Below are 71,714 nucleotides of genomic sequence, written 5' to 3' on the forward strand. Positions count from 1 at the left end.
TCTCGCAAACAAAACTTAGCTGCCCCGCTTCTGGATGGCAGATTGCAGGAGCCACTTGGTACTATCAAACCAGCCCGACTTGGCACTGGTGCCACCTTGGGTCTGGGAACCATCCTGCGTATCGTGGATTCTAAGGAGCCAGCCGGCCACTCCTAGCCACAGGCCCCCAAACAAAAACCTAGGCCTATTTCTCTGGCAAACAAAAGTAAGCTGCCCTGCTTCTGGATGGCAGATTGCAGGAGACACTTGGTACTATCAAACCAGCCCAACTTGGCACTGGTGCCACCTTGGATCTGGGAACCATGCTCTGTATCGTGGATATTCAGGGGCCAGCCGGCCACTCTCAGCCATATGTCCCCAAACAGAAACCTCGGCCCGTTTCTCTGGCAAACAAAACTCAACTGCCCCTCTTCTGGATGGCAAATTGCAGGATGAACTTGATACTAAAACCGCAGGCCGACTTGGTAGTGGTGACACCTTGGGCCTGGGAACCATCATGCGTATCGAGCATTTTAAGGAGCCAGCCGGCCACTCCCAGCAATATGCCCCCAAAAACAATCCACGGAATTTTCCTCTGGCAAACAAAAATCAGCTGCCTCGCTTCTGGATGGCAGATTGCAGGAGCCACTTTGCACCATCAAACCAGCCCGACTTGGCACTGGTGCCACATTGCATCTGGGAACCATGCTGCCTAGCGTGGATTTTCAGGAGCCAGCCGGCCACTCTCAGCTATATGCCCCCAAACAAAACCCACGGCCCGTTTCCCTGGCAAACAAAATTAAGCTGCCCCGCTTCTGGATGGCAGATTGCAGGACGCACTTGGTAGTATCAAACCAGCAAAACTTGGCACTGGTGCCACCTTGGGTCTGGGAACCATCCTGTGTATCGTGGGTTCAAAGGAGCCAGCCGGTCACTCCCAGCCACAGGCCCCCAAATACAAACAATGTCGCTTTTCCCTGGAAAACAAAACTCGCCTGCCAACTTTTTGATGGCAGATTGCAGGAGCCACTTGGTACTATCAAACCAGCCCAACTTGGCACTGGTGCCACCATGGGTCTGGTAACCATCCTGCCTATTGTAGCTTTCCAGGAGCCAGCCGGACACTCCCAGCCATAGGTCCCCAGTCACAAACCTCGGCCCGTTTCCCTGGCAAACAAAAGTAAGCTACCCCGCTTCTGGATGGCAGATTGCAGGAGCCACTTGGTACTATCAAACCAGCCCAACTTGGCACTGGTGCCACCTTGGGTCTGGGAACCATGCTGCGTAACACAGATTCTAAGGCGCCAGTCGGCCACTACGAGCCACAAGCCCCCAAACACAAACAACGGCGCTATTCTCTGGCAAACAAAACTCAACTGCCCCTCTTCTGGATGGCAAATTGCAGGACGCACTTGGTACTATAAAAACAGCCCGACTTGGCACTGGTGCCCCCTTGGGTCTGGGAACCATCCTGCGTATCGATCTTTTTAATGAGACAGCCGGCCACTCCCAGCCATATGCCCCCAAACACAACCCACGGCCCTTTTCTCTGGCAAACAAAACTCAACTGCACCGCTTCTGGATGGCAGATTGCAGGAGCCACTTGGTACTATCAAACCAGCCCGACTTGGCACTGGTGCCACCTTGGGTCTGGGAACCATCCTGCGTATTGTGGGTTATCAGGAGCCAGCCGAACACTCTCGGCCACAGACCCCAATTAAAAACAACGGCCGGTTTCACAGGCAAACAAAACTCAGCTGCCCCGCTCCTGGATGGGAGATTGCAGGAGGCACTTGGTGTAATCAAACCAGCCCGACTTGGCACTGGTGCCACCTTGGGTCTGGGAACCATCCTGCGTATCGTGGATTCTAAGGAGCCAGCCGGCCACTCCTAGCCACAGGCCCCCAAACAAAAACCTAGGCCTATTTCTCTGGCAAACAAAAGTAAGCTGCCCTGCTTCTGGATGGCAGATTGCAGGAGACACTTGGTACTATCAAACCAGCCCGACTTGGCACTGGTGCCACCTTGGATCTGGGAACCATGCTCTGTATCGTGGATATTCAGGGGCCAGCCGGCCACTCTCAGCCATATGTCCCCAAACAGAAACCTCGGCCCGTTTCTCTCGCAAACAAAACTCAACTGCCCCTCTTCTGGATGGCAAATTGCAGGATGAACTTGATACTAAAACCGCAGGCCGACTTGGTAGTGGTGACACCTTGGGCCTGGGAACCATCATGCGTATCGAGCATTTTAAGGAGCCAGCCGGCCACTCCCAGCAATATGCCCCCAAAAACAATCCACGGAATTTTCCTCTGGCAAACAAAAATCAGCTGCCTCGCTTCTGGATGGCAGATTGCAGGAGCCACTTTGCACCATCAAACCAGCCCGACTTGGCACTGGTGCCACATTGCATCTGGGAACCATGCTGCCTAGCGTGGATTTTCAGGAGCCAGCCGGCCACTCTCAGCTATATGCCCCCAAACAAAACCCACGGCCCGTTTCCCTGGCAAACAAAATTAAGCTGCCCCGCTTCTGGATGGCAGATTGCAGGACGCACTTGGTACTATCAAACCAGCAAAACTTGGCACTGGTGCCACCTTGGGTCTGGGAACCATCCTGCGTATCGTGGGTTCAAAGGAGCCAGCCGGTCACTCCCAGCCACAGGCCCCCAAATACAAACAATGTCGCTTTTCCCTGGAAAACAAAACTCGCCTGCCAACTTTTTGATGGCAGATTGCAGGAGCCACTTGGTACTATCAAACCAGCCCAACTTGGCACTGGTGCCACCATGGGTCTGGTCACCATCCTGCCTATCGTAGCTTTCCAGGAGCCAGCCGGTCACTCCCAGCCATAGGTCCCCAGTCACAAACCTCGGCCCGTTTCCCTGGCAAACAAAAGTAAGCTACCCCGCTTCTGGATGGCAGATTGCAGGAGCCACTTGGTACTATCAAACCAGCCCAACTTGGCACTGGTGCCACCTTGGGTCTGGGAACCATGCTGCGTAACACAGATTCTAAGGCGCCAGTCGGCCACTACGAGCCACAAGCCCCCAAACACAAACAACGGCGCTATTCTCTGGCAAACAAAACTCAACTGCCCCTCTTCTGGATGGCAAATTGCAGGACGCACTTGGTACTATAAAAACAGCCCGACTTGGCACTGGTGCCCTCTTGGGTCTGGGAACCATCCTGGGTATCGATCTTTTTAATGAGACAGCCGGCCACTCCCAGCCATATGCCCCCAAACACAACCCACGGCCCTTTTCTCTGGCAAACAAAACTCAACTGCACCGCTTCTGGATGGCAGATTGCAGGAGCCACTTGGTACTATCAAACCAGCCCGACTTGGCACTGGTGCCACCTTGGGTCTGGGAACCATCCTGCGTATTGTGGGTTATCAGGAGCCAGCCGAACACTCTCGGCCACAGACCCCAATTAAAAACAACGGCCCGTTTCACAGGCAAACAAAACTCAGCTGCCCCGCTTCTGGATGGGAGATTGCAGGAGCCACTGGGTACTATGAAACCAGCCCTACTTGGCACTGATGCCACTTTGGGTCTGGGAACCATGCTGCGTATCATGGATTTTCAGGAGCCAGCCGGCCACTGCCAGCCACAGGCCCCGAAACACAAAAAACAGCCTTTTTCTCTGGCAAACAAAATTCAGCTGCCCCGCTTCTGGATGGCAGATTGCAGGAACCACTTGGTACTAACAAACCAGCCCGACTTGGCACTGATGCCACCTTGGGTCTGGGAACCATCCTGCGTATCGTGGATTCTAAGGAGCCAGCTGGCCACTCCCAGCCACAGGCCCCAAAACACACACAACGGTGCTTTTCCCTGGAAAACAAAACTCGCCTGCCAAACTTTTGATGGCAGATTGCAGGAGCCACTTGGTATTATCAAACCAGCCCAACTTGGCACTGGTGCCACCATGGGTCTGGTCACCATCCTGCCTATCGTAGCTTTTCAGGAGCCAGCCAGCCACCCCCAGCCAGAGGCCCCCAGACAAATATTTCGGCCCGTTTCCCTGGCAAACAAAAGTAAGCTGCCCTGCTTCTGGATGGCAGATTGCAGGAGCCACTTGGTACCATCAAACCAGCCCAACTTGGCACTGGTGCCAACTCAGGTCTGGGAACCATGCTGCCTATCGTGGGTTCTAAGGAGCCAGCTGGCCACTCCCAGCCACAGGCACCCAAACACAAACAACGGCGCTTTTCCCTGGAAAACAAAACTCGCCTGCCAACTTTTTGATGGCAGATTGCAGGAGCCACTTGGTACTATCAAACCAGCCCAACTTGGCACTGGTGCCACCATGGGTCTGGTCACCATCCTGCCTATCGTAGCTTTTCAGGAGCCAGCCGGTCACTCCCAGCCATAGGCCCCCAGACACAAACCTCGGCCCGTTTCCCTGGCAAACAAAAGTAAGCTGCCCCGCTTCTGCATGGCAGATTGCAGGAGCTACTTAGTACTATCAAACCAGCCCGACTTGGCACTGGTGACACCTCTGGTCTGGGAACCATCCTGCCTATCGTGGATTTTCAGGGGCCAGCCGGCCACTCTCAGCCATATGCCCCAAAAACAAACCACGGCCCTTTTCTCTGGCAAACAAAACTCAACTGCCCCTCTTCTGGATGGCAAATTTTAGGACGCACTTTGTACTACGAAAACCGCCCGACGTGGCACTGGTGCCACCTTGTGTCAGGGAACCATCCTGCATATCGAGCTTTTTAAGGAGCCAGCCGGCCACGCCCAGCCATACACCCCCAAAAACAAACCACGGACCATATCTCTTGGAAACAAAAATCCGCTGCCCCGCGTCTGGATGGCAGATTGCAGGAGCCACTTTGCACCATCAAACTAGCCCGACTTGGCACTGGTGCCAACTCAGGTCTGGGAACAATCCTGCATATCGTGGATTCTAAGGAGCCAGCCGGCCACTCCCTGCCACAGGCCCCCAAACAAAAACAACGGCGCTTTTCCCTGGAAAACAAAATTCGCCTGCCAGCATTTTGATGGCAGATTGCAGGAGCCACTTGGTACTATCAAACCAGCCCAACTTGGCACTGGTGCCACCATGGGTCTGGTCACCATCCTGCCTATCGTAGCTTTTCAGGACCTAGACGGTCACTCCCAGCCATAGGCCCCGTGACACAAAGCTCAGCCCGTTTCCCTGACAAAAAAAAGTAAGCTGCCCCGCTTCTGGATGGCAGATTGCAGGACGCACTTGGTACTATCAAACCAGCCCGACTTGGCACTGGTGCTACCTCAGGTCTGGGAACCATCCTGCGTATCGTGGAGTCTAAGGAGCCAGCCGGCCACTCCCAGCCTCAGGCCCCCAAACACAAACATCGGCGCTTTTCCCTGGAAAACAAAACTCGCCTGCCAACTTTTTGATGGCAGATTGCCGGAGCCACTTGGTACTATCAAACCAGCCCAACTTGGCACTGGTGCCACCTTGGGTCTGGGAACCATCCGGCGTATCGTGTGTTTAAAGGAGCCAGCCGGCCACTCCAGCCACAGGCCCGCAGACACAAACAACGGCGCTTTTCCCTGGAAAACAAAGCTTGCCTGCTGACTTTTGATGGCAGATTGCAGGAGCCACTTTGTACTTTGAAATCAGCCGAACATGGCTCTGGTGCCACCATGGGTCTGGTCACCATCCTGCCTATCGTAGCTTTTCAGGAGCCAGCCGGTCACTCCCAGCCATAGGCCCCCAGACACAAACCTCGGCCCGTTTCCCTGGCAAACAAAAGTAAGCTACCCCGCTTCTGGATGGCAGATTGCAGGACGCACTTGGTACTATCAAACCAGCCCAACTTATCACTGGTGCCACCTCAGGTCAGGGAACCATCCTGCGTATTGTGGATTCTAAGGAGCCAGCCGGCCACTCCCAGCCACAGGCCCCCAAACACAAACAACGGCGCTTTTCCCTGGAAAACAAAACTCGCCTGCCAACTTTTTGATGGCAGATTGCCGGAGCCACTTGGTACTATCAAACCAGCCCAACTTGGCACTGGTGCCACCATGGGTCTGGTCACCATCCTGCCTATCGTAGCTTTTCAGGAGCCAGCCGGTCACTCCCAGCCATAGACCCCAGACACAAACCTCGGCCCGTTTCCCTGGCAAAAAAAAGTAAGCTGCCCCGCTTCTGGATGGCAGATTGCAGGAGCCACTTTGCACCATCAAACTAGCCCGACTTGGCACTGGTGCCACCTCAGGTCTGGGAACCATCCTGCGTATCGTGGATTCTAAGGAGCCAGCCGGACACTCCCAGCCACAGGCCCTCAAACACAAACAGCGGCGCTTTTCCCTGGAAAACAAAACTCGCCTGCCAAATTTTGATGGCAGATTGCCGGAGCAACTTGGTACTATCAAACCAGCCCAACTTGGCACTGGTGCCACCATGGGTCTGGTCACCATCCTGCCTATCGTAGCTTTTCAGGAGCCAGCCGGTCAATCCAAGCCATAGGCCCCCAGACAAAACCTCGGCCATTTTCCCTGGCAAACAAAAGTAAGCCACCCCGCTTCTGCATGGATGATTGCAGGAGCCACTTTGCAGCATCCAACTAGCCCGACTTGGCACTGGTGCCACGTCAGGTCTGGGAACCATGCTGCGTATCGTGGATTCCAATTATAAAGCCGGCCACTCCCAGCCACAGGCCCCCAAACACAAACAACGGCGCTTTCCCCTGGAAATCAAAACTCGCCTGCCAAATTTTTGATGGCAGATTGCAGGAGCCACTTGGTACTATCAAACCAGCCCAACTTGGCACTGGTGCCACCATGGGTCTGGTCACCATCCTGCCTATCGTAGCTTTTCAGGACCTAGACGGTCACTCGCAGCCATAGGCCCCCAGACACAAAGCTCGGCCCGTTTCCCTGGCAAACGAGTAAGCTGCCCCGCTTCTGGATGGCAGATTGCAGGAACCACTTGGTACTATCAAACCAGCCCAACTTGGCACTGGTGCCACCTCAGGTCTGGGAACCATCCTGCCTATCGTGGATTCTAAGGAGCCATCCGGCCACTCCCACCCACAGGCACCCAAACACAAACAACGGCGCTTTTCCCTGGAAAACAAAACTCGCCTGCCAACTTTTTGATGGCGGATTGCAGGAGCCACTTGGTACTATCAAACCAGTCCAACTTGGCACTGGTGCCACCATGGATATGGTCACCATCCTGCCTATCGTAGCTTTTCAGGACCTAGCAGGTCACTCCCAGCCATAGGCCCCCAGACACAAAGCTCTGCCCGTTTCCCTGGCAAACAAAAGTAAGCTGTCCCGCTTCTGGATGGCAGATTGCAGGATCCAATAGGTATTATCAAACCTGCCCGACTTGGCACTGGTGCCACCTCTGGTCTGGGAACCATGCTGCGTATCGTGGATTCTAATTAGCCAGCCGGCCACTCCCACCCACAGGCGCCCAAACACAAACAACGGCGCTTTCCCCTGGAAAACAAAACTCGCCTGCCAACTTTTTGATGGCAGATTGCAGGAGCCACTTGGTACTATCAAACCAGCCCAACTTGGCACTGGTGCCACCATGGGTCTGGTCACCATCCTGCCTATCGTAGCTTTTCAGGAGCCAGCCTGTCACTCCAAGCCATAGGCCCCCAGACACAAACCTCGGCCCGTTTCCCTGGCAAACAAAAGTAAGCTGCCCCGCTTCTGGATGGAAGATTGCAGGAGCCACTTGGTACTATAAAACCAGCCCTACTTGGCACTGGTGCCACCGCTGGTCTGGGAACCATGCTGCGTATCGTGGATTCTAAGGAGCCAGCCGGCCACTCCCAGCCACAGGCCCCCAAACACAAACAACGGCGCTTTTCCCTGGAAAACAAAAATCGCCTGCCAACTTTTTGATGGCAGATTGCAGGAGCCACTTGGTACTATCAAACCAGCCCAACTTGGCACTGGTGCCACCTTGGGTCTGGTCACCATCCTGCCTATCGTAGCTTTTCAGGAGCCAGCCGGTCACTCTCAGCCATAGGCCCCCAGACACAAACCTCGGCCCGTTTCCCTGGCAAACAAAAGTAAGCTGCCCCGCTTCTGGACGGCAGATTGCAGGAATAACTTGGTACTATGAAACCAGCCCAACTTGGCACTGGTGCCACCTTGGGTCTGGGAACCATCCTGCGTATCGTGGATTCTAAGGAGCCAGCCGGTCACTCCCAGCCACAGGCCCCCAAACACAAACAACGGCGCTTTTCCCTGGAAAACAAAACTGGCCTGCCAATATTTTGATGGCAGATTGCAGGAGCCACTTGGTACTATCAAATCAGCCCAACATGCCACTGGTGCCACCATGGGTCTGGTCACCATCCTGCCTATCGTAGCTTTTCAGGAGCCAGCCGGTCCCTCCCTGCCATAGGCCCCCAGAGAAAAACCTCGGCCCGTTTCCCTGGCAAACAAAAGTAAGCTGCTCCGCTTCTGGATGGCAGATTGCAGGAGCCACTTTGCACCATCAAACTAGCCCGACTTGGTACTGGTGCCACCTCTGGTCTGGGAACCATCCTGCGTATCGTGGAGACTAAGGAACCAGACGGCCACTCCAGCCACAGGCCCCCAGACACAAACAACGGCGCTTTTCCCTGGAAAACAAAACTCGCCTGCCAAGTTTTTGATGGCAGATTGCAGGAGCCACTTGGTACTATCAAACCAGCCCAACTTGGCACTGGTGCCACCATGGGTCTGGTCACCATCCTGCCTATCGTAGCTTTTCAGGAGCCAGCCGGTCACTCGCAGCCATAGGCCCCCAGACACAAAGCTCGGCCCGTTTCCCTGGCAAACAAAAGTAAGCTACCCCGCTTCTGGATGGCAGATTGCAGGAGCCACTTTGCACCATCAAACTAGCCCGACTTGGCACTGGTGCCACCTCAGGTCTGGGAATGAGCCTGGGTATGGTGGATTCTAAGGAGCCAGCCGGCCACTCCCAGCCACAGGCCCCCAAACACAAACAACGGCGCTTTCCCCTGGAAAACAAAACTCGCCTGCCAACTTTTTGATGGCAGATTGCAGGAGTCACTTGGTACTATCCAACCAGCCCAACTTGGCACTGGTGCCACCATGGGTCTGGTCACCTTCCTGCCTATCGTACCTTTTCAGGAGCCAGCCGGTCACTCCCAGCCATAGGCCCCCAGACACAAAGCTCGGCCCGTTTCCCTGGCAAACAAAAGTAAGCTGCCCCGCTTCTGGATGGCAGATTGCAGGAGCCACTTTACACCATCAAACTAGCCCGACTTGGCACTGGTGCCACCTCAGGTCTGGGAACCATGCTGCGTATCGTGGATTCTAATTAGCCAGCCGGTCAGTCCCTGCCATAGGCCCCCAAACACAAACAAGGGCGCTATTCACTGGAAAACAAAACTCGCCTGCCAAATTTTGATGGCAGATTGCCGGAGCCACTTGGTTCTATCAAACCAGCCCAACTTGACAGTGGTGCCACCATGGGTCTGGTCACCATCCTGCCTATCGTAGCTTTTCAGGAGCCAACCGGTCACTCCCAGCCATAGGCCCTTAGACACAAACCTCGGCCCGTTTCCCTGGCAAACAAAAGTTAGCTGCCCCGCTTCTGGATGGCAGATTGCAGGACGCACTTGGTACTATCAAACCAGCCCGACTTGGCACTGGTGCCACGACAAGTCTGGGAACCATCCTGCGTATCGTGGATTCTAAGGAGCCAGCCGGCCACTCCCTGCCACAGGCACCCAAACACAAACAACGGCGCTTTTCCCTGGAAAACAAAACTCGCCTGCCAACTTTTTGATGGCGGATTGCAGGAGCCACTTGGTACTATCAAACCAGCCCAACTTGGCACTGGTGCCACCATGGATGTGGTCACCATCCTGCCTATCGTAGCTTTTCAGTACCTAGCAGGTCACTCCCAGCCATAGGCGCCCAGACACAAAGCTCGGCCCGTTTCCCTGGCAAACAAAATTAAGCTGCCCCGCTTCTGGATGGCAGATTGCATGAACCACTTGGTAGTATAAAACCAGCCCGACTTGGCACTGGTGCCACCTCTGGTCTGGGAACCATCCTGTGTATCGTGGATTCTAAGGAGCCAGCCGGTCACTCCCAGCCACAGGCCCCCAAACACAAACAACAGCGCTTTTCCCTGGAAAACAAAACTCGCCTGCCAACATTTTGATGGCAGATTGCAGGAGCCACTTGGTACTATCAAATCAGCCCAACTTGGCACTGGTGCCACCTTGGGTCTGGTCACCATCCTGCCTATCGTAGCTGTTCAGGCGCCACCCGGTCACTCCCAGCCATAGGCCCCCAGAGAAAAACCTCGGCCCGTTTCCCTGGCAAAGAAAAGTAAGCTACCCCGCTTCTGGATGGCAGATTGCAGGAGCCACTTTGCACCATCAAACTGGCCCGACTTGTCACTGGTGCCACCTCAAGTCTGGGAACCATCCTGCGTATCGTGGATTCCAATTAGCAAGCCGGCCACTCCCAGCCACGGGCCCCCAAACACAAACAACGGCGCTTTTCCCTGGAAAACAAAACTCGCCTGCCAAATTTTTGATGGCAGATTGCAGGAGCCACTTGGTACTATCAAACCAGCCCAACTTGGCACTGGTGCCACCATGGGTCTGGTCACCATCCTGCCTATCGTAGCTTTTCAGGACCTAGACGGTCACTCCCAGCCATAGGCCCCGTGACACAAAGCTCAGCCCGTTTCCCTGACAAAAAAAAGTAAGCTGTCCCGCTTCTGGATGGCAGATTGCAGGACGCACTTGGTAGTATCAAACCAGCCCGACTTGGCACTGGCGCCACCTCACGTCTGGGAACCATCCTGCGTATCGTGGATTCTAAGCAGCCAGCCGGCCACTCCCAGCCACAGGCCCCCAAACACAAACAACGGCGCTTTTCCCTGGAAAACAAAACTCGCCTGCCAAGTTTTTGATGGCAGATTGCAGGAGCCACTTGGTACTATCAAACCAGCCCAACTTGGCACTGGTGCCACCATGGGTCTGGTCACCATCCTGCCTATCGTAGCTTTTCAGGAGCCAGCCGGTCACTCGCAGCCATAGGCCCCCAGACACAAAGCTCGGCCCGTTTCCCTGGCAAACAAAATTAAGCTGCCCCGCTTCTGGATGGCAGATTGCATGAACCACTTGGTAGTATAAAACCAGCCCGACTTGGCACTGGTGCCACCTCTGGTCTGGGAACCATCCTGTGTATCGTGGATTCTAAGGAGCCAGCCGGTCACTCCCAGCCACAGGCCCCCAAACACAAACAACAGCGCTTTTCCCTGGAAAACAAAACTCGCCTGCCAACATTTTGATGGCAGATTGCAGGAGCCACTTGGTACTATCAAATCAGCCCAACTTGGCACTGGTGCCACCTTGGGTCTGGTCACCATCCTGCCTATCGTAGCTGTTCAGGCGCCACCCGGTCACTCCCAGCCATAGGCCCCCAGAGAAAAACCTCGGCCCGTTTCCCTGGCAAAGAAAAGTAAGCTACCCCGCTTCTGGATGGCAGATTGCAGGAGCCACTTTGCACCATCAAACTGGCCCGACTTGTCACTGGTGCCACCTCAAGTCTGGGAACCATCCTGCGTATCGTGGATTCCAATTAGCAAGCCGGCCACTCCCAGCCACAGGCCCCCAAACACAAACAACGGCGCTTTTCCCTGGAAAACAAAACTCGCCTGCCAAATTTTTGATGGCAGATTGCAGGAGCCACTTGGTACTATCAAACCAGCCCAACTTGGCACTGGTGCCACCATGGGTCTGGTCACCATCCTGCCTATCGTAGCTTTTCAGGACCTAGACGGTCACTCCCAGCCATAGGCCCCGTGACACAAAGCTCAGCCCGTTTCCCTGACAAAAAAAAGTAAGCTGTCCCGCTTCTGGATGGCAGATTGCAGGACGCACTTGGTAGTATCAAACCAGCCCGACTTGGCACTGGCGCCACCTCACGTCTGGGAACCATCCTGCGTATCGTGGATTCTAAGCAGCCAGCCGGCCACTCCCAGCCACAGGCCCCCAAACACAAACAACGGCGCTTTTCCCTGGAAAACAAAACTCGCCTGCCAAGTTTTTGATGGCAGATTGCAGGAGCCACTTGGTACTATCAAACCAGCCCAACTTGGCACTGGTGCCACCATGGGTCTGGTCACCATCCTGCCTATCGTAGCTTTTCAGGAGCCAGCCGGTCACTCGCAGCCATAGGCCCCCAGACACAAAGCTCGGCCCGTTTCCCTGGCAAACAAAAGTAAGCTACCCCGCTTCTGGATGGCAGATTGCAGGAGCCACTTTGCACCATCAAACTAGCCCGACTTGGCACTGGTGCCACCTCAGGTCTGGGAATGAGCCTGGGTATGGTGGATTCTAAGGAGCCAGCCGGCCACTCCCAGCCACAGGCCCCCAAACACAAACAACGGCGCTTTCCCCTGGAAAACAAAACTCGCCTGCCAACTTTTTGATGGCAGATTGCAGGAGCCACTTGGTACTATCCAACCAGCCCAACTTGGCACTGGTGCCACCATGGGTCTGGTCACCTTCCTGCCTATCGTAGCTTTTCAGGAGCCAGCCGGTCACTCCCAGCCATAGGCCCCCAGACACAAACCTCGGCCCGTTTCCCTGGCAAACAAAAGTAAGCTGCCCCGCTTCTGGATGGCAGATTGCAGGAGCCACTTTACATCATCAAACTAGCCCGACTTGGCACTGGTGCCACCTCAGGTCTGGGAACCATGCTGCGTATCGTGGATTCTAATTAGCCAGCCGGTCAGTCCCTGCCATAGGCCCCCAAACACAAACAAGGGCGCTATTCACTGGAAAACAAAACTCGCCTGCCAAATTTTGATGGCAGATTGCCGGAGCCACTTGGTACTATCAAACCAGCCCAACTTGACAGTGGTGCCACCATGGGTCTGGTCACCATCCTGCCTATCGTAGCTTTTCAGGAGCCAGCCGGTCACTCCCAGCCATAGGCCCCCAGACAAAAACCTCGACCCGTTTCCCTGGCAAACAAAAGTAAGTTATGCCGCATGTGGATGGCAGATTGCAGGAGCCAGTTTTCTCCATCAAACCAGCAAAACTTGGCACTGGTACCACCACTGGTCTGGGAACCATCCTCCGTATCGTGGATTCTAAGGAGCCAGCCGGCCACTCCCAGCCACAGGCCCCCAAACACAAACAACGGCGCTTTTCCCTGGATAACAAACTCGCCTGCCAACTTTTTGATGGCAGATTGCAGGAGCCACTAGGTACTATCAAACCAGCCCAACTTGGCACTGGTGCCACCATGGGTCTGGTCACCATCCTGCCTATCGTAGCTTTTCAGGAGCCAACCGGTCACTCCCAGCCATAGGCCCTTAGACACAAACCTCGGCCCGTTTCCCTGGCAAACAAAAGTTAGCTGCCCCGCTTCTGGATGGCAGATTGCAGGACGCACTTGGTACTATCAAACCAGCCCGACTTGGCACTGGTGCCACGACAAGTCTGGGAACCATCCTGCGTATCGTGGATTCTAAGGAGCCAGCCGGCCACTCCCTGCCACAGGCACGCAAACACAAACAACGGCGCTTTTCCCTGGAAAACAAAACTCGCCTGCCAACTTTTTGATGGCGGATTGCAGGAGCCACTTGGTACTATCAAACCAGCCCAACTTGGCACTGGTGCCACCATGGATGTGGTCACCATCCTGCCTATCGTAGCTTTTCAGTACCTAGCAGGTCACTCCCAGCCATAGGCGCCCAGACACAAAGCTCGGCCCGTTTCCCTGGCAAACAAAATTAAGCTGCCCCGCTTCTGGATGGCAGATTGCATGAACCACTTGGTAGTATAAAACCAGCCCGACTTGGCACTGGTGCCACCTCTGGTCTGGGAACCATCCTGTGTATCGTGGATTCTAAGGAGCCAGCCGGTCACTCCCAGCCACAGGCCCCCAAACACAAACAACAGCGCTTTTCCCTGGAAAACAAAACTCGCCTGCCAACATTTTGATGGCAGATTGCAGGAGCCACTTGGTACTATCAAACCAGCCCAACTTGGCACTGGTGCCACCTTGGGTCTGGTCACCATCCTGCCTATCGTAGCTGTTCAGGCGCCACCCGGTCACTCCCAGCCATAGGCCCCCAGAGAAAAACCTCGGCCCGTTTCCCTGGCAAAGAAAAGTAAGCTACCCCGCTTCTGGATGGCAGATTGCAGGAGCCACTTTGCACCATCAAACTGGCCCGACTTGTCACTGGTGCCACCTCAAGTCTGGGAACCATCCTGCGTATCGTGGATTCCAATTAGCAAGCCGGCCACTCCCAGCCACAGGCCCCCAAACACAAACAACGGCGCTTTTCCCTGGAAAACAAAACTCGCCTGCCAAATTTTTGATGGCAGATTGCAGGAGCCACTTGGTACTATCAAACCAGCCCAACTTGGCACTGGTGCCACCATGGGTCTGGTCACCATCCTGCCTATCGTAGCTTTTCAGGACCTAGACGGTCACTCCCAGCCATAGGCCCCGTGACACAAAGCTCAGCCCGTTTCCCTGACAAAAAAAAGTAAGCTGTCCCGCTTCTGGATGGCAGATTGCAGGACGCACTTGGTAGTATCAAACCAGCCCAACTTGGCACTGGCGCCACCTCACGTCTGGGAACCATCCTGCGTATCGTGGATTCTAAGCAGCCATCCGGCCACTCCCACCCACAGGCCCCCAAACACAAACAACGGCGCTTTTCCCTGGAAAACAAAACTCGCCTGCCAACTTTTTGATGGCAGATTGCAGGAGCCACTTGGTACTATCAAATCAGCCCAACTTGGCACTGGTGCCACCATGGGTCTGGTCACCATCCTGCCTATCATAGCTTTTCAGGAGCCAGCCGGTCACTCCCAGCCATAGGCCCCCAGACACAAACCTCGGCCCGTTTCCCTGGCAAACAAAAGCAAGCTGCCCCGCTTCTGGATGGCAGATTGCAGGAGCCACTTCGCACCATCAAACTAGCCCGACTTGGCACTGGTGCCACCTCAGGTCTGGGAACCATGCTGCGTATCGTGGATTCTAATTAGCCATCCGGCCACTCCCACCCACAGGCCCCCAAACACAAACAACGGCGCTTTTCCCTGGAAAACAAAACTCGCCTGCCAAATTTTGATGGCAGATTGCCGGAGCCACTTGGTACTATCAAACCAGCCCAACTTGGCACTGGTGCCACCATGGGTCTGGTCACCATCCTGCCTATCGTAGCTTTTCAGGAGCCAGCCGGCAACTCCCTGCCACAGGCCCCCAAACACAAACAACGGCGCTTTTCCCTGGATAACAAAATTCGCCTGCCAATTTTTTGATGGCAGATTGCAGGAGCCACTTGGTACTATCAAATCAGCCCAACTTGGCACTGGTGCCACCATGGGTCTGGTCACCATACTGCCTATCGTAGCTTTTCAGGAGCCAACCGGTCACTCCCAGCCATAGGCCCCCAGACACAAACCTCGGCCCGTTTCCCTGGCAAACAAAAGTAAGCTGCCCCGCTTCTGGATGGCAGATTGCAGGAGCCACTTGGTACTATCAAACCAGCCCAACTTGGCACTGGTGCCACCTCTGGTCTGGGAACCATGCTGAGTATCGTGGATTCTAAGGAGCCATCCGGCCACTCCCAGCCACAGGCCCCCAGACACAAACAACGGCGCTTTTCCCTGGAAAACAAAACTCGCCTGCCAAGTTTTTGATGGCAGATTGCAGGAGCCACTTGGTACTATCAAACCAGCCCAACTTGGCACTGGTGCCGTCATGGGTCTGGTCACCATCCTGCCTATCGTAGCTTTTCACGAGCCAGCCGGTCACTTCCAGGCTTAGGCCCCCAGACACAATCCTCGGACCGTTTCCCTGGCAAACAAAAGTAAGCTGCCCCGCTTCTGGATGGCAGATTGCAGGAACCACTTGGTACTATCAAACCAGCCCAACTTGGCACTGGTGCCACCATGGGTCTGGGAACCATCCTGCGTATCGTGGATTCTAAGGAGCCATCCGGCCACTCCCACCCACAGGCCCCCAAACACAAACAACGGCGCTTTTCCCTGGAAAACAAAAGTAAGCTGCCCCGCTTCTGGATGGCAGATTGCAGGAGCCACTTTGCACCATCCAACTAGCCCGACTTGGCACTGGTGCCACCTCAGGTCTGGGAACCATCCTGCGTATCGTGGATTCTAATTAGCCATCCGGCCACTTCCACCCACAGGCCCCTAAACACAAACAACGGCGCTTTTCCCTGGAAAACAAAACTCGCCTGCCAATTTTTGATGGCAGATTGCAGGAGCCACTTGGTACTATCAAACCAGCCCAACTTGGCACTGGTGCCACCATGGGTCTGGTCACCATCCTGCCTATCGTAGCTTTTCAGGAGCCAGCCGGTCACTCCCAGCCATAGGCCCCCAGACACAAAGCTCGGCCCGTTTCCCTGGCAAGGAAAAGTAAGCTGTCCCGCTTCTGGATGGCAGATTGCAGGAGCCACTTTGCACCATCAAACTAGCCCGACTTGGCACTGGTGCCACCTCAGGTCTGGGAATGAGCCTGGGTATCGTGGATTCTAAGGAGCCAGCCGGCCACTCCCAGCCACAGGCCCCCAAACACAAACAACGGCGCTTTTCCCTGGAAAACAAATCTCGCCTGCCAACTTTTTGATGGCAGATTGCAGGAGCCACTTGGTACTATCAAACCAGCCCAACTTGGCACTGGTGCCACCTTGGGTCTGGTCACCATCCTGCCTATCGTAGCTTTTCAGGAGCCAGCCGGTCACTCCCAGCCATAGGCCCCAGACACAAACCTCGGCCCGTTTCCCTGGCAAACAAAAGCAAGCTGCCCCGCTTCTGGATGGCAGATTGCAGGAGCCACTTTGCACCATCAAACTAGCCCGACTTGGCACTGGTGCCACCTCAGGTCTGGGAACCATGCTGCGTATCGTGGATTCTAATTAGCCATCCGGCCACTCCCAGCCACAGGCCCCCAAACACAAACAACGGCGCTTTTCCCTGGAAAACAAAACTCGCCTGCCAAATTTTGATGGCAGATTGCCGGAGCCACTTGGTACTATCAAACCAGCCCACCTTGACACTGGTGCCACCATGGGTCTGGTCACCATCCTGCCTATCGTAGCTTTTCAGGAGCCAGCCGGTCACTCCCAGCCATAGGCCCCCAGACACAAAGCTCGGCCCGTTTCCCTGGCAAACAAAAGTAAGCTGCCCCGCTTCTGGATGGCAGATTGCAGGAGCCACTTTTCACCATCAAACCAGCCCAACTTGGCACTGGTGCCACCACTGGTCTGGGAACCATCCTGCGTATCATGGATTCTAAGGAGCCCGCCGGCCACTCCCAGCCACAGGCCCCCAAACACAAACAACGGCGCTTTTCCCTGGATAACAAACTCGCCTGCCAAGTTTTTGATGGCAGATTGCAGGAGCCACTTGGTACTATCAAACCAGCCCAACTTGGCACTGGTGCCACCATGGGTCTGGTCACCATCCTGCCTATCGTAGCTTTTCAGGAGCCAGCCGGTCACTCCCAGCCATAGGCCCCGAGACACAAACCTCGGCCCGTTTCCCTGGCAAACAAAAGTAAGCTGCCCCGCTTCTGGATGGCAGATTGCAGGACGCACTTGGTACTATCAAACCAGCCCAACTTGGCACTGGTGCCACCTCTGGTCTGGGAACCATCCTGCGTATCGTGGATTCTAAGGAGCCAGCCGGCCACTCCCAGCCATAGGCCCCCAAAAAAAAACAACGGCACTTTTCCCTGGAAAACAAAACTTGCCTGCCAAATTTTTGATGGCAGATTGCAGGAGCCACTTGGTACTATCAAACCAGCCCAACTTGGCACTGGTGCCACCATGGGTCTGGTCACCATCCTGCCTATCGTAGCTTTTCAGGAGCCAGCCGGTCACTCCCAGCCGTAGGCCCACAGACACAAAGCTCGGCCCGTTTCCCTGACAAACAAAAGTAAGCTGTCCCGCTTCTGGATGGCAGATTGCAGGACGCACTTGGTACTATCAAACCAGCCCGACTTGGCACTGGTGCCACCTCTGGTCTGGGAACCATCCTGCGTATGGTAGATTCTAAGCAGCCAGCCGGCCACTCCCAGCCACAGGCCCCCAAACACAAACAACGGCGCTTTTCCCTTGAAAACAAAACTCGTCTGCCAACTTTTTGATGGCAGATTGCCGGAGCCACTTGGTACTATCAAACCAGCCCAACTTGGCACTAATGCCACCATGGGTCTCGTCACCATCCTGCCTATCGTAGCTTTTCAGGAGCCAGCCGGCCACTCCCTGCCACAGGCCCCCAAACACAAACAACGGCGCTTTTCCCTGGAAAACAAAATTCGCCTGCCAACTTTTTGATGGCAGATTGCAGGAGCCACTTGGTACAATCAAATCAGCCCAACTTGGCACTGGTGCCACCATGGGTCTGGTCACCATCCTGCCTATCGTAGCTTTTCAGGAGCCAGCCGGTCACTCCCAGCCATAGGCCCCCAGACACAAACCTCGGCCCGTTTCCCTGGCCAACAAATGTAAGCTGCCCCGCTTCTGGATGGCAGATTGCAGGAACCACTTGGTACTATCAAACCAGCCCAACTTGGCACTGGTGCCACCTTTGGTCTGGGAACCATGCTGAGTATCGTGGATTCTAAGGAGCCAGCCGGCCACTCCCAGCCACAGGCCCCCAAACAAAAACAACGGCGCTTTTCCCTGGAAAACAAAACTCGCCTGCCAAGTTTTTGATGGCAGATTGCAGGAGCCACTTGGTACTATCAAACCAGCCCAACTTGGCACTGGTGCCGTCATGGGTCTGGTCACCATCCTGCCTATCGTAGCTTTTCACGAGCCAGCCGGTCACTTCCAGGCTTAGGACCCCAGACACAAACCTCGGACCGTTTCCCTGGCAAACAAAAGTAAGCTGCCCCGCTTCTGGATGGCAGATTGCAGGACGCACTTGGTACTATCAAACCAGCCCAACTTGGCACTGGTGCCACCTTGGGTCTGGGAACCATCCTGTGTATCGTGGATTCTAATTAGCCATCCGTCCACTCCAGGCGATAGGGCCCCAGGCACAAACAACGGCGCTTTTCCCTGGATAACAAACTCGCCTGCCAACTTTTTGATGGCAGATTGCAGGAGCCACTTGGTACTATCAAACCAGCCCAACTTGGCACTGGTGCCACCATGGGTCTGGTCACCATCCTGCCTATCGTAGCTTTTCAGGAGCCAGCCGGTCACTCCCAGCCATATGCCCCGAGACACAAACCTCGGCCCGTTTCCCTGGCAAACAAAAGTAAGCTACCCCACTTCTGGATGGCAGATTGCAGGACGCACTTGGTACTATCAAACCAGCCCAACTTGGCACTGGTGCCACGTCAAGTCTAGGAACCATCCTGCGTATCGTGGATTCTAAGGAGCCAGCCGGCCACTCCCAGCCATAGGCCCCCAAACAAAAACAACGGCGCTTTTCCCTGGTAAAGAAAACTTGCCTGCCAACTTTTTGATGGCAGATTGCAGGAGCCACTTGGTACTATCAAACCAGCCCAACTTGGCACTGGTGCCACCATGGGTCTGGTCACCATCCTGCCTATCGTAGCTTTTCAGGAGCCAGCCGGTCACTCCCAGCCATAGGCCCCCAGACACAAAGCTCGGCCCGTTTCCCTGGCAAACAAAAGTAAGCTGCCCCGATTCTGGATGGCAGATTGCAGGAGCCACTTGGTACTATCAAACCAGCCCGACTTGGCACTGGTGCCACCTCTGGTCTGGGAACCATCCTGCGTATCGTGGATTCTAAGGAGCCAGCCGACCACTCCCAGCCACAGGCCGCCAAACACAAACAACGGCGCTTTTCCCTGGAAAACAAAACTCGCCTGCCAACTTTTTGATGGCAGATTGCAGGAGCCACTTGCTACTATCAAACCAGCCCAACTTGGCACTGGTGCCGCCATGGGTCTGGTCACCATCCTGCCTATCGTAGCTTTTCACGAGCCAGCCGGTCACTCCCAGCCATAGGCCCCCAGACAAAAACCTCGGCCCGTTTCCCTGGCAAACAAAAGTAAGCTGCCCCGCTTCTGGATGGCAGATTGTAGGACGCACTTGTTACTATCTAACCCGCCCGACTTGGCACTGGTGCCACCACTGGTCTGGGAACCATCCTGCGTATCGTGGATTCTAAAGAGCCAGCCGGCCACTCCCAGCCACAGGCACCCAAACACAAACAACGGCGCTTTTCCCTGGAAAACAAAACTCGCCTGCCAACTTTTTGATGGCAGATTGCAGGAGCCACTTGGTACTATCAAACCAGCCCAACTTGGCACTGCTGCCACCATGGGTCTGGTCACCATCCTGCCTATCGTAGCTTTTCAGGAGCCAGCCGGTCACTCCCAGCCATAGGCCCCCAGACAAAAACCTCGGCCCGTTTCCCTGGCAAACAAAAGTAAGCTGCCCCGCTTCTGGATGGCAGATTGCAGGATCCACTTGGTACTATCAAACCAGCCCGACTTGGCACTGGTGCCACCTCTGGTCTGGGAACCATCCTGCGTATCGTGGATTTTATGGAGCCAGCCGGTCAGTCCCAGCCATAGGCCCCCAAACACAAACAACGATCCGTTTCCCTGGCAAACAAAAGTAAGCTGCCCCGCTTCTGGATGGCAGATTGCAGGAACCACTTGGTAGTATCAAACCAGCCCAACTTGGCACTGGTGGCACCTCTTGTCTGGGAACCATGCTGCGTATCGTGGTTTCTAAGGAGCCAGCCGGCCACTCCCAACCATAGACCCCCAGACACAAACCTCGGCCCGTTTCCCTGGAAAACAAAAGTAAGCTACCCCGATTCTGGATGGCAGATTGCAGGAGCCACTTGGTACTATCAAATCAGCCCAACTTGGCACTGGTGCCACCATGGGTCTGGTAAACATCCTGCCTATCGTAGCTTTTCAGGAGCCAGCCGGCCACTCTCAGCCATATGCCCCCAAAAACAAACCACGTCCCTTTTCTCTGGCAAACAAAACTCAACTGCCCCTCTTCTGGATGGCAAATTTTAGGACGCACTTTGTACTACGAAAACCGCCCGACGTGGCACTGGTGCCACCTTGTGTCAGGGAACCATCCTGCATATCGAGCTTTTTAAGGAGCCAGCCGGCCACACCCAGCCATAAACCCCCAAAAACAAACCACGGACCATTTCTCTTGGAAACAAAAATCCGCTGCCCCGCGTCTGTATGGCAGATTGCAGGAGCCACTTTGCACCATCAAACCAGCCCGACTTGGCACTGGTGCCACCTTGGGTCTGGGAACAATCCTGCATATCGTGGATTCTAAGGAGCCAGCCGGCCACTCCCAGCCACAGGCCCCCAAACACAAACAACGGCGCTTTTCCCTGGAAAACAAAATTCGCATGCCAAATTTTGATGGCAGATTGCAGGAGCCACTTGGTACTATCAAATCATCCCAACTTGGCACTGGTGCCACTCTGGGTCTGGGAACCATCCTGCCTATTGTAGCATTTCAGGAGCCAGCCGGTCACTCCCAGCCATAGGCCCCCAGACACAAACCTCGGACCGTTTCCCTGGCAAACAAAATTAAGCTGCCCTGATTCTGGATGGCAGATTGCAGGAGCCACTTGGTTGTGTCAAACCAGCCCGACTTGGCACTGGTGCCACCTTGGGTCTGGGAACCATCCTGCGTATCGTGGATTCTAAGCAGCCACCCGGCCACTCTGAGCCACAGGCCCCCAAACAAAAACTACGGCGCTTTTCCCTGGAAAACAAAACTCGCCTGCCAACTTTTTGATGGCAGATTGCAGGAGCCACTTGGTACTATCAAACCAGCCCAACATTGGCACTGGTGCCACCACTGGTCTGGGAACCATCCTGCCTATCGTAGCTTTTCACGAGCCAGCCGGTCACTCCCAGCCATAGACCCCCAGACACAAACCTCGGCCCGTTTCCCTGGCAAACAAAAGTAAGCTGCCCCGCTTTTGGATGGCAGATTGCAGGAGCCACGTTGCACCATCAAACCAGCCCCACTTGGCACTGGTGCCACCTTGGGTCTGGGAACAAGTTGGGCTGGTTTGATAGTACCAAGTGGCTCCTGCAATCTGCCATCCAGAAGCGGGACAGCTTACTTTTGTTTCCCAGGGAAACGGGCCGAGGTATTTGTCTGGGGGCCTATGGCTGGGAGTGACCGGCTGACTACTGAAAAGCTACGATAGGCAGGATGGTTACCAGACTCATGGTGCCACCAGTGCCAAGTCGGGCTGGTTTGATAATACTAAATAGCTCCTGCAATCTGCCATCCAGACGCGGGGCAGCGGATTTTTGTTTGCTGGAGGAAAGTTCCGTGGTTTTTTTTTTGGGGGTATATGACTGGACGTGGCCGGCTGGCTCCATAAAAAGCTCTATACACAGGATTGTTCCCTGACCCAAGGTGGCATCAGTGCCAAGTCGGGCTGTTTTCGTAGTACCAAGTGCGTCCTGCAATTTGCCATCCAGAAGCGGGGCAGCCTACTTTTGTTTGCCAGGGAAACGTGCCGAGGTATTTGTCTGGGGGCCTATGGCTGGGAGTGAGCGGCTGGCTCCTGAAAAGCTACGATAGGCAGGATGGTGACCAGACCCATGGTGGCACCAGTGCCAAGTTGGGCTGGTTTGATAGTACCAAGTGGCTCCTGCAATCTGCCATCAAGAAGTTGGCAGGCGAGTTTTGTTTTCCAGGGAAAAGCGCCGTTGTTTTTGTTTAGAGGCCTGTGGCTGGGAGTGGCCGCCTGTCCTCGTAGAATCTACGTTACGCAGCATGGTTCCCAGACCAGAGGTGGCACCAGGGCCAAGTCGGGCTGGTTTGTAAGTACCAACTGCATCCTGCAATCTGCCATCCAAAAGCGGGGCAGCTTACTTTTGTTTGCCAGGGAAACGGGCCGAGGTTTGTGTCCGGGGGCCTATGGCAGGGAGTGACCGGCTGGCTCCTGAAAAGCTACGATAGGCAGGATGTTTACCAGACCCATGGTGGCACCAGTGCCAAGTTGGGCTGATTTGATAGTACCAAGTGGCTCCTGCAATCTGCCATCCAGAATCGGGGTAACTTACTTTTGTTTTCCAGGGAAACGGGCCGAGGTTTGTGTCTGGGGGTCTATGGCTGGGAGTGACCGGCTGGCTCCTGAAAAGCTACGATAGGCAGGATGGTTCCCAGACCAGAGGTGGCACCAGTGCCAAGTTGGGCTGGTTTGATAGTACCAAGTGGCTCCTGCAATCTGCCATCAAAAAGTTGGCAGGCGAGTTTTGTTTTCCAGGGAAAAGCGCCGTTGTTTGTGTTTGGGGGCCTGTGGCTCAGAGTGGCCGGGTGGCTGCTTAGAATCCACGTTACGCAGGATGGTTCCCAGACCCAAGGTGGCACCAGTTCCAAGTCGGGCTGGTTTGACACAACCAAGTGGCTCCTGCAATCTGCCATCCAGAATCGGGGCAGCTTAATTTTGTTTGCCAGGGAAACGGTCCGAGGTTTGTGTCTGGGGGCCTATGGCTGGGAGTGACCGGCTGGCTCCTGAAATGCTACAATAGGCAGGATGGTTCCCAGACCCATAGTGGCACCAGTGCCAAGTTGGGAGATTTGATAGTACCAAGTGGCTCCTGCAATCTGCCATCAAAATGCTGGCAGGCGAATTTTGTTTTCCAGGGAAAAGCGCCGTTGTTTTTGTTTGGGGGCCTATGGCAGGGAGTGGCCGGCTGGCTCCTTAGAATCCACGATATGCAGGATTGTTCCCAGACCCAAGGTGGCACCAGTGCCAAGTCGGGCTGGTTTGATGGTGCAAAGTGGCTCCTGCAATCTGCCATCCAGACGCGGGGCAGCGGATTTTTGTTTCCAAGAGAAATGGTCCGTGGTTTGTTTTTGGGGGTATATGGCTGGGCGTGGCCGGCTGGCTCCTTAAAAAGCTCGATATGCAGGATGGTTCCCTGACACAAGGTGGCACCAGTGCCACGTCGGGCGGTTTTCGTAGTACAAAGTGCGTCCTAAAATTTGCCATCCAGAAGAGGGGCAGTTGAGTTTTGTTTGCCAGAGAAAAGGGCCGTGGTTTGTTTTTGGGGCATATGGCTGAGAGTGGCCGGCTGGCCCCTGAAAATCCACGATAGGCAGGATGGTTCCCAGACCAGAGGTGTCACCAGTGCCAAGTCGGGCTGGTTTGATAGTACTAAGTAGCTCCTGCAATCTGCCATCCAGAAGCGGGGCAGCTTACTTTTGTTTGCCAGGGAAACGGGCCGAGGTTTGTGTCTGGGGGCCTATGGCTGGGAGTGACCGGCTGGCTCCTGAAAAGCTACGATAGGCAGGATGGTGACCAGACCCATGGTGGCACCAGTGCCAAGTTGGGCTGGTTTGATAGTACCAAGTGGCTCCTGCAATCTGCCATCAAAAAGTTGGCAGGCGAGTTTTGTTTTCCAGGGAAAAGCGCCGTTGTTTGTGTTTGGGGGCCTGTGGCTGGGAGTGGCCAGCTGGCTCCTTAGAACCCACGATAGGCAGGATGGTTCCCAGACCTGAGTTGGCACCAGTGCCAAGTTGGGCTGGTTTGATGGTACCAAGTGGCTCCTGCAATCTGCCATCCAGAAGCGGGGCAGCTTACTTTTGTTTGCCAGGGAAACGGGCCGAAATATTTGTCTGGGGGCCTCTGGCTGGGGGTGGCTGGCTGGCTCCTGAAAAGCTACGATAGGCAGGATGGTGACCAGACCCATGGTGGCACCAGTGCCAAGTTGGGCTGGTTTGATAATACCAAGTGGCTCCTGCAATCTGCCATCAAAAGTTTGGCAGGCGAGTTTTGTTTTCCAGGGAAAAGCACCGTTGTGTGTGTTTTGGGGCCTGTGGCTGGGAGTGGCCAGCTGGCTCCTTAGAATCCACGATACGCAGGATGGTTCCCAGACCCAAGGTGGCATCAGTGCCAAGTCGGGCTGGTTTGATAGTACCAAGTGGTTCCTGCAATCTGCCATCCAGAAGCGGGGCAGCTGAATTTTGTTTGCCAGACAAAAAGGCTGTTGTTTGTGTTTCGGGGCCTGTGGCTGGCAGTGGCCGGCTGGCTCCTGAAAATCCATGATACGCAGCATGGTTCCCAGATGCAATGTGGCACCAGTGCCAAGTAGGGCTGGTTTCATAGTACCCAGTGGCTCCTGCAATCTCCCATCCAGAAGCGGGGCAGCTGAGTTTTGTTTGCCTGTGAAACGGGCCGTTGTTTTTAATTGGGGTCTGTGGCCGAGAGTGTTCGGCTGGCTCCTGACAACCCACAATACGCAGGATGGTTCCCAGACCCAAGGTGGCACCAGTGCCAAGTCGGGCTGGTTTGATAGTACCAAGTGGCTCCTGCAATCTGCCATCCAGAAGCGGTGCAGTTGAGTTTTGTTTGCCAGAGAAAAGGGCCGTGGGTTGTGTTTGGGGGCATATGGCTGGGAGTGGCCGGCTGTCTCATTAAAAAGATCGATACGCAGGATGGTTCCCAGACCCAAGGGGGCACCAGTGCCAAGTCGGGCTGTTTTTATAGTACCAAGTGCGTCCTGCAATTTGCCATCCAGAAGAGGGGCAGTTGAGTTTTGTTTGCCAGAGAATAGCGCCGTTGTTTGTGTTTGGGGGCTTGTGGCTCGTAGTGGCCGACTGGCGCCTTAGAATCTGTGTTACGCAGCATGGTTCCCAGACCCAAGGTGGCACCAGTGCCAAGTTGGGCTGGTTTGATAGTACCAAGTGGCTCCTGCAATCTGCCATCCAGAAGCGGGGTAGCTTACTTTTGTTTGCCAGGGAAACGGGCCGAGGTTTGTGACTGGGGACCTATGGCTGGGAGTGAGCGGCTGGCTCCTGGAAAGCTACGATAGGCAGGATGGTTACCAGACCCATGGTGGCACCAGTGCCAAGTTGGGCTGGTTTGATAGTACCAAGTGGCTCCTGCAATCTGCCATCAAAAAGTTGGCAGGCGAGTTTTGTTTTCCAGGGAAAAGCGACATTGTTTGTATTTGGGGGCCTGTGGCTGGGAGTGACCGGCTGGCTCCTTTGAACCCACGATACGCAGGATGGTGCCCAGACCCAAGGTGGCACCAGTGCCAAGTTTTGCTGGTTTGATACTACCAAGTGCGTCCTGCAATCTGCCATCCAGAAGCGGGGCAGCTTAATTTTGTTTGCCAGGGAAACGGGCCGTGGGTTTTGTTTGGGGGCATATAGCTGAGAGTGGCCGGCTGGCTCCTGAAAATCCACGCTAGGCAGCATGGTTCCCAGATGCAATGTGGCACCAGTGCCAAGTCGGGCTGGTTTGATGGTGCAAAGTGGCTCCTGCAATCTGCCATCCAGAAGCGAGGCAGCTGATTTTTGTTTGCCAGAGGAAAATTCCGTGGATTGTTTTTGGGGGCATATTGCTGGGAGTGGCCGGCTGGCTCCTTAAAATGCTCGATACGCATGATGGTTCCCAGGCCCAAGGTGTCACCACTACCAAGTCGGCCTGCGGTTTTAGTATCAAGTTCATCCTGCAATTTGCCATCCAGAAGAGGGGCAGTTGAGTTTTGTTTGCCAGAGAAACGGGCCGAGGTTTCTGTTTGGGGACATATGGCTGAGAGCGGCCGGCTGGCCCCTGAATATCCACGATACAGAGCATGGTTCCCAGATCCAAGGTGGCACCAGTGCCAAGTTGGGCTGGTTTGATAGTACCAAGTGTCTCCTGCAATCTGCCATCCAGAAGCAGGGCAGCTTACTTTTGTTTGCCAGAGAAATAGGCCTAGGTTTTTGTTTGGGGGCCTGTGGCTAGGAGTGGCCGGCTGGCTCCTTAGAATCCACGATACGCAGGATGGTTCCCAGACCCAAGGTGGCACCAGTGCCAAGTCGGGCTGGTTTGATAGTACCAAGTGGCTCCTGCAAACTCCATCAAAAAGTTGGCAGGCGTGTTTTGTTTTCCAGGGAACAGCGCCGTTGATTTTGTTTGGGGGCCTGTGGCTAGGAGTGGCCGGCTGGCTCCTTAGAATCCACGATACGCAGGATGGTTCCCAGACCCAAGGTGGCACCAGTGCCAAGTCGGGCTGGTTTGATTACACCAAGTGGCTCCTGCAATCTGCCATCCAGAAGTGAGGCAGCTAAGTTTTGTTTGCGAGAAAAAAGGGCCGTGGTTTTTGTTGGGGGCCTGTGGCTGGGAGTAGCCGGCTGGCTCCTTAAAATCCACGATAGGCAGGATGGTTCCCAGACCCAAGTTGGCACCAGTGCCAAGTCGGGCTGGTTTGATAGTACCAAGTGGCTCCTGCAATCTGCCATCCAGAAGCGGGGCAGCTGAGTTTTGTTTGCCAGAGAAAAAGGCTGTGGTTTGTGTTTGGGGGCCTATGGCTGGCAGTGGCCGGCTGGCTCCTGAAAATCCACGATACGCAGCATGGTTCCCAGACCCAAGGTGGCACCAGTGCCAAGTGGGGCTCGTTTGACAGTGTCAAGTGCCTCCTGCAATCTCCCATCCAGAAGCGGGGCAGCTGAGTTTTTTTTGCCAGGGAAACGGACCTTTGTTTTTGATTGGGCTCTGTGGCCGAGAGTGGTTGGCTGTCTCCTGACAATCCACAATACGCAGGATGGTTCCCAGACCCAAGGTGGCACCAGTGCCAAGTCGGGCTGGTTTGATAGTACCAAGTGTCTCCTGCAATCTGCCATCCAGAAGCGGGGCAGCTGAGTTTTGTTTGCCAGAGAAAAGGGCCGTGGGTTGTGTTTGGGGGCATATGGCTGGGAGTGGCCACCTGGCTCCTTAAAATGCACGATACGCCGCATGGTAACCAGACGCAAGGTGGCACCAGTGCCAAGTCAGGCTGTTTTTGTAGTACCCAGTGGCTCCTGCAATTTGCCATCCAGAAGCGGGGCAGTTGAATTTTGTTTGCTAGAGAAAAGGGCTGTGGTTTGTGTTTGGGGGCCTATGGCTGAGAGTGGCCGGCTGGCCCCTGAAAATCAACGATAGGCAGGATGGTTCCCAGATCCAAGGTGGCACCAGTGCCAAGTAAGGCTGGTTGTATGGTTCAAAGTAACTCCTGCAATCTGCCATCCAGAAGCGGGACAGCTGAGTTTTTTTTGCCAGAGAAAAGGTCCATGGTTTCTTTTTGGGGCATACGGCTGGGAATTGCCGGCTGGCTCCTTAAAATGCTCGATACGCAGGATGGTTCCCAGAGCCAAGGTGGCACCACTGCCAAGTCGGGCTCTTTTTGTAGTACCAAGTGCGTCCTGCAATTTGCCATCCAGAAGAGGGGCAGTTGAGTTTTGTTTGCCAGAGAAAAGGGCCGTTGTTTGTGTTTGGGGGCCTGTGGCTGGGAGTGTTCGGCTGGTTCCTGAATATGTACGATACGCAGGATTGTTCCCAGATCCAAGGTGGCAGCAGTGCCATGTTGTGCTGGTGTGATAGTCCCAAGTGGCTCCTGCAATCTGCCATCCAGAAGTGGGGCAGCTGATTTTTGTTTGCCAGAGAAAAGGTCCGTGGTTTGTTTTTGGGGGCATATGGCTGAGAGTGGCCGGCTGGCCCCTGAAAATCCACGATACACAGGATGGTTCCCAGATCCAAGGTGGCACCTGTGCCAAGTCGGGCTGATTTGATAGTACTAAGTAGCTCCTGCAATCTGCCATGCAGAAGCGGGGCAGCTTACTTTTGTTTGCCAGGGAAACGGGCCGAGGTTTGTGTTTGGGGGCCTATGGCTGAGAGTGACCGGCTGGCTCCTGAAAAGCTACAATAGGCAGGATGGTGACCAGACCCATGGTGGCACCAGTGCCAAGTTGGGCTGGTTTGATAGTACCAAGTGGTTCCTGCAATCTGCCATCCAGAAGCAGGGCAGCTGAGTTTTGTTTGCCAGAGAAAAGGGCCTTGGTTTGTGTTTGGGGGCATATGGCTGGGTGTGGCCAGCTGGCTCCTTAAAATGCACGATATGCAACATGGCTCCCAGACCCAAGGTGGCACAAGTGCCAAGTTGGGCTGGTTTGATAGTACCAAGTGGCTCCTGCAATCTTCCATGATCACGTGGAGAAATACTTTCTGGTTTCAGCCTCATGCTCTTTCTTCTCTCCCTCAACTTCTCTATCACCTCTCATCTGGTTCACATGCGCTGTCTTCAAGGTCCACAGGCTACTTTTCACAGAATCTTCTGGCCTGATGAAGTAAGGATGATGAATAGAACAGAGCTGGGATCTATTTTCCAGTTTGGATAAAATGCATTCTGCCACAAATCCAAGGAGAACGGGCTGCCCCGATGCCCAGAAAATCTTTCACTCCTGCTAGTGTTCTACGTCAACCGCAACTTAGTCTGAAAGAAAAGCTTTTTCTCTGAGAGCATCTGAGAGGTTTGCATGAAGCACTGATATCTGACATATGCAATTTTGAATAGGAGAGGAAAAAGAAAATGGCAAGGAGTTTTTAATTTTAGTGGTTTCAATTTTAATTTCCGTGCACTTTTTCAAAACTTGTCAGCTCAAATGCCCATCAACATCTTTTAGTCATCTGTAAGTCAGTATTCATATAAAATGTGCTTCAAATCCAAAGAATTTCAAATTTGCACTCCAAGCTTCTATGCCTAGATTTATGATTTCCTACACATATTAGATGAAAGGAAGGCCTTTTTTACTGTGGGAGTGCTGGAACACTGGAACAGGTTGCCCAGAGAAGTTGTGGGTGTCCCATCCCTGAAAGTATTCAAGGTCACCTTGGACGGGGCTTGGAGCAGCAACAAAGGAGAAGCTTGATGGTAGAGAAACAAAGTTGGACTATAGAAGAAACTCGGATTGAAGTATAGGATCAAGTTTTCTCTCAGCTCTTGGGGTAAATTCAAAGTTGTACAAAATGACATTTATCTGTGCTATTCACTACTGTAACAGAAAGTTTCATGAAAACTGTACAGAAGATAGTAAATTTTAAAAGAGATAAGAATTACAGCATAAAATCCATGGGATAGGTTACAACATGAGACACTCTCTAAGAGAAAATCTCTGTGTTTCAGCACTTCATCGGGGTAAGATTTCATGAAGTGCCAAAGAAGGCGGCAAAATATCATTCGGGACATTATTTACTGGAATTCAGCCTGGCCATTAGTAGGAACTGCCTTTGAACATATCATGTAGATATACCACACACACTTTCCCTTCACTGAAAAATTACTGTTTACAACAAATAAGCAATTGACGATCAAAATTGATTGAAAGCATCTTAAACATGTCAAGTATTTCATTGTAGATGATCTGTGATCCAAATGCTTCTTCCACCTTCGAGAGGGACAGAAGAATTCTTCCATATCATGATGGTTTAAAATTGTATCAACCAATGTTTTCTGCTGAAAAGATATCATCTATTTTTTTCTATTTTTGGAAGAAAATATTCCTAGACATACAACAGGTGAGAACTAAGTAATTTTAAAGAAACAAATGAAATGAAAATATTCTGTAAATAGAATGAAATGAAAAGCTGTGTTTTAAATAGGAGCTAAATATTAAACAGAATTTTTGTACCAGGCATTTGAATTACTGCACCAGCTCTTTTGCCCATCAAGAGAGGCATTTAGCATTTCAGTCTTTTCCAAGGTGTTCATGATCTGCTATGCTGATCTCTGTGTGTGCCTAGGTGTGTGTGGAGGGGGGGGCATATGAAGGGGAGTGTGTATGTTTGCTTTACAATTGTTGTGGCAGATTCATGCCTCAGCTCCACATTTTGTTTTAAAAAGGTCACACCGAGTGGATATGAAGTTTACTATCAACAAGAGATCGATTCCCAAATCATCCATTTGACTCTCCCTTATAAATCATGTGCTTTGTTGCATATTTTATCAAATATACTTTCAAGCCAGATGGAGGAAGGAGGATGTGGGAATCCCTCCACCATCTTGCAACTTTTATGTAAGTAGGTTTTCAAGAAAATCATCATTTCTCTTTTAAATATGTCTGGAACAGGCATGATGGTAGTGTCAACCTGTTGGAGTTTTTGTTGCTGGAAGAAGTTGTACAAAAGGATTGGTTTTTACATTGACCAGTTACTGAATCAAGCGCAGGAATACATTGGAAATTTAGCTGGGGGTTCCTTTTCCCAGCAGACTACTTCTAGAACGAGCTTGTACACTGAAGCTGACTCTTTTGCTCTCTTTTTGTTTCTTTCCTATTTTCTTGGCTTCTTTGCCACTATCTAGACAATTTTGGAACTTTGTTCCCAACTAAAATGGTTTCAATAGTCTGATTGTGATCATACATTTTTACAAGGAATTTTTAAAATATTTCCTCGAGTCCAGAAAGTCAAGGACTTAGATCTTTTTCTTCCCTTATCAATATTGCCATGAAATTGATAAATAAAGACCAACTCTTTATTTTTGTTTTTAACCCACGTAGATAATTCCCATCCATTAATCCATTTTGTGGACCAATAGCTGCCATTCTGATGGAAGCTGTCACTTCTTAACAATAGGCATTCTGTGACTATGTTGACAGCACTTTGGGTGAAGATCCTAACTGGTCTTAGATATACATAGGGAGAAATTTGCTCAGCCAGTGTCAGTCTTAAGCATGCGTATCAGAAGATCTTTCTAGAGCTGGGAATTTTCCCATGAAAGGGATTCAGTTAGGGAAGAGACACTTGTGCCAGAGTTTTACATTCTTCTTGAACACTGCTTAAGGAACTTAGATGCCATGTCCATTTGGATCTCTGTCTGCACAGAACTTTGTCATGCCAGTGCTTTGAAATGCATCTTGAAGAGAATTCACTAGCACAGAATGAAAGAGAGTGGAAGGGGTTGGTGGGGCTAACCAGGCCCAACCCCCCTGCCTAAACCAGGATACCTAGAGCCTCTTGCCCAGGATTCTATCTGGGTGTACTTTTAATGTCTTCAAAGATCCAGGCTCCACAATCTTTCTGGGCAGTCTGTGCCGTGGTTCAGTCACCCTGACAGTAAAGAAACATTTACTGATGTTCAAAGGCAATCTCCTGTATTTCAGTGTGTGCCCACTGCCTCTTGTCTTTTCCCTCAGCATCACTGAAAAGACACTGATTCCCTCCCCTTTGCACTATTGCTTCCATATGTATGTGTGATGCCATGTAGAGGTATGTCAAAAACCTCCCTGAAGCCCAGGCAGATAATATTCCCTTCATCTACCAGTCAAGTTGATTCATCAGAGGAGTTTAAAGTGATGTTCAGCATGAAATTCCCCTGAAAAATCATGCTAACTACATTATTTGGTCATCTGTCATGTGCCTGGCAAGGATTTCCAGGAAGAGCTGCTTCATCAACTTCCTGGGGATAAAAAAGAGGCTGGCTGGTTTGTACTATGGCGAGTCCTCTTAATTGCCTTTTTTGAAGATGGGTGTCATTTGCTAACATCCACTCTTTAGCCTCTCTTGTCGTCTACATCTTAGCAAAACGCTTTTCCACTATGTCTGGCTAGGAAAAACTGTGCCAGCACAGAAAACATCTCCCATCGTGTTCTAGAAGTTGCACGGATGTCTGCCAAGTGTTTGGCAGGAAGAAAAGAAAAGTTGTCCAAAACAGCTTCCAATCGAATGTTCCTGTGATTGGAAAAGTCAGGAGAGTGCAAAGGTACTGTTTTCTATCAGTTGGCAAGGTGCGCACACAATCCCAGTGTTGTACAGCTTGCTTCTTCACCTTCCCGAAGCTGCCGCTCTCGCCGGCTGCCGGAGCCCAAGAAGCGGCTTCTTCGCGCAAAGACGATTGTGCCGCTCACAGGGCTCTCCTTAGCGCGGCTTCTGCCGAAAGACGCCCGGCAGCGGCTCTTACCTCCGGAGAGCATCCTACCTTCGTCTTTAGCTCCTCTTCTCATCTACACCTCGGCAAAAAGCTTTTCCACTATGTCTGGCTAGGAAAAACTGTGCCAGCACAGAAAACATCTCCCATCGTGTTCTAGAAGTTGCACGGATGTCTGCCAAGTGTTTGGCAGGAAGAAAAGAAAAGTTGTCCAAAACAGCTTCCAATCGAATGTTCCTGTGATTGGAAAAGTCAGGAGAGTGCAAAGGTACTGTTTTCTATCAGTTGGCAAGGTGCGCACACAATCCCAGTGTTGTACAGCTTGCTTCTTCACCTTCCCGAAGCTGCCGCTCTCGCCGGCTGCCGGAGCCCAAGAAGCGGCTTCTTCGCGCAAAGACGATTGTGCCGCTCACAGTGCTCTCCTTAGCGCGGCTTCTGCCGAAAGACGCCCGGCAGCGGCTCTTACCTCCGGAGAGCATCCTACCTTCGTCTTTCGCGTCTTTTGTAGTCTACATCTTAGCAAAACGCTTTTCCACTATGTCTGGCTAGGAAAAACTGTGCCAGCACAGAAAACATCTCCCATCGTGTTCTAGAAGTTGCACGGATGTCTGCCAAGTGTTTGGCAGGAAGAAAAGAAAAGTTGTCCAAAACAGCTTCCAATCGAATGTTCCTGTGATTGGAAAAGTCAGGAGAGTGCAAAGGTACTGTTTTCTATCAGTTGGCAAGGTGCGCACACAATCCCAGTGTTGTACAGCTTGCTTCTTCACCTTCCCGAAGCTGCCGCTCTCGCCGGCTGCCGGAGCCCAAGAAGCGGCTTCTTCGCGCAAAGACGATTGTGCCGCTCACAGTGCTCTCCTTAGCGCGGCTTCTGCCGAAAGACGCCCGGCAGCGGCTCTTACCTCCGGAGAGCATCCTACCTTCGTCTTTCGCGTCTTTTGTAGTCTACATCTTAGCAAAACGCTTTTCCACTATGTCTGGCTAGGAAAAACTGTGCCAGCACAGAAAACATCTCCCATCGTGTTCTAGAAGTTGCACGGATGTCTGCCAAGTGTTTGGCAGGAAGAAAAGAAAAGTTGTCCAAAACAGCTTCCAATCGAATGTTCCTGTGATTGGAAAAGTCAGGAGAGTGCAAAGGTACTGTTTTCTATCAGTTGGCAAGGTGCGCACACAATCCCAGTGTTGTACAGCTTGCTTCTTCACCTTCCCGAAGCTGCCGCTCTCGCCGGCTGCCGGAGCCCAAGAAGCGGCTTCTTCGCGCAAAGACGATTGTGCCGCTCACAGTGCTCTCCTTAGCGCGGCTTCTGCCGAAAGACGCCCGGCAGCGGCTCTTACCTCCGGAGAGCATCCTACCTTCGTCTTTCGCGTCTTTTGTAGTCTACATCTTAGCAAAACGCTTTTCCACTATGTCTGGCTAGGAAAACCCGTGCCAGCACAGAAAACATTTCCCATCGTTTTCTAGAAGTTGCACGGATGTCTGCCAAGTGTTTGGGAGTAAGAAAAGAAAAGTTGTCCAAAACAGCTTCCAATCGAATGTTCCTGTGATTGGAAAAGTCAGGAGAGTGCAAAGGTACTGTTTTCTATCAGTTGGCAAGGTGCGCACACAATCCCAGTGTTGTACAGCTTGCTTCTTCACCTTCCCGAAGCTGCCACTCTCAGGAGGTAAGAGCCGCTGCCGGGCGTCTTTCGGCAGAAGCTGCGCTAAGGAGAGCACTGTGAGCGGCACAATCGTCTTTGCGCGAAGAAGCCGCTTCTTGGGCTCCGGCAGCCGGCGAGAGCGGCAGCTTCGGGAAGGTGAAGAAGCAAGCTGTACAACACTGGGATTGTGTGCGCACCTTGCCAATTGATAGAAAACAGTACCTTTGCACTCTCCTGACTTTTCCAATCACAGGAACATTCGATTGGAAGCTGTTTTGGACAACTTTTCTTTTCTTCCTGCCAAACACTTGGCAGACATCCGTGCAACTTCTAGAACACGATGGGAGATGTTTTCTGTGCTGGCACAGTTTTTCCTAGCCAGACATAGTGGAAAAGCGTTTTGCTAAGATGTAGACTACAAAAGACGCGAAAGACGAAGGTAGGATGCTCTCCGGAGGTAAGAGCCGCTGCCGGGCGTCTTTCGGCAGAAGCCGCGCTAAGGAGAGCCCTGTGAGCGGCACAATCGTCTTTGCGCGAAGAAGCCGCTTCTTGGGCTCCGGCAGCCGGCGAGAGCGGCAGCTTCGGGAAGGTGAAGAAGCAAGCTGTACAACACTGGGATTGTGTGCGCACCTTGCCAACTGATAGAAAACAGTACCTTTGCACTCTCCTGACTTTTCCAATCACAGGAACATTCGATTGGAAGCTGTTTTGGACAACTTTTCTTTTCTTCCTGCCAAACACTTGGCAGACATCCGTGCAACTTCTAGAACACGATGGGAGATGTTTTCTGTGCTGGCACAGTTTTTACTAGCCAGACATAGTGGAAAAGCGTTTTGCTAAGATGTAGACTACAAAAGACGCGAAAGACGAAGGTAGGATGCTCTCCGGAGGTAAGAGCCGCTGCCGGGCGTCTTTCGGCAGAAGCCGCGCTAAGGAGAGCACTGTGAGCGGCACAATCGTCTTTGCGCGAAGAAGCCGCTTCTTGGGCTCCGGCAGCCGGCGAGAGCGGCAGCTTCGGGAAGGTGAAGAAGCAAGCTGTACAACACTGGGATTGTGTGCGCACCTTGCCAATTGATAGAAAACAGTACCTTTGCACTCTCCTGACTTTTCCAATCACAGGAACATTCGATTGGAAGCTGTTTTGGACAACTTTTCTTTTCTTCCTGCCAAACACTTGGCAGACATCCGTGCAACTTCTAGAACACGATGGGAGATGTTTTCTGTGCTGGCACAGTTTTTCCTAGCCAGACATAGTGGAAAAGCGTTTTGCTAAGATGTAGACTACAAAAGACGCGAAAGACGAAGGTAGGATGCTCTCCGGAGGTAAGAGCCGCTGCCGGGCGTCTTTCGGCAGAAGCCGCGCTAAGGAGAGCACTGTGAGCGGCACAATCGTCTTTGCGCGAAGAAGCCGCTTCTTGGGCTCCGGCAGCCGGCGAGAGCGGCAGCTTCGGGAAGGTGAAGAAGCAAGCTGTACAACACTGGGATTGTGTGCGCACCTTGCCAACTGATAGAAAACAGTACCTTTGCACTCTCCTGACTTTTCCAATCACAGGAACATTCGATTGGAAGCTGTTTTGGACAACTTTTCTTTTCTTCCTGCCAAACACTTGGCAGACATCCGTGCAACTTCTAGAACACGATGGGAGATGTTTTCTGTGCTGGCACAGTTTTTCCTAGCCAGACATAGTGGAAAAGCGTTTTGCTAAGATGTAGACTACAAAAGACGCGAAAGACGAAGGTAGGATGCTCTCCGGAGGTAAGAGCCGCTGCCGGGCGTCTTTCGGCAGAAGCCGCGCTAAGGAGAGCCCTGTGAGCGGCACAATCGTCTTTGCGCGAAGAAGCCGCTTCTTGGGCTCCGGCAGCCGGCGAGAGCGGCAGCTTCGGGAAGGTGAAGAAGCAAGCTGTACAACACTGGGATTGTGTGCGCACCTTGCCAACTGATAGAAAACAGTACCTTTGCACTCTCCTGACTTTTCCAATCACAGGAACATTCGATTGGAAGCTGTTTTGGACAACTTTTCTTTTCTTCCTGCCAAACACTTGGCAGACATCCGTGCAACTTCTAGAACACGATGGGAGATGTTTTCTGTGCTGGCACAGTTTTTACTAGCCAGACATAGTGGAAAAGCGTTTTGCTAAGATGTAGACTACAAAAGACGCGAAAGACGAAGGTAGGATGCTCTCCGGAGGTAAGAGCCGCTGCCGGGCGTCTTTCGGCAGAAGCCGCGCTAAGGAGAGCACTGTGAGCGGCACAATCGTCTTTGCGCGAAGAAGCCGCTTCTTGGGCTCCGGCAGCCGGCGAGAGCGGCAGCTTCGGGAAGGTGAAGAAGCAAGCTGTACAACACTGGGATTGTGTGCGCACCTTGCCAACTGATAGAAAACAGTACCTTTGCACTCTCCTGACTTTTCCAATCACAGGAACATTCGATTGGAAGCTGTTTTGGACAACTTTTCTTTTCTTCCTGCCAAACACTTGGCAGACATCCGTGCAACTTCTAGAACACGATGGGAGATGTTTTCTGTGCTGGCACAGTTTTTCCTAGCCAGACATAGTGGAAAAGCGTTTTGCTAAGATGTAGACTACAAAAGACGCGAAAGACGAAGGTAGGATGCTCTCCGGAGGTAAGAGCCGCTGCCGGGCGTCTTTCGGCAGAAGCCGCGCTAAGGAGAGCACTGTGAGCGGCACAATCGTCTTTGCGCGAAGAAGCCGCTTCTTGGGCTCCGGCAGCCGGCGAGAGCGGCAGCTTCGGGAAGGTGAAGAAGCAAGCTGTACAACACTGGGATTGTGTGCGCACCTTGCCAACTGATAGAAAACAGTACCTTTGCACTCTCCTGACTTTTCCAATCACAGGAACATTCGATTGGAAGCTGTTTTGGACAACTTTTCTTTTCTTCCTGCCAAACACTTGGCAGACATCCGTGCAACTTCTAGAACACGATGGGAGATGTTTTCTGTGCTGGCACAGTTTTTCCTAGCCAGACATAGTGGAAAAGCGTTTTGCTAAGATGTAGACTACAAAAGACGCGAAAGACGAAGGTAGGATGCTCTCCGGAGGTAAGAGCCGCTGCCGGGCGTCTTTCGGCAGAAGCCGCGCTAAGGAGAGCACTGTGAGCGGCACAATCGTCTTTGCGCGAAGAAGCCGCTTCTTGGGCTCCGGCAGCCGGCGAGAGCGGCAGCTTCGGGAAGGTGAAGAAGCAAGCTGTACAACACTGGGATTGTGTGCGCACCTTGCCAACTGATAGAAAACAGTACCTTTGCACTCTCCTGACTTTTCCAATCACAGGAACATTCGATTGGAAGCTGTTTTGGACAACTTTTCTTTTCTTCCTGCCAAACACTTGGCAGACATCCGTGCAACTTCTAGAACACGATGGGAGATGTTTTCTGTGCTGGCACAGTTTTTCCTAGCCAGACATAGTGGAAAAGCGTTTTGCTAAGATGTAGACGACAAGAGAGGCTAAAGAGTGGATGTTAGCAAATGACACCCATCTTCAAAAAAGGCAATTAAGAGGACTCGCCATAGTACAAACCAGCCAGCCTCTTTTTTATCCCCAGGAAGTTGATGAAGCAGCTCTTCCTGGAAATCCTTGCCAGGCACATGACAGATGACCAAATAATGTAGTTAGCATGATTTTTCAGGGGAATTTCATGCTGAACATCACTTTAAACTCCTCTGATGAATCAACTTGACTGGTAGATGAAGGGAATATTATCTGCCTGGGCTTCAGGGAGGTTTTTGACATACCTCTACATGGCATCACACATACATATGGAAGCAATAGTGCAAAGGGGAGGGAATCAGTGTCTTTTCAGTGATGCTGAGGGAAAAGACAAGAGGCAGTGGGCACACACTGAAATACAGGAGATTGCCTTTGAACATCAGTAAATGTTTCTTTACTGTCAGGGTGACTGAACCACGGCACAGACTGCCCAGAAAGATTGTGGAGCCTGGATCTTTGAAGACATTAAAAGTACACCCAGATAGAATCCTGGGCAAGAGGCTCTAGGTATCCTGGTTTAGGCAGGGGGGTTGGGCCTGGTTAGCCCCACCAACCCCTTCCACTCTCTTTCATTCTGTGCTAGTGAATTCTCTTCAAGATGCATTTCAAAGCACTGGCATGACAAAGTTCTGTGCAGACAGAGATCCAAATGGACATGGCATCTAAGTTCCTTAAGCAGTGTTCAAGAAGAATGTAAAACTCTGGCACAAGTGTCTCTTCCCTAACTGAATCCCTTTCATGGGAAAATTCCCAGCTCTAGAAAGATCTTCTGATACGCATGCTTAAGACTGACACTGGCTGAGCAAATTTCTCCCTATGTATATCTAAGACCAGTTAGGATCTTCACCCAAAGTGCTGTCAACATAGTCACAGAATGCCTATTGTTAAGAAGTGACAGCTTCCATCAGAATGGCAGCTATTGGTCCACAAAATGGATTAATGGATGGGAATTATCTACGTGGGTTAAAAACAAAAATAAAGAGTTGGTCTTTATTTATCAATTTCATGGCAATATTGATAAGGGAAGAAAAAGATCTAAGTCCTTGACTTTCTGGACTCGAGGAAAGATTTTAAAAATTCCTTGTAAAAATGTATGATCACAATCAGACTATTGAAACCATTTTAGTTGGGAACAAAGTTCCAAAATTGTCTAGATAGTGGCAAAGAAGCCAAGAAAATAGGAAAGAAACAAAAAGAGAGCAAAAGAGTCAGCTTCAGTGTACAAGCTCGTTCTAGAAGTAGTCTGCTGGGAAAAGGAACCCCCAGCTAAATTTCCAATGTATTCCTGCGCTTGATTCAGTAACTGGTCAATGTAAAAACCAATCCTTTTGTACAACTTCTTCCAGCAACAAAAACTCCAACAGGTTGACACTACCATCATGCCTGTTCCAGACATATTTAAAAGAGAAATGATGATTTTCTTGAAAACCTACTTACATAAAAGTTGCAAGATGGTGGAGGGATTCCCACATCCTCCTTCCTCCATCTGGCTTGAAAGTATATTTGATAAAATATGCAACAAAGCACATGATTTATAAGGGAGAGTCAAATGGATGATTTGGGAATCGATCTCTTGTTGATAGTAAACTTCATATCCACTCGGTGTGACCTTTTTAAAACAAAATGTGGAGCTGAGGCATGAATCTGCCACAACAATTGTAAAGCAAACATACACACTCCCCTTCATATGCCCCCCCCTCCACACACACCTAGGCACACACAGAGATCAGCATAGCAGATCATGAACACCTTGGAAAAGACTGAAATGCTAAATGCCTCTCTTGATGGGCAAAAGAGCTGGTGCAGTAATTCAAATGCCTGGTACAAAAATTCTGTTTAATATTTAGCTCCTATTTAAAACACAGCTTTTCATTTCATTCTATTTACAGAATATTTTCATTTCATTTGTTTCTTTAAAATTACTTAGTTCTCACCTGTTGTATGTCTAGGAATATTTTCTTCCAAAAATAGAAAAAAATAGATGATATCTTTTCAGCAGAAAACATTGGTTGATACAATTTTAAACCATCATGATATGGAAGAATTCTTCTGTCCCTCTCGAAGGTGGAAGAAGCATTTGGATCACAGATCATCTACAATGAAATACTTGACATGTTTAAGATGCTTTCAATCAATTTTGATCGTCAATTGCTTATTTGTTGTAAACAGTAATTTTTCAGTGAAGGGAAAGTGTGTGTGGTATATCTACATGATATGTTCAAAGGCAGTTCCTACTAATGGCCAGGCTGAATCCCAGTAAATAATGTCCCGAATGATATTTTGCCGCCTTCTTTGGCACTTCATGAAATCTTACCCCGATGAAGTGCTGAAACACAGAGATTTTCTCTTAGAGAGTGTCTCATGTTGTAACCTATCCCATGGATTTTATGCTGTAATTCTTATCTCTTTTAAAATTTACTATCTTCTGTACAGTTTTCATGAAACTTTCTGTTACAGTAGTGAATAGCACAGATAAATGTCATTTTGTACAACTTTGAATTTACCCCAAGAGCTGAGAGAAAACTTGATCCTATACTTCAATCCGAGTTTCTTCTATAGTCCAACTTTGTTTCTCTACCATCAAGCTTCTCCTTTGTTGCTGCTCCAAGCCCCGTCCAAGGTGACCTTGAATACTTTCAGGGATGGGACACCCACAACTTCTCTGGGCAACCTGTTCCAGTGTTCCAGCACTCCCACAGTAAAAAAGGCCTTCCTTTCATCTAATATGTGTAGGAAATCATAAATCTAGGCATAGAAGCTTGGAGTGCAAATTTGAAATTCTTTGGATTTGAAGCACATTTTATATGAATACTGACTTACAGATGACTAAAAGATGTTGATGGGCATTTGAGCTGACAAGTTTTGAAAAAGTGCACGGAAATTAAAATTGAAACCACTAAAATTAAAAACTCCTTGCCATTTTCTTTTTCCTCTCCTATTCAAAATTGCATATGTCAGATATCAGTGCTTCATGCAAACCTCTCAGATGCTCTCAGAGAAAAAGCTTTTCTTTCAGACTAAGTTGCGGTTGACGTAGAACACTAGCAGGAGTGAAAGATTTTCTGGGCATCGGGGCAGCCCGTTCTCCTTGGATTTGTGTGCAGAATGCATTTTATCCAAACTGGAAAATAGATCCCAGCTCTGTTCTATTCATCATCCTTACTTCATCAGGCCAGAAGATTCTGTGAAAAGTAGCCTGTGGACCTTGAAGACAGCGCATGTGAACCAGATGAGAGGTGATAGAGAAGTTGAGGGAGAGAAGAAAGAGCATGAGGCTGAAACCAGAAAGTATTTCTCCACGTGATCATGGAAGATTGCAGGAGCCACTTGGTACTATCAAACCAGCCCAACTTGGCACTTGTGCCACCTTGGGTCTGGGAGCCATGTTGCATATCGTGCATTTTAAGGAGCCAGCTGGCCACACCCAGCCATATGCCCCCAAACACAAACCAAGGCCCTTTTCTCTGGCAAACAAAACTCAGCTGCCCTGCTTCTGGATGGCAGATTGCAGGAACCACTTGGTACTATCAAACCAGCCCAACTTGGCACTGGTGCCGCCATGGGTCTGGTCACCATCCTGCCTATTGTAGCTTTTCAGGAGCCAGCCGGTCACTCTCAGCCATAGGCCCCCAAACACAAACCTCGGCCCGTTTCCCTGGCAAACAAAAGTAAGCTGCCCCGCTTCTGGATGGCAGATTGCAGGAGCTACTTAGTACTATCAAATCAGCCCGACTTGGCACAGGTGCCACCTTGGATCTGGGAACCATCCTGTGTATCGTGGATTTTCAGGGGCCAGCCGGCCACTCTCAGCCATATGCCCCCAAAAACAAACCACGGACCTTTCCTCTGGCAAACAAAAATCAGCTGCCCCACTTCTGGATGGCAGATTGCAGGAGCCACTTGGGACTATCACACCAGCACAACATGGCACTGCTGCCACCTTGGATCTGGGAACAATCCTGCGTATCGTACATATTCAGGAACCAGCCGAACACTCCCAGCCACAGGCCCCCAAACACAAACAACGGCCCTTTTCTCTGGCAAACAAAACTCAACTGCCCCTCTTCTGGATGGCAAATTGCAGGACGCACTTGGTACTACAAAAAGAGCCCGACTTGGCAGTGGTGCCACCTTGGCTCTGGGAACTATCCTGCGTATCGAGCATTTTAAGGAGCCAGCCGGCAATTCCCAGCCGTATGCCCCAAAAAGAAACCATGGACCTTTTCTCTGGCAAAAAAAACTCAGCTGTCCCGCTTCTGGATGGCAGATTGCAGGAGTTACTTTGAACCATACAACCAGCCTTACTTGGCACTGGTGCCACCTTGGATCTGGGAACCATCCTGCCTATCGTTGATTTTCAGGGGCCAGCCGGCCACTCTCAGCCATAGGCCCCCAAACACAAACCACAGCCCTTTTCTCTAGCAAACAAAATTCAACTGCCCCGCTTCTGGATGGCAAATTGCAGGAGCCACTGGGTACTACAAAAACAGCCTGACTTGGCACTGGTGCCACCTTGCGCCTGGTTACCATGCGGCGTATCGTGCATTTTAAGGAGCCAGGTGGCCACTCCCAGCCATATGCCCCCAAACACAACCCACGGCCCTTTTCTCTGGCAAACAAAACTCAGCTGCCCCGCTTCTGGATGGCAGATTGCAGGAGACACTTGGTACTATCAAACCAGCCCGACTTGGCACTGGTGCCACCTTGGGTCTGGGAACCATCCTGCGTATTGTGGATTGTCAGGAGACAGCCGACCACTCTCGGCCACAGAGCCCAATCAAAAACAAAGGTCCGTTTCCCTGGCAAAAAAAACTCAGCTGCCCCGCTTCTGGATGGGAGATTGCAGGAGGCACTTGACACTGTCAAACGAGCCCCACTTGGCACTGGTGCCACCTTGGGTCTGGGAACCATGCTGCGTATCGTGGATTTTCAGGAGCCAGCCGGCCACTGCCAGCCACAGGCCCCCAAACACAAACCACAGCCTTTTTCTCTGGCAAACAAAACTCAGCTGCCCCGCTTCTGGATGGCAGATTGCAGGAGCCACTTGGTACTATCAAACCAGCCCGACTTGGCACTGGTGCCACCTTGGGTCTGGGAACCATCCTGCCTATCGTGGATTTTAAGGAGCCAGCCGGCTACTCCCAGCCACAGGCCCCCAACAAAAACCACGGCCCTTTTTTCTCGCAAACAAAACTTAGCTGCCTCACTTCTGGATGGCAGATTGTAGGAGCCACTTGGTGTAATCAAACCAGCCCGACTTGGCACTGGTGCCACCTTGGGTCTGGGAACCATCCTGCGTATCGTGGATTCTAAGGAGCCACCCGGCCACTCTGAGCCACAGGCCCCCAAACAAAATCAACGGCGCTGTTCCCTGGAAAACAAAACACGCCTGCCAACTTTTTGATGGAGTTTGCAGGAGCCACTTGGTACTATCAAACCAGCCCGACTTGGCACTGGTGCCACCTTGGGTCTGGGAAACATCCTGCGTATCGTGGATTCTTAGGAGCCAGCCGGCCACTCCTAGCCACAGGCCCCCAAACAAAAACCTAGGCCTATTTCTCTGGCAAACAAAAGTAAGCTGCCCTGCTTCTGGATGGCAGATTGCAGGAGACACTTGGTACTATCAAACCAGCCCAACTTGGCACTGGTGCCACCTTGGGTCTGGGAACCATCCTGCGTATCGTGGATTCTAAGGAGCCAGCTGGCCACTCCCAGCCACAGGCCCCCAAACACAAACAACGGCGCTTTTCCCTGGAAAACAAAACTCGCCTGCCAACTTTTTGATGGCAGATTGCAGGAGCCACTTGGTACTATCAAATCAGCCCAACTTGGCACTGGTGCCACCATGGGTCTGGTCACCATCCTGCGTATCGTAGCTTTTCAGGAGCCAGCCGGTCACTCCCAGCCATAGGCCCCCAGACAAAAACCTCGGCCCGTTTCCCTGGCAAACAAAAGTAAGCTGCCCCGCTTCTGGATGGCAGATTGCAGTACGCACTTGGTACTATCAAACCAGCCCGACTTGGAAATGGTGCCACCTTGGGTCTGGGAACCATCCTGCGTATCGTGGATTCTAAGGAGCCAGCGGGCCACTCCCAGCCACAGGCCCCCAAATACAAACAACGGCGCTTTTCCCTGGAAAACAAAACTCGCCTGCCAAATTTTTGATGGCAGATTGCAGGAGCCACTTGGTACTATCAAATCAGCCCAACTTGGCACTGGTGCCACCATGGATCTGGTCACCATCCTGCCTATCGTAGCTTTTCAGGTGCCAGCCGGTCACTCCCAGCCATAGGAACCCAGACACAAACCTCGGCCCGTTTCCCTGGCAAACAAAAGTAAGCTGCCCCGCTTCTGGATGGCAGATTGCAGGAGCCACTTTGCACCATCAAACTGGCCCGACTTGTCACTGGTGCCACCTCAGGTCTGGGAACCCTCCTGCGTATCGTGGATTCCAATTAGCAAGACGGCCACTCCCAGCCACAGGCCCCCAAACACAAACAACGGCGCTTTTCCCTGGAAAACAAAACTCGCCTGCCAACTTTTTGATGGCAGATTGCAGGAGCCACTTGGTACTATCAAACCAGCCCAACTTGGCACTGCTGACACCATGGGTCTGGTCACCATCCTGCCTTTCGTAGCTTTTCAGGAGCCAGCCGGTCACTCCCAGCCATAGGCCCCCAGACACAAAGCTCGGCCCGTTTCCCTGGCAAACAAAAGTAAGCTGCCCCGCTTCTGGATGGCAGATTTCAGGATCCACTTGTTATTATCAAACCAGCCCGACTTGGTACTGGTGCCACCTCTGGTCTGGGAACCATCCTGCGTATCTTGGATTCTAAGGAGCCAGCCGGCCACTCCCAGCCACAGGCCCCCAAAAAAAAACATCGGCGCTTTTCCCTGGAAAACAAAACTCGCCTGCCAACATTTTGATTGCAGATTGCAGGAACCACTTGGTACTATCAAACCAGCCCAACTTGGCACTGGTGCCAACTTGGGTCTGGGAACCATCCGGCGTATCGTGTGTTTAAAGGAGCCAGCCGGCCACTCCAGCCACAGGCCCGCAGACACAAACAACGGCGCTTTTCCCTGGAAAACAAAACTCGCCTGCCAACTTTTGATGGCAGATTGCAGGAGCCACTTGGTACTATCAAACCAGCCCAACTTGGCACTGGTGCCACCATGGGTCTGGTCACCATCCTGCCTATCGTAGCTTTTCAGGAGCCAGCCGGTCACTCCCAGCCATAGGCCCCCAGACACAAACCTCGGCCCGTTTCCCTGGCAAACAAAAGTAAGCTGCCCCGCTTCTGGATGGCAGATTGCAGGACGCACTTGGTACTATCAAACCAGCCCGACTTGGCACTGGTGCTACCTCAGGTCTGGGAACCATCCTGCGTATCGTGGATTCTAAGGAGCCAGCCGGCCACTCCCAGCCACAGGCCCCCAAACACAAACATCGGCGCTTTTCCCTGGAAAACAAAACTCGCTTGCCAACTTTTTGATGGCAGATTGCCGGAGCCACTTGGTACTATCAAACCAGCCCAACTTGGCACTGGTGCCACCATGGGTCTGGTCACCATCCTGCCTATCGTAGCTTTTCAGGAGCCAGCCGGTCACTCCCAGCCATAGACCCCAGACACAAACCTCGGCCCGTTTCCCTGGCAAAAAAAAGTAAGCTGCCCCGCTTCTGGATGGCAGATTGCAGGAGCCACTTTGCACCATCAAACTAGCCCGACTTGGCACTGGTGCCACCTCAGGTCTGGGAACCATCCTGCGTATCGTGGATTCTAAGGAGCCAGCCGGACACTCCCAGCCACAGGCCCTCAAACACAAACAGCGGCGCTTTTCCCTGGAAAACAAAACTCGCCTGCCAAATTTTGATGGCAGATTGCCGGAGCAACTTGGTACTATCAAACCAGCCCAACTTGGCACTGGTGCCACCATGGGTCTGGTCACCATCCTGCCTATCGTAGATTTTCAGGACCTAGCCGGTCACTCCCAGCCACAGGCCCCCAGACACAAACCTCGGCCCGTTTCCGTGGCAAACAAAACTAAGCGGCGCCGCTTGTGGATGGCAGATTGCAGGACGCACTTGGTACTATCAAACCAGCCCGACTTGGCACTGGTGCCACCTCTGGTCTGGGAACCATCCTGCGTATCGTGGATTCCAATTAGCAAGCTGGCCACTCCCAGCCACAGGCCCCCAAACACAAACAACGGCGCTTTTCCCTGGAAAACAAAACTCGCCTGCCAACATTTTGATGGCAGATTGCAGGAGCCACTTGGTACTATCAAATCAGCCCAACATGGCACTGGTGCCACCATGGGTCTTGGAACCATCCTGCCTATCGTAGCTGTTCAGGCGCCAGCCGGTCACTCCCAGCCATAGGCCCCCAGAGAAAACCTCGGCCCTTTTCCCTGGAAAACAAAAGTAAGCTGCCCCGCTTCTGGATGGCAGATTGCAGGAGCCACTTTGCACCATCAAACTGGCCCGACTTGTCACTGGTGCCACCTCAGGTCTGGGAACCATCCGGCGTATCGTGGATTCCAATTAGAAGCTGGCCACTCCCAGCCACAGGCCCCCAAACACAAACAACGGCGCTTTTCCCTGGAAAACAAAACTCGCCTGCCAACATTTTGATGGCAGATTGCAGGAGCCACTTGGTACTATCAAACCAGCCCAACTTGGCACTGGTGCCACCATGGGTCTGGTCACCATCCTGCCTATCGTAGCTTTTCAGGACCTAGACGGTCACTCCCAGCCATAGGCCCCCAGACACAAAGCTCTGCCCGTTTCCCTGGCAAACAAAAGTAAGCTGTCCCGCTTCTGGATGGCAGATTGCAGGATCCACTTGGTAGTATCAAACTGGCCCGACTTGGCACTGGTGCCACCTCTGGTCTGGGAACCATCCTGCGTATCGTGGATTCTAAGCAGCCAGCCGGCCACTCCCAGCCACAGGCCCCCAAACACAAACAACGGCGCTTTTCCCTGGAAAACAAAACTCGCCTGCCAACTTTTTGATGGCAGATTGCAGGAGCCACTTGGTACTATCAAACCAGCCCAACTTGGCACTGGTGCCACCATGGGTCTGGTCACCATCCTGCCTATCGTAGCTTTTCAGGAGCCAGCCGGTCACTCCCAGCCATAGGCCCCCAGACACAAACCTCGGCCCGTTTCCCTGGCAAACAAAAGTAAGCTGCCCCGCTTCTGGATGGCAGATTGCAGGAGCCACTTTGCACCATCAAACTAGCCCGACTTGGCACTGGTGCCACCTCAGGTCTGGGAACCATGCTGCGTATCGTGGATTCTAATTAGCCAGCCGGTCACTCCCTGCCATAGGCCCCCAAACACAAACAAGGGCGCTATTCGCTGGAAAACAAAACTCGCCTGCCAACTTTTTGATGGCAGATTGCCGGAGCCACTTGGTACTATCAAACCAGCCCAACTTGGCACTGGTGCCACCATGGGTCTGGTCACCATCCTGCCTATCGTAGCTTTTCAGGAGCCAGCCGGTCACTCCCAGCCATAGGCCCCCAGACACAAACCTCGGCCCGTTTCCCTGGCAAACAAAAGTAAGCTGCCCCGCTTCTGGATGGCAGATTGCAGTACGCACTTGGTACTATCAAACCAGCCCGACTTGGCACTGGTGCCACCTCTGGTCTGGGAACCATCCTGCGTATCGTGGATTCTAAGGAGCCAGCCGGCCACTCCCAGCCATAGGCCCCCAAACAAAAACAACGGCGCTTTTCCCTGGAAAACAAAACTCGCCTGCCAACTTTTTGATGGCAGATTGCAGGAGCCACTTGGTACTATCAAACCAGCCCAACTTGGCACTGGTGCCACCATGGGTCTGGTCACCATCCTGCCTATCGTAGCTTTTCAGGACCTAGACGGTCACTCCCAGTCATAGGCCCCCAGACACAAAGCTCTGCCCGTTTCCCTGGCAAACAAAAGTAAGCTGTCCCGCTTCTGGATGGCAGATTGCAGGATCCACTAGGTAGTATCAAACCAGCCCGACTTGGCACTGGTGCCACCTCTGGTCTGGGAACCATCCTGCGTATCGTGGATTCTAAGCAGCCAGCCGGCCACTCCCAGCCACAGGCCCCCAAACACAAACAACGGCGCTTTTCCCTGGAAAACAAAACTCGCCTGCCAACTTTTTGATGGCAGATTGCAGGAGCCACTTGGTACTATCAAACCAGCCCAACTTGGCACTGGTGCCACCATGGGTCTGGTCACCATCCTGCCTATCGTAGCTTTTCAGGAGCCAGCCGGTCACTCCCAGCCATAGGCCCCCAGACACAAACCTCGGCCCGTTTCCCTGGCAAACAAAAGTAAGCTGCCCCGCTTCTGGATGGCAGATTGCAGGAGCCACTTTGCACCATCAAACTAGCCCGACTTGGCACTGGTGCCACCTCAGGTTTGGGAACCATGCTGCGTACCATGGATTCTAATTAGCCAGCCGGTCACTCCCTGCCATAGGCCCCCAAACACAAACAAGGTCGCTATTCACTGGAAAACAAAACTCGCCTGCCAAATTTTGATGGCAGATTGCCGGAGCCACTTGGTACTATCAAACCAGCCCAACTTGACAGTGGTGCCACCATGGGTCTGGTCACCATCCTGCCTATCGTAGCTTTTCAGGAGCCAGCCGGTCACTCCCAGCCATAGGCCCCCAGACACAAACCTCGGCCCGTTTCCCTGGCAAACAAAAGTAAGCTGCCCCGCTTCTGGATGGCAGATTGCAGTACGCACTTGGTACTATCAAACCAGCCCGACTTGGCACTGGTGCCACCTCTGGTCTGGGAACCATCCTGCGTATCGTGGATTCTAAGGAGCCAGCCGGCCACTCCCAGCCACAGGCCCCCAAACAAAAACAACGGCGCTTTTCCCTGGAAAACAAAACTCGCCTGCCAACTTTTTGATGGCAGATTGCAGGAGCCACTTGGTACTATCAAACCAGCCCAACTTGGCACTGGTGCCACCATGGGTCTGGTCACCATCCTGCCTATCGTAGCTTTTCAGGAGCCAGCCGGTCACTCCCAGCCATAGGCCCCCAGACACAAACCTCGGCCCGTTTCCCTGGCAAACAAAAGTAAGCTGCCCCGCTTCTGGATGGCAGATTGCAGGAGCCACTTTGCACCATCAAACTAGCCCGACTTGGCACTGGTGCCACCTCAGGTCTGGGAACCATCCTCCCGATCGTGGATTCTAAGGAGCCAGCCGGCCACTCCCAGTCACAGGCCCCCAAACACAAACAACGGCGCTTTTCCCTGGATAACAAACTCGCCTGCCAACTTTTTGATGGCAGATTGCAGGAGCCACTTGGTACTATCAAACCAGCCCAACTTGGCACTGGTGCCACCATGGGTCTGGTCACCATCCTGCCTATCGTAGCTTTTCAGGATCTAGACGGTCACTCCCAGCAATAGGCCCCGTGACACAAAGCTCAGCCGGTTTCCCTGACAAAAAAAAGTAAGCTGTCCCGCTTCTGGATGGCAGATTGCAGGATCCACTAGGTAGTATCAAACCAGCCCGACTTGGCACTGGTGCCACGTCAGGTCTGGGAACCATCCTGCGTATCGTGGATTCTAAGCATCCAGCCGGCCACTCCCAGCCACAGGCCCCCAAACAAAAACAACGGCGCTTTTCCCTGGAAAACAAAACTCGCCTGCCAACATTTTGATGGCAGATTGCAGGAACCACTTGTTACTATCAAACCAGCCCAACTTGGCACTGGTGCCACCATGGGTCTGGTCACCATCCTGCCTATCGTAGCTTTTCAGGAGCCAGCCGGTCACTCCCTGCCATAGGCCCCGAGATACAAACCTCGGCCCGTTTCCCTGGCAAACAAAAGTAAGCTGCCCCGCTTCTGGATGGCAGATTGCAGGAGCCACTTGGTACTATCAAACCAGCCCGACTTGGCACTGGTGCCACCTCTGGTCTGGGAACCATCCTGCGTATCGTGGATTTTATGGAGCCAGCCGGTCATTCCCAGCCATAGGCCCCCAAACACAAACAACGGTCCGTTTCCCTGGCAAACAAAAGTAAGCTGCCCCGCTTCTGGATGGCAGATTGCAGCAGCCACTTGGTAGTATCAAACCAGCCCAACTTGGCACTGGTGGCACCTCTTGTCTGGGAACCATGCTGCGTATCGTGGTTTCTAAGGAGCCAGCCGGCCACTCCCAACCATAGACCCCCAGACACAAACCTCGGCCCGTTTCCCTGGAAAACAAAAGTAAGCTACTCCGATTCTGGATGGCAGATTGCAGGAGCCACTTGGTACTATCAAATCAGCCCAACTTGGCACTGGTGCCACCATGGGTCTGGTAAACATCCTGCCTATCGTAGCTTTTCATGAGCCAGCCGGCCACTCTCAGCCATATGCCCCCAAAAACAAACCACGGCCCTTTTCTCTGGCAAACAATACTCAACTGCCCCTCTTCTGGATGGCAAATTTTAGGACGCACTTTGTACTACGAAAACCGCCCGACGTGGCACTGGTGCCACCTTGTGTCAGGGAACCATCCTGCATATCGAGCTTTTTAAGGAGCCAGCCGGCCACGCCCAGCCATAAACCCCCAAAAACAAACCACGGACCATTTCTCTTGGAAACAAAAATCCGCTGCCCCGCGTCTGGATGGCAGATTGCCGGAGCCACTTTGCACCATCAAACCAGCCCGACTTGGCACTGGTGCCACCTTGGGTCTGGGAACAATCCTGCGTATCGATCTTTTTAATGAGACAGCCGGCCACTCCCAGCCACAGGCCCCCAAACACAAACAACGGCGCTTTTCCCTGGAAAACAAAATTCGCCTGCCAACTTTTTGATGGCAGATTGCAGGAGCCACTTGGTACTATCAAATCATCCCAACTTGGCACTGGTGCCACTATGGGTCTGGGAACCATCCTGCCTATTGTAGCATTTCAGGAGCCAGCCGGTCACTCCCAGCCATAGGCTCCCAGACACAAACCTCGGACCGTTTCCCTGGCAAACAAAATTAAGCTGCCCCGATTCTGGATGGCAGATTGCAGGAGCCACTTGGTTGTGTCAAACCAGCCCGACTTGGCACTGGTGCCACCTTGGGTCTAGGAACCATCCTGCGTATCGTGGATTCTAAGAAGCCACCCGGCCACTCTGAGCCACAGGCCCCCAAACAAAAACAACGGCGCTTTTCCCTGGAAAACAAAACTCGCCTGCCAACTTTTTGATGGCAGATTGCAGGAGCCACTTGGTACTATCAAACCAGCCCAACTTGGCACTGGTGGCACCTCTTGTCTGGGAACCATCCTGCCTATCGTAGCTTTTCAGGAGCCAGCCGGTCACTCCCAGCCATAGACCCCCAGACACAAACCTCGGCCCGTTTCCCTGGCAAACAAAAGTAAGCTGCCCCGCTTTTGGATGGCAGATTGCAGGAGCCACGTTGCACCATCAAACCAGCCCCACTTGGCACTGGTGCCACCTTGGGTCTGGGAACAAGTTGGGCTGGTTTGATAGTACCAAGTGGCTCCTGCAATCTGCCATCCAGAAGCGGGACAGCTTACTTTTGTTTCCCAGGGAAACGGGCCGAGGTATTTGTCTGGGGGCCTATGGCTGGGAGTGACCGGCTGACTACTGAAAAGCTACGATAGGCAGGATGGTTACCAGACTCATGGTGCCACCAGTGCCAAGTCGGGCTGGTTTGATAATACTAAATAGCTCCTGCAATCTGCCATCCAGACGCGGGGCAGCGGATTTTTGTTTGCTGGATAAAAGTTCCGTGGGTTTTTTTTGGGGGTATATGACTGGACGTGGCCGGCTGGCTCCTTAAAAAGCTCTATACGCAGGATTGTTCCCTGACCCAAGGTGGCATCAGTGCCAAGTCGGGCTGTTTTCGTAGTACCAAGTGCGTCCTGCAATTTGCCATCCAGAAGCGGGGCAGCCTACTTTTGTTTGCCAGGGAAACGTGCCGAGGTATTTGTCTGGGGGCCTATGGCTGGGAGTGAGCGGCTGGCTCCTGAAAAGCTACGATAGGCAGGATGGTGACCAGACCCATGGTGGCACCAGTGCCAAGTTGGGCTGGTTTGATAGTACCAAGTGGCTCCTGCAATCTGCCATCAAGAAGTTGGCAGGCGAGTTTTGTTTTCCAGGGAAAAGCGCCGTTGATTTTATTTAGAGGCCTGTGGCTGGGAGTGGCCGCCTGTCCTCGTAGAATCTACGTTACCCAGCATGGTTCCCAGAGCCAAGGTGGCACCAGGGCCAAGTCGGGCTGGTTTGTAAGTACCAAGTGCATCCTGCAATCTGCCATCCAAAAGCGGGGCAGCTTACTTTTGTTTGCCAGGGAAACGGGCAGAGGTTTGTGTCCGGGGGCCTATGGCAGGGAGTGACCGGCTGGCTCCTGAAAAGCTACGATAGGCAGGATGTTTACCAGTCCCATGGTGGCACCAGTGCCAAGTTGGGCTGATTTGATAGTACCAAGTGGCTCCTGCAATCTGCCATCCAGAATCGGGGTAACTTACTTTTGTTTGCCAGGGAAACGGGCCGAGGTTTGTGTCTGGGGGTCTATGGCTGGGAGTGACCGGCTGGCTCCTGAAAAGCTACGATAGGCAGGATGGTTCCCAGACCAGAGGTGGCACCAGTGCCAAGTTGGGCTGGTTTGATAGTACCAAGTGGCTCCTGCAATCTGCCATCAAAAAGTTGGCAGGCGAGTTTTGTTTTCCAGGGAAAAGCGCCGTTGTTTGTGTTTGGGGGCCTGTGGCTCAGAGAGGCCGGGTGGCTGCTTAGAATCCACGTTACGCAGGATGGTTCCCAGACCTGAGTTGGCACCAGTGCCAAGTTGGGCTGGTTTGATGGTGCAAAGTGGCTCCTGCAATCTGCCATCCAGAAGCGGGGCAGCTTACTTTTGTTTGCCAGGGAAACGGGCCGAAATATTTGTCTGGGGGCCTCTGGCTGGGGGTGGCTGGCTGGCTCCTGAAAAGCTACGATAGGCAGGATGGTGACCAGACCCATGGTGGCACCAGTGCCAAGTTGGGCTGGTTTGATAATACCAAGTGGCTCCTGCAATCTGCCATCAAAAGTTTGGCAGGCGAGTTTTGTTTTCCAGGGAAAAGCACCGTTGTGTGTGTTTTGGGGCCTGTGGCTGGGAGTGGCCAGCTTGCTAATTGGAATCCACGATACGCCGGATGGTTCCCAGACCTGAGGTGGCACCAGTGCCAAGTCGGGCTGGTTTGTTAGTACCAAGTGGTTCCTGCAATCTGCCATCCAGAAGCGGGGCAGCTGAATTTTGTTTGCCAGAGAAAAAGGCTGTTGTTTGTGTTTCGGGGCCTGTGGCTGGCAGTGCCCGGCTGGCTTCTGAAAATCCATGATACGCAGCATGGTTCCCAGACCTGAGGTGGCATCAGTGCCAAGTTGGGCTGGTTTGATAGTACCAAGTGGTTCCTGCAATCTGCCATCCAGAAGCGGGGCAGCTTACTTTTGTTTGCCAGGGAAACGGTCCGAGGTTTGTGTCTGGGGGCCTAAGCCTGGAAGTGACCGGCTGGCTCGTGAAAAGCTACGATAGGCAGGATGGTGACCAGACCCATGACGGCACCAGTGCCAAGTTGGGCTGGTTTGATAGTACCAAGTGGCTCCTGCAATCTGCCATCAAAAACTTGGCAGGCGAGTTTTGTTTTCCAGGGAAAAGCGCCGTTGTTTGTGTTTGGGGGCCTGTGGTTGGGAGTGGCCGGCTGGCTCCTTAGAATCCACGATACTCAGCATGGTTCCCAGACCAGAGGTGGCACGAGTGCCAAGTTGGGCTGGTTTGATAGTACCAAGTGGCTCCTGCAATCTGCCATCAAAAAGTTGGCAGGCAAGTTTTGTTTTCCAGGGAAAAGTGCCGTTGTTTTTGTTTGGGGGCCTATGGCTGGGAGTGGCCGGCTGGCTCCTTAGAATCCACGATACGCAGGATGGTTCCCAGACCTGAGGTGGCACCAGTGCCAAGTTGGGCTGGTTTGATACTCCCAAGTGCGTCCTGCAATCTGCCATCCAGAAGCGGGGTAGCTTACTTTTTTTTGCCAGGGAAACGGGCCGAGCTTTTTGTCTCGGGGTATATGGCTGGGGGTGACCGGCTGGCTCCTGAAAAGCTACGATAGGCAGGATGGTGACCAGACCCATGGTGGCACCAGTGCCAAGTTGGGCTCGTTTGATAGTACCAAGTGGCTCCTGCAATCTGCCATCAAAAATTTGGCAGGTGAGTTTTGTTTTCCAGGGAAAAGCGCCGTTGTTTGTGTTTGGGGGCCTGTGGCTGGGAGTGGCCGGCTGGCTGCTTAGAATCCACGATACGCAGGATGGTTCCCAGACCAGAGGTGACACCAGTGACAAGTCGGGCTGGTTTGATACTACCAAGTGCGTCCTGCAATCTGCCATCCAGAAGCGGGGTAGCTTACTTTTGTTTGCCAGGGAAACGGGCCGAGGTTTTTCTCTGGGGGCCTATGGCTGGGAGTGACCGGCTGGCTCCTGAAAAGCTACGATAGGCAGGATGGTGACCAGACCCATGGTGGCACCAGTGCCAAGTTGGGCTGGTTTGATAGTACCAAGTGGCTCCTGCAATCTGCCCTCAAAATTTGGCAGGCGAGTTTTGTTTTCCAGGGAAAAGCGCCGTTGTTTGTGTTTGGGGGACTGTGGCAGGGAGTGGCCGGCTGGCTCCTTAGAATCCACGATACGCAGGATGGTTCCCAGACCTGACGTGGCACCAGTGCCAAGTCGGGCTGGTTTTATAGTACCAAGTGGTTCCTGCAATCTGCCATCCAGAAGCGGGGCAGCTTACTTTTGTTTGCCAGGGAAACGGGCCAAGCTTTGTGTCTGGGCGCCTATGGCTGGGAGTGACCTGCTAGGTCCTGAAAAGCTACGATAGGCAGGATGGTGACCATATCCATGGTGGCACCAGTGCCAAGTTGGGCTGGTTTGATAGTACCAAGTGGCTCCTGCAATCCGCCATCAAAAAGTTGGCAGGCGAGTTTTGTTTTCCAGGGAAAAGCGCCGTTGTTTGTGTTTGGGTGCCTGTGGCACGGAGTGGCTGGCTGGCTGCTTAGAATCCACGATACGCAGGATGGTTCCCAGACGTGAGGTGGCACCAGTGCCAAGTTGGGCTGGTTTGATACTACCAAGTGCGTCCTGCAATCTGCCATCCAGAAGCTGGGTAGCTTACTTTTTTTTGCCAGGGAAACGGGCCGAGGTTTTTGTCTCGGGGCCTGTGGCTGGGGGTGACCGGCTGGCTCCTGAAAAGCTACGATAGGCAGGATGGTGACCAGACCCATGGTGGCACCAGTGCCAAGTTGGGCTGATTTGATAGTACCAAGTGGCTCCTGCAATCTGCCATCAAAAATTTGGCAGGCGAGTTTTGTTTTCCAGGGAAAAGCGCCGTTGTTTGTGTTTGGGGGCCTGTGGATGGGAGTGGCCGGCTGGCTAATTAGAATCAACGATACGCAGGATGGTTCCCAGACCAGAGGTGGCACCAGTGACAAGTCGGTCTGGTTTGATACTACCAAGTGCGTCCTGCAATCTGCCATCCAGAAGCGGGGCAGCTTACTTTTGTTTGCTAGGGAAACGGGCCGAGGTTTGTGTCTGGGGGCCTATGGCTGGGAGTGACCGGCAGGCTCCTGAAAATCTACGATAGGCAGGATGGTGACCAGACCCATGGTGGCACCAGTGCCAAGTTGGGCTGGTTTGATAGTACCAAGTGGCTCCTGTAATCTGCCATCAAAAAGTTGGCAGGCGAGTTTTGTTTTCCAGGGAAAAGCGCCGTTGTTTTTGTTTGGGGGCCTGTGGCTGGGAGTGGCCGGCTGGCTCCTTAGAATCCACGATACGCAGGATGGTTCCCAGACCAGACGTTGCACCAGTGCCAAGTCGGGCTAGTTTGATGGTGCAAAGTGACTCCTGCAATCTGCCATCCAGAAGCGGGGTAGCTTAATTTTGTTTGCCAGGGAAACGGGCCGAGCTTTGTGTCTGGGGGCCTATGGCTGGGAGTGACCGGCTGGCTCCTGAAAAGCTATGATAGGCAGGATGGTGACCAGACCCAAGGTGGCACCAGTGCCAAGTTGGGCTGATTTGATAGTACCAAGTGGCTCCTGCAATCTGCCATCAAAAAGTTGGCACGCGAGTTTGTTATCCAGGGAAAAGCGCCGTTGTTTTTGTTTGGGGGCCTGTGGCTGGGAGTGGCCGGCTGGCTCCTTAGAATCCACGATACGGAGGATGGTTCCCAGACCAGAGGTGGCACCAGTGCCAAGTTTTGCTGGTTTGATGGTGCAAAGTGGCTCCTGCAATCTGCCATCCACATGCGGGATAACTTAGTTTTGTTTGCCAGGGAAACGGGCCGAGGTTTGTGTCTGGGGGCCTATGGCTGGGAGTGACCGGCTGGCTCCTGAAAAGCTACGATAGGCAGGATGGTGACCAGACCCATGGTGGCACCAGTGCCAAGTTGGGCTGGTTTGATAGTACCAAGTGGCTCCTGCAATCTGCCATCAAAAAGCTTGCAGGCGAGTTTTGTTTTCCAGGGAAAAGCGCCGTTGTTTGTATTTGGGGGCCTGTGGCTGGGAGTGGCCGCCTGGCGCCTTAGAATCTACGTTACGCAGCATGGTTCCCAGACCCAAAGTGGCACCAGTGTCAAGTTGGGCTGGTTTGATAGTACCAAGTGGCTCCTGCAATCTGCCATCCAGAAGCGGGGTAGCTTACTTTTGTTTGCCAGGGAAACGGGCAGAGCTTTCTGTCTGGGGGCCTATGGTTGGGAGTAACCGGCTGGCTCCTGAAAAGCTACGATAGGCAGGATGGTTCCCAGATCCAAGATGGCACCAGTGCCAAGTCGGGGTGGTTTGATGGTGCAAAGTGGCTCCTGCAATCTGCCATCCTGACGCGGGGCAGCGGATTTTTGTTTCCAAGAGAAATGGTCCGTGGTTTGTTTTTGGGGGTATATGGCTGGGCGTGGCCTGCTGGCTCCTTAAAAAGCTACGATAGGCAGGATGGTTCCCTGACCCAAGGTGGCACCAGTGCCAAGTCGGGCGGTTTTCGTAGTACAAAGTGCGTCCTAAAATTTGCCATCCAGAAGAGGGGCAGTTGAGTTTTGTTTACCAGAGAAAAGGGCCGTGGTTTGTTTTTGGGGGCATATGGCTGATAGTGGCCGTCTGGCCCCTGAAAATCCACGATGGGCAGGATGGTTCCCAGACCTGAGGTGGCACCAGTGCCAGGTCGGGCTGGTTTGATAGTACTAAATAGCACCTGCAATGTGCCATGCAGAAGCGGGGCAGCTTACTTTTGTTTGCCAGGGAAACGGGCCGAGGTTTGTGTCTGGGGGCCTATGGCTGGGAGTGACCGCCTGGCTCCTGAAAAGCTACGATAGGCAGGATGGTGACCAGACCCATGGTGGCACCAGTGCCAAGTTGGGCTGGTTTGATAGTACCAAGTGGCTCCTGCAATCTGCCATCAAAAAGTTGGCAGGCGAGTTTTGTTTTCCAGGGAAAAGCGCCGTTGTTTGTGTTTGGGGGACTGTGGCTGGGAGTGGCCGGCTGGCTCCTTAGAACACACGATACGCAGGATGGTTCCCAGACCCAAGGTGGCACCAGTGCCACGTCGGGCTGGTTTGATGGTGCCAAGTGGTTCCTGCAATCTGCCATCCTGAAGCGGGGTAGCTTACCTTTGTGTGCCAGGGAAACGGGCCGAGGTTTATGACTGGGGGCCTAGGGCTAGGAGTGACCGGCTGGCTCCTGAAAAGCTACGATAGGCAGGATGGTGACCAGATCCATGGTGGCACCAGTGCCAAGTTGGGCTGGTTTGATAGTACCAAGTGGCTCCTGCAATCTGCCATCAAAAAGTTGGCAGGCGAGTTTTGTTTTCCAGGGAAAAGCGCCGTTGTTTGTGTTTGGGGGACTGTGGGTGGGAGTGGCCGGCTGGCTCCTTAGAACACACGATACGCAGGATGGTTCCCAGACCCAAGGTGGCACTAGTGCCAAGTCGGGCTGGTTTGATAGTACCAAGTGGCTCCTGCAATCTGCCATCCAGAAGCGGGGAAGCTTACTTTTGTTTGCCAGGGAAACGGACCGAGGTTTTTTTTGGGGGCCTATGGCTGGGAGTGACCGGCTGGCTCCTTAGAATCCACGATACGCAGCATGGTTCCCAGACCAGAGGTGGCACCAGTGCCAAGTCGGGCTGGTTTGATGGTGCAAAGTGGCTCCTGCAATCTGCCATCCAGAAGTGCGGTAGCTTACTTTTGTGTGCCAGGGAAACAGGCCGAGGTTTGTGTCTGGGGGCCTATGGCTGGGAGTGACCGGCTGGCTCCTGAAAAGCTACGATAGGCAGGATGGTGACCAGACCCATGGTGGCACCAGTGCCAAGTTGGGCTGGTTTGATAGTACCAAGTGGCTCCTGCAATCTGCCATCAAAATGTTGGCAGGCGAGTTTTGTTTTCCAGGGAAAAGCGCCGTTGTGTGTGTTTTGGGGCCTGTGGCTGGGAGTGGCCAGCTGGCTCCTTAGAATCCACGATACGCAGGATGGTTCCCAGACCCAAGGTGGCACCAGTGCCAAGTCGGGCTGGTTTGTTAGTACCAAGTGGTTCCTGCAATCTGCCATCCAGAAGCGGGGCAGCTGAATTTTGTTTGCCAGACAAAAAGGCTGTTGTTTGTGTTTCGGGGCCTGTGGCTGGCAGTGGCCGGCTGGCTCCTGAAAATCCATGATACACAGCATGGTTCCCAGACCCAAGGTGGCATCAGTGCCAAGTAGGGCTGGTTTTATAGTACCCAGTGGCTCCTGCAATCTCCCATCCAGAAGCGGGGCAGCTGAGTTTTGTTTGCCTGTGAAACGGGCCGTTGTTTTTAATTGGGGTCTGTGGCCGAGAGTGTTCGGCTGGCTCCTGACAACCTACAATACGCAGGATGGTTCCCAGACCCAAGGTGGCACCAGTGCCAAGTCGGGCTGGTTTGATAGTACCAAGTGGCTCCTGCAATCTGCCATCCAGAAGCGGTGCAGTTGAGTTTTGTTTGCCAGAGAAAAGGGCCGTGGGTTGTGTTTGGGGGCATATGGCTGGGAGTGGCCGGCTGTCTCATTAAAAAGATCGATACGCAGGATGGTTCCCAGACCCAAGGGGGCACCAGTGCCAAGTCGGGCTGTTTTTATAGTACCAAGTGCGTCCTGCAATTTGCCATCCAGAAGAGGGGCAGTTGAGTTTTGTTTGCCAGAGAATAGCGCCGTTGTTTGTGTTTGGGGGCTTGTGGCTCGTAGTGGCCGACTGGCGCCTTAGAATCTGTGTTACGCAGCATGGTTCCCAGACCCAAGGTGGCACCAGTGCCAAGTTGGGCTGGTTTGATAGTACCAAGTGGCTCCTGCAATCTGCCATCCAGAAGCGGGGTAGCTTACTTTTGTTTGCCAGGGAAACGGGCCGAGGTTTGTGACTGGGGACCTATGGCTGGGAGTGACCGGCTGGCTCCTGGAAAGCTACGATAGGCAGGATGGTTACCAGACCCATGGTGGCACCAGTGCCAAGTTGGGCTGGTTTGATAGTACCAAGTGGGTCCTGCAATCTGCCATCAAAAAGTTGGCAGGCGAGTTTTGTTTTCCAGGGAAAAGCGACATTGTTTGTATTTGGGGGCCTGTGGCTGGGAGTGACCGGCTGGCTCCTTTGAACCCACGATACGCAGGATGGTTCCCAGACCCAAGGTGGCACCAGTGCCAAGTTTTGCTGGTTTGATACTACCAAGTGCGTCCTGCAATCTGCCATCCAGAAGCGGGGCAGCTTAATTTTGTTTGCCAGGGAAACGGGCCGTGGGTTTTGTTTGGGGGCATATAGCTGAGAGTGGCCGGCTGGCTCCTGAAAATCCACGCTAGGCAGCATGGTTCCCAGATGCAATGTGGCACCAGTGCCAAGTCGGGCTGGTTTGATGGTGCAAAGTGGCTCCTGCAATCTGCCATCCAGAAGCGAGGCAGCTGATTTTTGTTTGCCAGAGGAAAATTCCGTGGATTGTTTTTGGGGGCATATTGCTGGGAGTGGCCGGCTGGCTCCTTAAAATGCTCGATACGCATGATGGTTCCCAGGCCCAAGGTGTCACCACTACCAAGTCGGCCTGCGGTTTTAGTATCAAGTTCATCCTGCAATTTGCCATCCAGAAGAGGGGCAGTTGAGTTTTGTTTGCCAGAGAAACGGGCCGAGGTTTCTGTTTGGGGACATATGGCTGAGAGTGGCCGGCTGGCCCCTGAATATCCACGATACAGAGCATGGTTCCCAGATCCAAGGTGGCACCAGTGCCAAGTTGGGCTGGTTTGATAGTACCAAGTGTCTCCTGCAATCTGCCATCCAGAAGCAGGGCAGCTTACTTTTGTTTGCCAGAGAAATAGGCCTAGGTTTTTGTTTGGGGGCCTGTGGCTAGGAGTGGCCGGCTGGCTCCTTAGAATCCACGATACGCAGGATGGTTCCCAGACCCAAGGTGGCACCAGTGCCAAGTCGGGCTGGTTTGATAGTACCAAGTGGCTCCTGCAAACTCCATCAAAAAGTTGGCAGGCGTGTTTTGTTTTCCAGGGAACAGCGCCGTTGATTTTGTTTGGGGGCCTGTGGCTAGGAGTGGCCGGCTGGCTCCTTAGAATCCACGATACGCAGGATGGTTCCCAGACCCAAGGTGGCACCAGTGCCAAGTCGGGCTGGTTTGATTACACCAAGTGGCTCCTGCAATCTGCCATCCAGAAGTGAGGCAGCTAAGTTTTGTTTGCGAGAAAAAAGGGCCGTGGTTTTTGTTGGGGGCCTGTGGCTGGGAGTAGCCGGCTGGCTCCTTAAAATCCACGATAGGCAGGATGGTTCCCAGACCCAAGGTGGCACCAGTGCCAAGTCGGGCTGGTTTGATAGTACCAAGTGGCTCCTGCAATCTGCCATCCAGAAGCGGGGCAGCTGAGTTTTGTTTGCCAGAGAAAAAGGCTGTGGTTTGTGTTTGGGGGCCTATGGCTGGCAGTGGCCGGCTGGCTCCTGAAAATCCACGATACGCAGCATGGTTCCCAGACCCAAGGTGGCACCAGTGCCAAGTGGGGCTCGTTTGACAGTGTCAAGTGCCTCCTGCAATCTCCCATCCAGAAGCGGGGCAGCTGAGTTTTTTTTGCCAGGGAAACGGACCTTTGTTTTTGATTGGGCTCTGTGGCCGAGAGTGGTTGGCTGTCTCCTGACAATCCACAATACGCAGGATGGTTCCCAGACCCAAGGTGGCACCAGTGCCAAGTCGGGCTGGTTTGATAGTACCAAGTGTCTCCTGCAATCTGCCATCCAGAAGCGGGGCAGCTGAGTTTTGTTTGCCAGAGAAAAGGGCCGTGGGTTGTGTTTGGGGGCATATGGCTGGGAGTGGCCACCTGGCTCCTTAAAATGCACGATACGCCGCATGGTTCCCAGATCCAAGGTGGCACCAGTGCCAAGTCAGGCTGTTTTTGTAGTACCCAGTGGCTCCTGCAATTTGCCATCCAGAAGCGGGGCAGTTGAATTTTGTTTGCTAGAGAAAAGGGCTGTGGTTTGTGTTTGGGGGCCTATGGCTGAGAGTGGCCGGCTGGCCCCTGAAAATCAACGATAGGCAGGATGGTTCCCAGATCCAAGGTGGCACCAGTGCCAAGTAAGGCTGGTTGTATGGTTCAAAGTAACTCCTGCAATCTGCCATCCAGAAGCGGGACAGCTGAGTTTTTTTTGCCAGAGAAAAGGTCCATGGTTTCTTTTTGGGGCATACGGCTGGGAATTGCCGGCTGGCTCCTTAAAATGCTCGATACGCAGGATGGTTCCCAGAGCCAAGGTGGCACCACTGCCAAGTCGGGCTCTTTTTGTAGTACCAAGTGCGTCCTGCAATTTGCCATCCAGAAGAGGGGCAGTTGAGTTTTGTTTGCCAGAGAAAAGGGCCGTTGTTTGTGTTTGGGGGCCTGTGGCTGGGAGTGTTCGGCTGGTTCCTGAATATGTACGATACGCAGGATTGTTCCCAGATCCAAGGTGGCAGCAGTGCCATGTTGTGCTGGTGTGATAGTCCCAAGTGGCTCCTGCAATCTGCCATCCAGAAGTGGGGCAGCTGATTTTTGTTTGCCAGAGAAAAGGTCCGTGGTTTGTTTTTGGGGGCATATGGCTGAGAGTGGCCGGCTGGCCCCTGAAAATCCACGATACACAGGATGGTTCCCAGATCCAAGGTGGCACCTGTGCCAAGTCGGGCTGATTTGATAGTACTAAGTAGCTCCTGCAATCTGCCATGCAGAAGCGGGGCAGCTTACTTTTGTTTGCCAGGGAAACGGGCCGAGGTTTGTGTTTGGGGGCCTATGGCTGAGAGTGACCGGCTGGCTCCTGAAAAGCTACAATAGGCAGGATGGTGACCAGACCCATGGTGGCACCAGTGCCAAGTTGGGCTGGTTTGATAGTACCAAGTGGTTCCTGCAATCTGCCATCCAGAAGCAGGGCAGCTGAGTTTTGTTTGCCAGAGAAAAGGGCCTTGGTTTGTGTTTGGGGGCATATGGCTGGGTGTGGCCAGCTGGCTCCTTAAAATGCACGATATGCAACATGGCTCCCAGACCCAAGGTGGCACAAGTGCCAAGTTGGGCTGGTTTGATAGTACCAAGTGGCTCCTGCAATCTTCCATGATCACGTGGAGAAATACTTTCTGGTTTCAGCCTCATGCTCTTTCTTCTCTCCCTCAACTTCTCTATCACCTCTCATCTGGTTCACATGCGCTGTCTTCAAGGTCCACAGGCTACTTTTCACAGAATCTTCTGGCCTGATGAAGTAAGGATGATGAATAGAACAGAGCTGGGATCTATTTTCCAGTTTGGATAAAATGCATTCTGCACACAAATCCAAGGAGAACGGGCTGCCCCGATGCCCAGAAAATCTTTCACTCCTGCTAGTGTTCTACGTCAACCGCAACTTAGTCTGAAAGAAAAGCTTTTTCTCTGAGAGCATCTGAGAGGTTTGCATGAAGCACTGATATCTGACATATGCAATTTTGAATAGGAGAGGAAAAAGAAAATGGCAAGGAGTTTTTAATTTTAGTGGTTTCAATTTTAATTTCCGTGCACTTTTTCAAAACTTGTCAGCTCAAATGCCCATCAACATCTTTTAGTCATCTGTAAGTCAGTATTCATATAAAATGTGCTTCAAATCCAAAGAATTTCAAATTTGCACTCCAAGCTTCTATGCCTAGATTTATGATTTCCTACACATATTAGATGAAAGGAAGGCCTTTTTTACTGTGGGAGTGCTGGAACACTGGAACAGGTTGCCCAGAGAAGTTGTGGGTGTCCCATCCCTGAAAGTATTCAAGGTCACCTTGGACGGGGCTTGGAGCAGCAACAAAGGAGAAGCTTGATGGTAGAGAAACAAAGTTGGACTATAGAAGAAACTCGGATTGAAGTATAGGATCAAGTTTTCTCTCAGCTCTTGGGGTAAATTCAAAGTTGTACAAAATGACATTTATCTGTGCTATTCACTACTGTAACAGAAAGTTTCATGAAAACTGTACAGAAGATAGTAAATTTTAAAAGAGATAAGAATTACAGCATAAAATCCATGGGATAGGTTACAACATGAGACACTCTCTAAGAGAAAATCTCTGTGTTTCAGCACTTCATCAGGGTAAGATTTCATGAAGTGCCAAAGAAGGCGGCAAAATATCATTCGGGACATTATTTACTGGAATTCAGCCTGGCCATTAGTAGGAACTGCCTTTGAACATATCATGTAGATATACCACACACACTTTCCCTTCACTGAAAAATTACTGTTTACAACAAATAAGCAATTGACGATCAAAATTGATTGAAAGCATCTTAAACATGTCAAGTATTTCATTGTAGATGATCTGTGATCCAAATGCTTCTTCCACCTTCGAGAGGGACAGAAGAATTCTTCCATATCATGATGGTTTAAAATTGTATCAACCAATGTTTTCTGCTGAAAAGATATCATCTATTTTTTTCTATTTTTGGAAGAAAATATTCCTAGACATACAACAGGTGAGAACTAAGTAATTTTAAAGAAACAAATGAAATGAAAATATTCTGTAAATAGAATGAAATGAAAAGCTGTGTTTTAAATAGGAGCTAAATATTAAACAGAATTTTTGTACCAGGCATTTGAATTACTGCACCAGCTCTTTTGCCCATCAAGAGAGGCATTTAGCATTTCAGTCTTTTCCAAGGTGTTCATGATCTGCTATGCTGATCTCTGTGTGTGCCTAGGTGTGTGTGGAGGGGGGGGCATATGAAGGGGAGTGTGTATGTTTGCTTTACAATTGTTGTGGCAGATTCATGCCTCAGCTCCACATTTTGTTTTAAAAAGGTCACACCGAGTGGATATGAAGTTTACTATCAACAAGAGATCGATTCCCAAATCATCCATTTGACTCTCCCTTATAAATCATGTGCTTTGTTGCATATTTTATCAAATATACTTTCAAGCCAGATGGAGGAAGGAGGATGTGGGAATCCCTCCACCATCTTGCAACTTTTATGTAAGTAGGTTTTCAAGAAAATCATCATTTCTCTTTTAAATATGTCTGGAACAGGCATGATGGTAGTGTCAACCTGTTGGAGTTTTTGTTGCTGGAAGAAGTTGTACAAAAGGATTGGTTTTTACATTGACCAGTTACTGAATCAAGCGCAGGAATACATTGGAAATTTAGCTGGGGGTTCCTTTTCCCAGCAGACTACTTCTAGAACGAGCTTGTACACTGAAGCTGACTCTTTTGCTCTCTTTTTGTTTCTTTCCTATTTTCTTGGCTTCTTTGCCACTATCTAGACAATTTTGGAACTTTGTTCCCAACTAAAATGGTTTCAATAGTCTGATTGTGATCATACATTTTTACAAGGAATTTTTAAAATCTTTCCTCGAGTCCAGAAAGTCAAGGACTTAGATCTTTTTCTTCCCTTATCAATATTGCCATGAAATTGATAAATAAAGACCAACTCTTTATTTTTGTTTTTAACCCACGTAGATAATTCCCATCCATTAATCCATTTTGTGGACCAATAGCTGCCATTCTGATGGAAGCTGTCACTTCTTAACAATAGGCATTCTGTGACTATGTTGACAGCACTTTGGGTGAAGATCCTAACTGGTCTTAGATATACATAGGGAGAAATTTGCTCAGCCAGTGTCAGTCTTAAGCATGCGTATCAGAAGATCTTTCTAGAGCTGGGAATTTTCCCATGAAAGGGATTCAGTTAGGGAAGAGACACTTGTGCCAGAGTTTTACATTCTTCTTGAACACTGCTTAAGGAACTTAGATGCCATGTCCATTTGGATCTCTGTCTGCACAGAACTTTGTCATGCCAGTGCTTTGAAATGCATCTTGAAGAGAATTCACTAGCACAGAATGAAAGAGAGTGGAAGGGGTTGGTGGGGCTAACCAGGCCCAACCCCCCTGCCTAAACCAGGATACCTAGAGCCTCTTGCCCAGGATTCTATCTGGGTGTACTTTTAATGTCTTCAAAGATCCAGGCTCCACAATCTTTCTGGGCAGTCTGTGCCGTGGTTCAGTCACCCTGACAGTAAAGAAACATTTACTGATGTTCAAAGGCAATCTCCTGTATTTCAGTGTGTGCCCACTGCCTCTTGTCTTTTCCCTCAGCATCACTGAAAAGACACTGATTCCCTCCCCTTTGCACTATTGCTTCCATATGTATGTGTGATGCCATGTAGAGGTATGTCAAAAACCTCCCTGAAGCCCAGGCAGATAATATTCCCTTCATCTACCAGTCAAGTTGATTCATCAGAGGAGTTTAAAGTGATGTTCAGCATGAAATTCCCCTGAAAAATCATGCTAACTACATTATTTGGTCATCTGTCATGTGCCTGGCAAGGATTTCCAGGAAGAGCTGCTTCATCAACTTCCTGGGGATAAAAAAGAGGCTGGCTGGTTTGTACTATGGCGAGTCCTCTTAATTGCCTTTTTTGAAGATGGGTGTCATTTGCTAACATCCACTCTTTAGCCTCTCTTGTCGTCTACATCTTAGCAAAACGCTTTTCCACTATGTCTGGCTAGGAAAAACTGTGCCAGCACAGAAAACATCTCCCATCGTGTTCTAGAAGTTGCACGGATGTCTGCCAAGTGTTTGGCAGGAAGAAAAGAAAAGTTGTCCAAAACAGCTTCCAATCGAATGTTCCTGTGATTGGAAAAGTCAGGAGAGTGCAAAGGTACTGTTTTCTATCAGTTGGCAAGGTGCGCACACAATCCCAGTGTTGTACAGCTTGCTTCTTCACCTTCCCGAAGCTGCCGCTCTCGCCGGCTGCCGGAGCCCAAGAAGCGGCTTCTTCGCGCAAAGACGATTGTGCCGCTCACAGTGCTCTCCTTAGCGCGGCTTCTGCCGAAAGACGCCCGGCAGCGGCTCTTACCTCCGGAGAGCATCCTACCTTCGTCTTTCGCGTCTTTTGTAGTCTACATCTTAGCAAAACGCTTTTCCACTATGTCTGGCTAGGAAAAACTGTGCCAGCACAGAAAACATCTCCCATCGTGTTCTAGAAGTTGCACGGATGTCTGCCAAGTGTTTGGCAGGAAGAAAAGAAAAGTTGTCCAAAACAGCTTCCAATCGAATGTTCCTGTGATTGGAAAAGTCAGGAGAGTGCAAAGGTACTGTTTTCTATCAGTTGGCAAGGTGCGCACACAATCCCAGTGTTGTACAGCTTGCTTCTTCACCTTCCCGAAGCTGCCGCTCTCGCCGGCTGCCGGAGCCCAAGAAGCGGCTTCTTCGCGCAAAGACGATTGTGCCGCTCACAGTGCTCTCCTTAGCGCGGCTTCTGCCGAAAGACGCCCGGCAGCGGCTCTTACCTCCGGAGAGCATCCTACCTTCGTCTTTCTCGTCTTTTGTAGTCTACATCTTAGCAAAACGCTTTTCCACTATGTCTGGCTAGGAAAAACTGTGCCAGCACAGAAAACATCTCCCATCGTGTTCTAGAAGTTGCACGGATGTCTGCCAAGTGTTTGGCAGGAAGAAAAGAAAAGTTGTCCAAAACAGCTTCCAATCGAATGTTCCTGTGATTGGAAAAGTCAGGAGAGTGCAAAGGTACTGTTTTCTATCAGTTGGCAAGGTGCGCACACAATCCCAGTGTTGTACAGCTTGCTTCTTCACCTTCCCGAAGCTGCCGCTCTCGCCGGCTGCCGGAGCCCAAGAAGCGGCTTCTTCGCGCAAAGACGATTGTGCCGCTCACAGTGCTCTCCTTAGCGCGGCTTCTGCCGAAAGACGCCCGGCAGCGGCTCTTACCTCCGGAGAGCATCCTACCTTCGTCTTTCGCGTCTTTTGTAGTCTACATCTTAGCAAAACGCTTTTCCACTATGTCTGGCTAGGAAAAACTGTGCCAGCACAGAAAACATCTCCCATCGTGTTCTAGAAGTTGCACGGATGTCTGCCAAGTGTTTGGCAGGAAGAAAAGAAAAGTTGTCCAAAACAGCTTCCAATCGAATGTTCCTGTGATTGGAAAAGTCAGGAGAGTGCAAAGGTACTGTTTTCTATCAGTTGGCAAGGTGCGCACACAATCCCAGTGTTGTACAGCTTGCTTCTTCACCTTCCCGAAGCTGCCGCTCTCGCCGGCTGCCGGAGCCCAAGAAGCGGCTTCTTCGCGCAAAGACGATTGTGCCGCTCACAGTGCTCTCCTTAGCGCGGCTTCTGCCGAAAGACGCCCGGCAGCGGCTCTTACCTCCGGAGAGCATCCTACCTTCGTCTTTCGCGTCTTTTGTAGTCTACATCTTAGCAAAACGCTTTTCCACTATGTCTGGCTAGGAAAAACTGTGCCAGCACAGAAAACATCTCCCATCGTGTTCTAGAAGTTGCACGGATGTCTGCCAAGTGTTTGGCAGGAAGAAAAGAAAAGTTGTCCAAAACAGCTTCCAATCGAATGTTCCTGTGATTGGAAAAGTCAGGAGAGTGCAAAGGTACTGTTTTCTATCAGTTGGCAAGGTGCGCACACAATCCCAGTGTTGTACAGCTTGCTTCTTCACCTTCCCGAAGCTGCCGCTCTCGCCGGCTGCCGGAGCCCAAGAAGCGGCTTCTTCGCGCAAAGACGATTGTGCCGCTCACAGTGCTCTCCTTAGCGCGGCTTCTGCCGAAAGACGCCCGGCAGCGGCTCTTACCTCCGGAGAGCATCCTACCTTCGTCTTTCTCGTCTTTTGTAGTCTACATCTTAGCAAAACGCTTTTCCACTATGTCTGGCTAGGAAAAACTGTGCCAGCACAGAAAACATCTCCCATCGTGTTCTAGAAGTTGCACGGATGTCTGCCAAGTGTTTGGCAGGAAGAAAAGAAAAGTTGTCCAAAAAAGCTTCCAATCGAATGTTCCTGTGATTGGAAAAGTCAGGAGAGTGCAAAGGTACTGTTTTCTATCAATTGGCAAGGTGCGCACACAATCCCAGTGTTGTACAGCTTGCTTCTTCACCTTCCCGAAGCTGCCGCTCTCGCCGGCTGCCGGAGCCCAAGAAGCGGCTTCTTCGCGCAAAGACGATTGTGCCGCTCACAGTGCTCTCCTTAGCGCGGCTTCTGCCGAAAGACGCCCGGCAGCGGCTCTTACCTCCTGAGAGTGGCAGCTTCGGGAAGGTGAAGAAGCAAGCTGTACAACACTGGGATTGTGTGCGCACCTTGCCAACTGATAGAAAACAGTACCTTTGCACTCTCCTGACTTTTCCAATCACAGGAACATTCGATTGGAAGCTGTTTTGGACAACTTTTCTTTTCTTCCTGCCAAACACTTGGCAGACATCCGTGCAACTTCTAGAAAACGATGGGAGATGTTTTCTGTGCTGGCACGGGTTTTCCTAGCCAGACATAGTGGAAAAGCGTTTTGCTAAGATGTAGACTACAAAAGACGCGAAAGACGAAGGTAGGATGCTCTCCGGAGGTAAGAGCCGCTGCCGGGCGTCTTTCGGCAGAAGCCGCGCTAAGGAGAGCACTGTGAGCGGCACAATCGTCTTTGCGCGAAGAAGCCGCTTCTTGGGCTCCGGCAGCCGGCGAGAGCGGCAGCTTCGGGAAGGTGAAGAAGCAAGCTGTACAACACTGGGATTGTGTGCGCACCTTGCCAACTGATAGAAAACAGTACCTTTGCACTCTCCTGACTTTTCCAATCACAGGAACATTCGATTGGAAGCTGTTTTGGACAACTTTTCTTTTCTTCCTGCCAAACACTTGGCAGACATCCGTGCAACTTCTAGAACACGATGGGAGATGTTTTCTGTGCTGGCACAGTTTTTCCTAGCCAGACATAGTGGAAAAGCGTTTTGCTAAGATGTAGACTACAAAAGACGCGAAAGACGAAGGTAGGATGCTCTCCGGAGGTAAGAGCCGCTGCCGGGCGTCTTTCGGCAGAAGCCGCGCTAAGGAGAGCACTGTGAGCGGCACAATCGTCTTTGCGCGAAGAAGCCGCTTCTTGGGCTCCGGCAGCCGGCGAGAGCGGCAGCTTCGGGAAGGTGAAGAAGCAAGCTGTACAACACTGGGATTGTGTGCGCACCTTGCCAACTGATAGAAAACAGTACCTTTGCACTCTCCTGACTTTTCCAATCACAGGAACATTCGATTGGAAGCTGTTTTGGACAACTTTTCTTTTCTTCCTGCCAAACACTTGGCAGACATCCGTGCAACTTCTAGAACACGATGGGAGATGTTTTCTGTGCTGGCACAGTTTTTCCTAGCCAGACATAGTGGAAAAGCGTTTTGCTAAGATGTAGACTACAAAAGACGCGAAAGACGAAGGTAGGATGCTCTCCGGAGGTAAGAGCCGCTGCCGGGCGTCTTTCGGCAGAAGCCGCGCTAAGGAGAGCACTGTGAGCGGCACAATCGTCTTTGCGCGAAGAAGCCGCTTCTTGGGCTCCGGCAGCCGGCGAGAGCGGCAGCTTCGGGAAGGTGAAGAAGCAAGCTGTACAACACTGGGATTGTGTGCGCACCTTGCCAACTGATAGAAAACAGTACCTTTGCACTCTCCTGACTTTTCCAATCACAGGAACATTCGATTGGAAGCTGTTTTGGACAACTTTTCTTTTCTTCCTGCCAAACACTTGGCAGACATCCGTGCAACTTCTAGAACACGATGGGAGATGTTTTCTGTGCTGGCACAGTTTTTCCTAGCCAGACATAGTGGAAAAGCGTTTTGCTAAGATGTAGACTACAAAAGACGAGAAAGACGAAGGTAGGATGCTCTCCGGAGGTAAGAGCCGCTGCCGGGCGTCTTTCGGCAGAAGCCGCGCTAAGGAGAGCCCTGTGAGCGGCACAATCGTCTTTGCGCGAAGAAGCCGCTTCTTGGGCTCCGGCAGCCGGCGAGAGCGGCAGCTTCGGGAAGGTGAAGAAGCAAGCTGTACAACACTGGGATTGTGTGCGCACCTTGCCAACTGATAGAAAACAGTACCTTTGCACTCTCCTGACTTTTCCAATCACAGGAACATTCGATTGGAAGCTGTTTTGGACAACTTTTCTTTTCTTCCTGCCAAACACTTGGCAGACATCCGTGCAACTTCTAGAACACGATGGGAGATGTTTTCTGTGCTGGCACAGTTTTTCCTAGCCAGACATAGTGGAAAAGCTTTTTGCCGAGGTGTAGATGAGAAGAGGAGCTAAAGACGAAGGTAGGATGCTCTCCGGAGGTAAGAGCCGCTGCCGGGCGTCTTTCGGCAGAAGCCGCGCTAAGGAGAGCACTGTGAGCGGCACAATCGTCTTTGCGCGAAGAAGCCGCTTCTTGGGCTCCGGCAGCCGGCGAGAGCGGCAGCTTCGGGAAGGTGAAGAAGCAAGCTGTACAACACTGGGATTGTGTGCGCACCTTGCCAACTGATAGAAAACAGTACCTTTGCACTCTCCTGACTTTTCCAATCACAGGAACATTCGATTGGAAGCTGTTTTGGACAACTTTTCTTTTCTTCCTGCCAAACACTTGGCAGACATCCGTGCAACTTCTAGAACACGATGGGAGATGTTTTCTGTGCTGGCACAGTTTTTCCTAGCCAGACATAGTGGAAAAGCGTTTTGCTAAGATGTAGACGACAAGAGAGGCTAAAGAGTGGATGTTAGCAAATGACACCCATCTTCAAAAAAGGCAATTAAGAGGACTCGCCATAGTACAAACCAGCCAGCCTCTTTTTTATCCCCAGGAAGTTGATGAAGCAGCTCTTCCTGGAAATCCTTGCCAGGCACATGACAGATGACCAAATAATGTAGTTAGCATGATTTTTCAGGGGAATTTCATGCTGAACATCACTTTAAACTCCTCTGATGAATCAACTTGACTGGTAGATGAAGGGAATATTATCTGCCTGGGCTTCAGGGAGGTTTTTGACATACCTCTACATGGCATCACACATACATATGGAAGCAATAGTGCAAAGGGGAGGGAATCAGTGTCTTTTCAGTGATGCTGAGGGAAAAGACAAGAGGCAGTGGGCACACACTGAAATACAGGAGATTGCCTTTGAACATCAGTAAATGTTTCTTTACTGTCAGGGTGACTGAACCACGGCACAGACTGCCCAGAAAGATTGTGGAGCCTGGATCTTTGAAGACATTAAAAGTACACCCAGATAGAATCCTGGGCAAGAGGCTCTAGGTATCCTGGTTTAGGCAGGGGGGTTGGGCCTGGTTAGCCCCACCAACCCCTTCCACTCTCTTTCATTCTGTGCTAGTGAATTCTCTTCAAGATGCATTTCAAAGCACTGGCATGACAAAGTTCTGTGCATACAGAGATCCAAATGGACATGGCATCTAAGTTCCTTAAGCAGTGTTCAAGAAGAATGTAAAACTCTGGCACAAGTGTCTCTTCCCTAACTGAATCCCTTTCATGGGAAAATTCCCAGCTCTAGAAAGATCTTCTGATACGCATGCTTAAGACTGACACTGGCTGAGCAAATTTCTCCCTATGTATATCTAAGACCAGTTAGGATCTTCACCCAAAGTGCTGTCAACATAGTCACAGAATGCCTATTGTTAAGAAGTGACAGCTTCCATCAGAATGGCAGCTATTGGTCCACAAAATGGATTAATGGATGG

Source organism: Melospiza melodia, chromosome 1, assembly GCF_035770615.1.
Source record: "Melospiza melodia melodia isolate bMelMel2 chromosome 1, bMelMel2.pri, whole genome shotgun sequence".
Classification (NCBI taxonomy): domain Eukaryota; kingdom Metazoa; phylum Chordata; class Aves; order Passeriformes; family Passerellidae; genus Melospiza; species Melospiza melodia.